Below are 60,948 nucleotides of genomic sequence, written 5' to 3'. Positions count from 1 at the left end.
GGTGTGTGGCAGCCCTTTTAAAATATAATTTCTTCTATCTATAAATATAGTATCAAAAACTTATTTAATTTGTAGTTTTAGTTCAGTTTCAAATTTAGGTTCATTAAACGAGGAGAACAAAATTAGATGAATTCTCTTACAATTCAAATTTGAATTTTAATACACTTCTTTTAATGGGTAACTTATTCATCCATTATTCAACAAACAAATAGCAAATGGTAGGTAAAATTATATAATAGTAACCCTTTTGAGTTTTTTTATGTTTTCTTTTGGAGGAATATATAATTAACTACTGTATGCTAATCCAAATTGATTATTAATAAGGAAAAGTGCCCAAGCTTACTTACCTTAATTGACCAACTCCTTTTTATATTGCAATGACTAACTAAGATTATCCAATAAAATGGGAAAAATTTGCATACGTTCTCAATGACGTGACGTAAGTATAAGAAATTTGAGATAAATTTTTTATATGTTTTGACCATTACTACGCAGTTAATGAAGGCTTGCAAAGTACTCCCTAATTTGCTTGGTATATATGAATTGAAAAGGTCCCAACTAACCGGAAGAGCTGGAATCAATCCTGATGAAATTGTTTCTGAAGCTGTCTTGGATCAAGAGAAGTTTGTTGTGACATCTTGACCTAGAGAGCGATCCGACGAGGGCGGGAAATGGACGCTAGCAAAAATAAGATGTCTAAACAAAGAGCGGCTTCTGGTAGGCTTCTAGAATGACAGCACTCTAAGGTACAAAGGTACATAAATGAATCAAATTGTACATTGAAATGAGATGGAGAATGGTTGATAATATATATGTAAAGAGTTGGAACTAATCACATGAGACGCTTTTTGGTTGTTTAGCTGTGGAGTTGTGGGAACTTCAAAGTTAAACGTGCTTGGTTCAAAAAAATTTCAGAATGGAAGACCTCCTGGGAAGTTCTCGAACCCGCCAAAGGGACAAAACCTTGAGGCCAGTGGGGGCCAAAGTAAATAATATTTCATATAATCTGATTCCAGATCATTACGAAATGGTATCAGAGTAGGACCCCTCTAGTAGATGTGTGGTTCGAGGAGGAAGCTGGTGGGCATGTGACAACTTGACCTAGAGAGCTATCCGACGAGGGCGGAAAGTGGGAAGCCGGGACAAGAATATGATGTTTGGACAAGGAGCGGCTTTTGGCAGGCTTATAGGATGACATCATTCTAAGGTAGGGTACATGAATGAATCGAATTGCATATTGAAATTGGGTGATGAATGGTTGATAACACATATATAGAGAGTTGGAACTAATTATATAAGGTGTTTTTTGGTTGTTTGGTTGTGGAGTAGTAGGAACTCCAAAGTTAAACGTGCTTGATTCAGAAAAATTTCAAGATGGGGGACCTCCTAAGAAGTTCGAACCCGCCAAAAGGATAAAATTGTGAGGTCAGTGGGAGCCAAAGAGCCAAAGCGAACAATATCTCATGTGATATGATTTCGGCTTGTTATGTTTGTCTCAGCTGAGTCCTCTTCTTTGATTCCCTCCCATTGTGCCCGAATGCTAATGTCTCTCCTTCGAACTCTTACGGCCTTACTAATCAACTTTGATGCTGCAGTTGCTAAGAAAGTGTGGGCTTGGCTGCGAGGAATATCTTTGCTCAGTCTGTCATTCACATTACATCGAAATATTTGTCTGCTCTAGCGGAATTAAGTGTCCTTCTCCTTTGTCGGTAGAAACAAAAATTACTTAGCTCACAGATGTCTACTATTTTCTCAGTGTTAAATTAGATTTTTTTTTTTATTTATTCTAATATAATATCTTCCGTTTAAATAAAAAGAACCCAACTAACATTAGATTCCCTAATAAATAAAATATAAGAAAAGACGCAACATAAGTAAAATAAAAATCTTTTTCAATTCCCACTAAGGATCTCATTAATGTAAATTAGTCATAACATATAAAATAAGAAAACGATGAAGAAGGCTTACAAAGAGAGTTTTTGGCCAATCTAAAGAATGCTTCTTGCTTTGTTGATTCTTGATTCTTCAAGGATCATTGGTGCACTTTAAAACTACTTAAGTGACCAGTTTTTTTTGTTGATCCACACAAGCTTCTAAGCAAAGATCTCTTAAATAACTTTTAAGAGATTGAGAAGAGATGTAAAAGATTGAATGCTAGTTTTAAGCAAGGAAGATGAATCAATTAATCTTATTGATTGATTCACCTAGGATATCCTTCTCTAGGAAAACACATTTCTCATCAAAAGACATTAAACCTTGCCGCTCAGGCATCTCTTTCTATATATATGGCATTTTAATTAACATCCTCAGAGGTTAAGGATTACTACAAAATCCTAGCTTATATTAAGTTAAGCTCTTATAATTGGACTTGATAAAATTAAGATCTAACATATGGACAATAAACCCGTCATAGGTCCATTAACTCTTAATTAATTAATCTTTAATCAGGTCCAACATATATGAGCTAGAGCCCAATGCATAATACCACATTTTAATCCTCACTTAAAGCCTATTTATGATTGACTCAAAATATTCCTAACATGTTGGCAATGAATATGGATTATGAATTAAACTCCTTTAATTCAATGTTAATTCTCTAATTTAACTTAATCCATATTCATATATCAAGATTGGCATCTAGTTGTATCATGACCATCCAAATCTGTAGGAAGGATTAAAGTGCTTTAATCAACCTTTGCAGCGAACAATCTTACAATGTAATTCAATCCTTTCATTATACTTTTATTCCCATTAATTCATAGAGTACGGATGCAAGTGTCAACTCTATAAATGAACCAATCATATACATTCTTAATCAATGCATATAACATTTTGAATAATATCTATAAAATACTTTTCATAATCTTCACTCGTACGACTTTAGCCAAGAATTTCCATGTTAAAGCATATCAAGAATTATCAGGATAAAATCCCATGACATATTAACTTGGCAATGATTCTTTATTGATAACTTATTATCCTCATATAAGATAATATACTATTATCTAAAGTCTAACGATTATATCTTACATTATTGTCACCAAAGTATTGTCTACGGACACTTGGAGTAAATTCCTTATGGAGGACTCAATGGGGTCATATTCAATAAGCTTATTCTTGTAATAAGCACCTATATGATTATCTCGAAATTCTTATTCCTCAACCTTATGAGACATATTGCTTACTTTACGAGTAAGTGATAACACATTATGGTAATCTCGAGCATTTGATCAATATCCAATGATCAATATCTAATTCTTGATCAAACATCGACTATGAATAAAGTTTAGGAATGCATATGATGAGAACCTCATCATTATAAACTCACTTTATAATTTCTCTTACATTTGTGTTTATATTACTTGATGTTTATCTCTAATGATTTAGATTATTCTTTGATAATACCATGACTACTTGTACCATTAAAGAGTTGAACAATGCCTTTGGTATAATTAATATGCAATCAATATGATGTATAAATTAACATAAATCTTCTGAAAACTTCTCGTCTTCAGGGCATACTCTAACACTTGTTACTCATAAATTCCCTACCTCGATTTGCTCCCTTATGTTCTTCCGCACCTCGTTCTAACACTTGTCCTCTCTACCCAACCTCACACTATTACCATTCGCACTAAAACCCAGCCTGTCCTCAAAATTGAGCTTTCTAAATAGTTCCTTGATAAGCAGCCCATCCCGTTCGTGATCTTCATTTTGATTTTTACAAATTATTTAAGCGGTGAAGCTCTTAACCAATCCTCATAATGATACTCCTTCAAACTCAAAAGCACCCCCACCCAATCACACTCCAAATCTATGTGTCTTAGTTTTCCACTAATGTAAAAGAATTTACCTAACCTTTTCTACTTAAAACTAACCCATTTTTCTTTGATCTTGTCATCTCTCGTCTTAATCCTTCCCCTTAAAGCCCTACGAGTGTCTAACTCCACCTCAACTCATAAGTAACGGCACCAGCTTCGCAATCTCTCATTATCAACATTAACCACCTTCCTAACCCTCTCGTCCACAGACCTAGTTGTATCTAAATTCATATACTCATAAGAACATCATAAATACGATCCACAATTGAGCTGAGTCAAAACTCACCTCTGTTAGGATCTGGTCACTCTCAATCTCTTTTAACAACAAAAAGATGATTGTCAAAATCTATGGACTTCTATGTATCACTTTCTTTTTATATCTGACATGGAAAAATTGAAAAACAAAAATATTATTAGACCATTCCTTAAAACCAAATCCTTCATTTAATTTTCAAATTGAATTAAAGTAACTATCCACGACTTCATGATTCACCGGTTTGGTCGTCAACAATTTCCCTGTACGGGCCTCATCTTCCTTTATACCTTTCTTAGATAAATCAACTACCTCCTCTTCCTTTTCTATTAATAGTAATGTCCTACCTTTTAGACTCTCTTTAGATCCATCTCTACCAATCTAATAGACAAAAACCCTAAAAAGAAACCACACTTGAAAACTCAAGACTAACCAGATCCTACAAGACCTTGGCCCAGAGAAGAAATCTAGGGTTTAATAAGACTCATTTTTTATTGTTTGAACTTTTAAAAGCTAAATCTTATATTTACACAAAATGATTTAAAAATTTAATTTCTTAAGGATTAAAATTATATATGCTTAAATTTGATTAAGGAATTTGCTTTAAACTTGAACATGGGGCTTAAAAGTGACTAGTATAATGTTTTCTAATAAATTACAAATTGTTTATTTTAAGAATTAGTTGTATGATATTTCAAGAAAAGAAGAATTAGTCAGTTGAATGTTTCTCTCAAATTAAATTAGTGAGCATTTATTTGTTTTATCTTCCACTTGATTTTATTCTACAAATTAGTCATCTAATACTTATGTGTTGGACTTATTTGCTTAAATAAGTAAGTGTTTGTCTCTCTACTTTTTGTGTTGAAAAACAGTTATTTTATTTTTCTCAGTGCTGAAACTGTTTTAATTCATTGTATCTAAAATTTGTTTTCGTATGTTTTTACTTGATTTTTCAATTATGTCCCACACACATTAGACTAGCATAGGATTAAAGGTGCCATTATAGTTAAAAGAATTAGTTTTCTTAATTTATTCTCTCTTCGATTACAATCCGTAATTAATAATTTTTAGTATTTATTGAAGAATATGAATTGTACCAAAAGACAACTAATATGACCCTAGACAATCTATTGAATAGAACCAATATCAATTCGTTTTGAGGATATATGAAGAATAAGATAAGGATACACAATTATACGCAACTAAGAACTCACAACAATCTATTGAAGGAACCCTTAGCTATCAATGAACAATCAATGAAGTTGCAATGTTCAAAACAATAAGCCATTGCAAGAACTTAGAAAGAGAACACTCTCAATAATGTTAAAATCCAAGATAAAGTTTTACAAGACGATAAACCCTAAGTATTTATAGTGAATACACAAGGATTAAACAAACTAACGAGGGTGGTGCAAAATGCAAGAGGCGGCCCAAATTTAGAATAAACCTGATAAACTTAACTAAAGGCTCAAACTAAGCAAGTAATGTAAAAGGCCCAAAGAAATAGAATTTTAAAGTAATAAAACAATCAAGGGCTGAAATGTATAAAAAGTTAAATAAGGAGTAGTTTCGAGCCAAAAGAAAATTAATAAGAAGTCAAGCTTCTTGAAGTCCATTCTTACTAACTTGAATTATCAAGACACAATCTGGCTCATTGGGCTTGTTTGAAGCTTGTTCTTCCACAATGTGATTATCACTAAAGTTTGAGCAAATAAGACCATTGCATCCTTAATCTTTTTGGCTTTTGCTTTTGTGATTGCACCGCTCCCCATATATAGAGGATCTTGCTTGGATTGGTTTGTAGGAGCCCTAGAAATTCCATCAACAACATTGGCTTTTCTTGGTTTAGAACAATTTTGATATTTCCAGCCAATAACTACTTAATTATTAGGCCAAAATAAGTGTGCGCACATCCAGGATATTAATATGAATGGTCACTAAATTTTGTATTTAGTTTCATTTTAGTCTTAAAGTTTTAATATATTTCATTTCAATAATTCAACTTTAGTTTTGATTGTAATTTACTCACATTGTTAATAAAAAATTGATATGTCACATTTTTTTTACTTAATTGTATTTTTATTATTGGTTGTTTTTGACATGTGTCAATTTTTTTATTTATGAATGAGACAAAATTAAAATTAAATGACTAAAATGAAATAATTAAAGTTTTATAACTAAAATAAAACTAAATATCAAATTCAGTGACTGTTTATATCATTATCCTCACACTTTCTACTAAATTTAATTCTAAACTAGTTTGGTTTCACTAATAATTAGATGGCTTAGCTCTTAAAACAATTATATGTGTATTGAGTTTATTAAGAGAATAACAGACTAATAGTTTAATGATTAAGTGGATTCTCTTATAAACAAGATTTCCAATTTATCAAAAGAGAGAAAAAAAAGAGACTAATTCATAATAAAATTTTGGGACTCTTACATATATCTATGGAAAGCGTGCTTAAAACTTTGTTTACTATTTTTTTCATACATTTTTTAAGAAATTTTATCTATACGATTTTCTTGGAACTATAAAATAGTATTTTTTTAATATTCTTTTAATATATTTTTGTTATCATTACATACATTCTTACATTTTATTTTAAGTATATCTTCATGTATTTTAAACTGCATTTGATATATTATGATATATTTTTTAAAACATACATCTTCGTGTATTTTAAACTGCATTTGATATATTATGATATATTTTTTAAAACATACATCTTCGTGTTATCAAAATATACTAGTTACTGTAAAAAAATGTAACCATTCAATTCATTAATACCAAATATAAAGATATAAAATAAAAATGATAAATTTACCTCATTTAACTGATTTTCGATTAATACAAGTTAAATCATATCATATCGGTATCTTATTAGTATACTTTTAGTATCCTTTTTCGAATGAAATTTTAAAAGATAAATTTATAAAAATACAAGGTAAAATAAAATAAACTTTCGATATCTTTTAAGTATATTTAAAGTATTTTTTTCTGACAAGATTTTGAAAAAAATAAAAAGATCTAAAATAAAAATCGAATTTATAATAATATAAATTAAAAAATAATATCATTTCGGTATCTTATAGGTATACTTTTAGTACTTTTCTGGTATCTTTTAGTATCTTCCTTTTAACAAAATTCTAAAAAAATAGAAAAGATATAAATAAAACTGAAGTCACAATAATATAATTTATTTTAAAAATAACTTTTGAAAATCTTATAAATATATTTTTAGTATCTTTTTTTTGATAAAATTCTTAAAAAAATCGTATAAACAATTTTTTTTAAAAAAATCGTAAATTTCTTTTTCGAAAAACGATTCGCCCTGAAAATTCTTCTAACAATTTTACAAAAGTAGAAGGTCCAAAGTTGATGTTGTTTAGAATAGCACCTTTCCTAGCTAATGTCTTCTTGCCCTATAAATGATAAATGAAGAATCCAAACAACCATCATCATAAAAAATAAAAAAGACAATAAATTGAGCTTAGTTGAAGCAAAGGTGTATTTAATATGAGCTATTACTGAATTATAATTTTATAAGAAATGTGGCATCTAACAATACATTAAAGAATTCATAACTATATAGTTTTATTTAAAAAAATTATTTTTTAAATTCGATTAAAGTTAAAAAAGATATATGTTTTAACAGCTTGTTATGACCATAAAATTTCTAATTACATTCTAACTTAACTAAAATGACTTATTTTATCAAATATTTATATATCTATTAATATTTACAATCTAAAAAATGAGAAAAATATTAAATGTATTTAAAAATACTAAAAATATGAACACATATTACTTCTTTGATACAAAAAATATCTACATCCCTTAAGAGTAAAAACATCAAATCATATAGTAATTTGTTTTAGCTTTACTCTAAAATAAAAGTAATAACTTCCACAACTTGGATGTTGTTTCTAAGGTTACATAATCTAACATATTTTTCGTTTACTAGAAGGATTTTTGAGCTTTTAATTTATGTTATGCTTTTTTTTTAAAAGTATTTTCCACGCCCCTCAATAAAAAAATGTGATTGCCTGATTAGATTGGTTAATGATATTATAAACTTAATTCTATCCTATAAAATCAATCACATGATCAATGTTTCTTTTTTACTCCAAAATAGAATATATGGTATTGGAAACTCAATCACCGTTAACATGCTTAATTAATTAGTGTTCACTAACAATACAAAACTTGAATATTTAAATTATACAAATAGGTCCTATGAAACAAACCCAAATATTTAGAGGATTTGAGATGTAGTTTATAAAGAATAAAATAAGAAAGGATATATATTTTATTTTTCTTAATTTAGTATGTTCTTGAGCCTTTTTTCAACAGGTGTCAACAATATCTCTGTTAGGCTCTGACTTCATATCATGGTGTCAACAGTGTCTCCAATAAGCTCCGACTATGGTACCTAATTATCTAAGATACACAATCTTCATTGAAATGACCGTCTGATAAATTAATTGAAAAATATAAAATTTAACAATATAGTTTAATTTTTTAACACAAAAAATTCTATGATTTTTTTTAACACTTTAGTATTATAAAATTAAACCGTTAGAATTTACATCCAAATTTACTAACATCGTCAGTTTAATAATTTTGGCGACAACTGCTTGTAATTTCAATCTGATTTCATTTCCTACCAATTCAATTTGTAATTTAATCTTCATTTCATTTCTTACCAATTTAGTTTTCATTCAAAATTTATCATGTCAGTTTTATAAAATTTAAAGAGAAAAATCAAAAAGAAAAAAATTAATCCAACAATTTAATTTCTTTAATTCTATTCTATTCCGATGAGTTTTGAGTGATCTGACAAAGCTAAAAAAACTCTACACTTTGCCATCTATCCGACAAGACTGATTTTATAGCGATCAGACTTTATTTAAAATTGAATTAGCCATATAATTTAATGAAATTTATAAAAAGTATGATTTTTTATTATTTATAGAATCTCACTTTTTAAATGATTATTACACTAGAAGGTGAAAGTTTATACCATTTTAACTATTCATATTATGTTAATATGAATAGTTAATATGTCACGTCAAAAATCCAAAAGGAAAAGTATTTTATAACATTTCATAAAACATAATAATTTAATAGATATTTAAGTGTTTTTCTTATTAAGATTTTAAATGTTTTAAAATTTTATTAATACAACAAATATAAATATTATTTCAAAATATGAATCAATTGACTTATTGATTATATATAAAATTGATAATATAAATATAATTGATATGATATATTTTAGAATTAGATACTATTATATAATTAAAAAATTAATTTATTAGTTGATATAATATTAAAAGTATAACTAAAATCTTCTAAAATTAGAATCATTATTATATTATAAAAATAGATGATTTGTTAATATATTAACTATACAATAAAAAGAACTATGAATATAATATTTATGTATAAAAAATATGTACACATGTCAAAGAAATTTTCTATATGTAAGAATAAGTACACGTCTTGATTTATTATTTATATATAAAATTAATATTAGAAGTATAATTCTAAAGAAATAATTCAGAATATCTTTAAGTATCTTTCTTAATAAATTTCTAATATTTTAAAAATTTTATTTATGAAATAGATATAAAATAATATTAAAAAAATCATTAATCAATTTTATAGTTATATATATAGTTGAAACTTTAAGTATAATTGATACTATATTTTTAGGATTATAAATATTAATATAGTTAAGAAAGTAATTTATCAGTTAATATAATAATAAAAATATAATTAACATACTATTTTTTAAGATTAGATTCATTGGAAAACTAATTTATAATATAATATTACAAATATAATTAAAATATTATTTTTTAAAGATCATATTCATTATTTTATTAGAAGACTAATATATAATATGATATTAAAAATATAATTAAATACTATTTTTAGGACATGAATCATTGTTCAATTATAAAACCAACTTATTTAATAAATTAATTAGATCTTGAATATAAAAGCTACGTATCAGCATAAAACTTGTGCATTAGAATAAATGTACATCCTAAAATAATTTCATCTATAATAAAATATGTGCACATATCAAATCTAGTATGTATATATATATATATATATATATATATATATATATATATATAATGATCTTAGTTATATTCCTTGTTTTACAGTGCTGACACATATTTATTTGTGTTTGATTTAAATCTAATAAGTATAAAGTTCATTTTTAACTTTTTGGTGTTAATCAATTTAGTTAAAGGATCTAATTGATTTGATTGTAAGCATTTAATTTAGTTTTTATACTTAATATTAAGTATCAAACTTAATATTTTTTATTTATTTGAAAGAAAACTTAGTATTTCTTATTAAATTAGAAAAATGAATATTTAATTTTAGTATCTAACAAAATCATTGAACAATATTTTATTTAACAATACTTTCAAATTCATTCAAGATTAAATTTTTATAGAATTAAAGTAAAGCATTAAGTTTTAGCAATATTTGCTCGTGTCTAACAAAGTATTATTAATATTTTCTACTCATATTTTTTTTTTTAATATTTAGCATATTTTGCTCACAATATGTATTAATAAATAATTAGAATTGATACCAATATCTATTTTATTTCAAATTAATAAAATAATATTCTGAAAATAAAAATAATTTAACCAATCCCAATCTTACTGAAAAATCAATAAGAATTAAGAAATTTTAAACTTATAATAGTTGCTATATATTCATATATTTATCAAACAATTAAAAAAAAATTCTTTGAACTCATCTTAACATAGAAATAGATTAGTGTAGAATAATAAAATATTTTTTGAAATGCTAATGAGATAAAGTCTTAATTGAAAAAAAAATACATATTATCGTTTTCTACTAGATATTATGATTAAATCACTCTAAAATTAAAAGATTTTCCTAATTTTAATAAAATAAATCCATTTTTATTGAGTTTAATATGTAATGTTAAATTTAGACATCAAGTTAATTTTTCTTTTTTATCAATTTAGTAAAATATAAAAATGAAATACAAGCCAACCAATCAAAATGACCAGTGAATTTCATGGAGGATTTTTCTTTCTGTAATTTGAAACGAGAACACAGAGAAAAATGACTTGCGTATAAATATAAGCATATATTTCACATGTGAGATAAATATGAGACCTAACAGTCATGCATACTCTCCTCTACCAACCAGATGTTCTCAGCTGAAAGTGATAAAAGCATAATCTACTTATCAAATTTTGTTCAAAATAAAAGTTGAACTTATAAATAAGAAACAATGACAAACATAATCTAAAACAATGCAATTCTAATAAATTAAATAATATGAAAACGAGCTAGACAACCCATTTAACACAACCTACTTAATAACATGTCTATGTTTGAAGTTCTGATACGAGTAAAGAGAACGGGTTTTGACAGGATCTATTTAAAATCTGCCAAACCAGGCTGACGGTCCCAAACAATGGGGTATTCCAAACATATCCATATGTCACTAGCTTTAATTGTATTAAGAAAACCACAAACTATTCACCCATATATGCCCGAATAAAAAAAGAGACAAGACTCTTACTCACGTGGCAAAGACTTAACCTCACAGTAGATACATATTTCAACTTGAGTAAAAAAAGAAAACTTGACGATTAATATGCATGTAGTCGTATGTACTTCAGCATTCAAAGAAATAAATAAGAAAAAAGATTGGTTGATTCAAGGGCAAGTGACCTAGGAAACACTTGGTAGGAAATTAGGAGTTTCGTGTCCTGTTTACCTAGCCTGAACGAGAAGTATGTCTACATCCCTCGGCTCCATCAAGAGATATATCTAAAGCATTGATGTCACATTCCATTTATATTTGTGTTACGGGATGAAAGAAACTTCCCTACTAAAATGCAAAATAACTTGGCTCCTTCCGCTAAATATTTATAATCCACAAATTGACCTGTCCATTCAGAACAGAGACTTCAGGCTATAAATCAATTTCAGCTTAATAATGCATTAATATTTTCATAACTAAGGGGTCAGTATCACATAAGATTTGACAACTGGGCTGTTTAAGATAATGCAAGAAAAGAAGTGGTGAACATAGCACAACCTTGCTTGGAGGCTATAGTCCAGACACGAACATCTAACCTCCATTCAAAACACATTCACCAACTAGCCAAACTAGCCAACTATCAACTGGTCATCTCCCCTTCCATGCAAAGCTGCAAAGTATGAACCTTTCTAAACCTCACAAATATATTTATGCATTTGAGCGTCTAAAGACTTTTATATCACTCCTTTTTAAAAGAGGCACAGGAACCACAAGTATGGCAGCTGTGAGGAACAAGCACGAGTTGTCCCCTAAACCAAGTCAAATTGCTTTCATCTTTCACAGGAATTCAAGGCACAGCATACATAAAGAACATTTGCGAGGAGTATAAATACCATAATCCACAAGAAGCAGGGATTAAGCAAAGAATAAAGGAGTATTTTGGCAAGAAGAACGGTTGTTATATGAAAATGGGATTTGCAAACAACATAGGGAAGTATCATCTTGGCAGAACAATTGGAGAAGGAACATTTGCCAAGGTTAAACTAGCTGTAGATAGCATCACTGCACATTATGTTGCAATCAAGATCATTGATAAGCACATGGCTGTAGAAAGCAATCTCAAGTCCCAGGTTAATTTCCACATCTTTGATTTGTTCTTACCTTTCTTCTTATTGCAAACGAGTTCCCTTAGGAAGATAGCAATTTGCTTGCTCTGCACATTCAATCTGTTTCATTCTGATAGATGAAAATGTTAATTTCAGGTACAAAGGGAAATCAGAAACATGAAGCTCCTGAATCACCCTAATATTGTTAGGATACACGAGGTTTCCTTCCAGTTGCATGTGGTCTTAACTAAATTTCTTCCCCTAATAGTTAGAAGCCCTCTTGCTCATGCATCTTCTATCCCTTCTTTGTGTTGAATTGCAATCACAGGTTATTGGCACAAAGACGAAAATCTATATTGTAATGGAATATGTGTCAGGAGGACAACTATCGGACAAGTTGGTGAGGAACTACACCTGCCATTCAAAAGTGGTATTTTTGACTTTTGAGGCAGTCTTAATGTTTTCTGTGTCTCTAATCCCCATAACCCCTGATTACTCAGTCATATTCCAAGAAGCTGAATGAATCAGAGGCAAGAAAGATGTTCCAGCAATTGATAGATGCAGTTGACTATTGTCACAACAGAGGAGTTTATCACAGAGACCTAAAGGTCAATAAGATATTACTACTTGGCGGTATTTGCCAATTTTCTAGAAATAACTTAGCTAATTAACTAATCATCTTGCGTGCAGCCAGAAAACTTGCTCTTGGACAATCACGGAAGACTGAAAGTATCAGACTTTGGATTAAGTGCATTGCACAAGGTACCAACAACCTAGCAATATTTTTCCTGTGCATGCCAATTGTCAGTAGAACCTAGTTTGAAAAAAATTTTCACAAGTGTTGGCTAAGAACTCATTGATTGACAGCATGGTGATATTCTAACTACAGCCTGTGGCTCTCCCTGCTATGTAGCACCTGAGGTTAGAAGCTAGATTCAAGTTATCTTTTCTTTTCCTTACAGTTTTTAAGATCTGATTCCTGATAGTAACATGTGAGAAAAGAAGAGAGTTGAAAATACAGACTAGCCTTCCTCAGAAAGAAACACATACCTGAATTCCTCACTCAGCATTGAAGCTGATGATTCATCTTTTTGCTGAACAGCTTCTGACAAATAAGGGTTATGATGGAGCAGCCGCAGATGTTTGGTCATGCGGAGTAATCCTTTTTGAACTACTTGCTGGCTATCTACCTTTTGATGATTGTAACCTTATTCAGCTATATAAGAAGGTAAATTCTTCTATGCAACTCTTGTCTATGTGAAAGAAAAAGAAACATCACTTTACTGACAACCATGTTTATGTGTTAAGATATCTCAAGCAGAATATACATGTCCACCATGGTTTACTAGAAGGCAGAAGAAGCTAATATCAAGGATACTTGATCCAAATCCCAAAACGGTATGGCTAACAAAATTTTAAATTATTTGCGTTCGAAGAACATCATAAACAAGAAAATAAAGTGACAATTCATCATTACAGAGAATAACGATACCAGAGATTATGGAAGATTCATGGTTTCAGATGGATTATATGCCTGCTTGTGGATATGAAAGTGATGACAAGATCTGCCTGAACGATGTAAATGCTGCTTTTGATGTAATTCAGGTAAGCAGCTTTTAGATAATAACAAGATACTGAGTTTCTTTGACTTCATTTAAAACACCTAATATTGTGGCAGGACGAAGCTGCAGAAACAAAAATGCCCAAATCCTCAAGTTTCATAAATGCATTCCAATTAATAGCAATGTCGCATGACCTTGATTTATCAGGTCTATTTGAAGAACAGGCAAGCTTAAAAATCAGAATCTGATTTTACTATTCTCTAACGTTCCTTGGTTCAATTGAAAATGTAGCAATCTTTTCTCTTACTCAGGAAGATAAGAAGCAGAGAACAAGACTAGGATCCAAGCATACAGTGAATGAAACCATAAAGAAAATAGAAGCTGTTGCAATGGATGCAAGTCTGTCAGTTGAGAGGATGAACAACTTCAAGGTAATTCGTGCTAGATGTCTGATTCTTGCAATAGGGTTTTCTTGTTTGAAAATATCTTGCAAACTAATGAGCAGATAACATTATATCAGATGACGATGCATAAACAAAAGATGACTAGATGCAGCAGGTCATGTTATGACCTATCAGCAGAGGTAATGAATAGTTATATTCTTCCTGCAACATGTCCAAGGAGCATAAATAAAAAAGAAATCTTTAACATTGTTTGTAAAATGTCAGGTAATTGAAGTTGCTCCCACCAATTGTGTTGTAGAAATATCAAAATCAGCAGCAGAGCTAAGAATGTATACAGAGGTATAATCTGTTAATTTTGGTTACATTAGAGCTCAGTCAAAAACAAACATATATTAATGTCTGTAGATTAATGCTTATTGCTGAGCTAAAATCACATGCTTTTTGATGATCAGTTCTGCAAGAGCTTATCAAGTTTACTAACAGAGAATTCAAGTGCATCATTGCAAAAGCAAGAGTTGAAAGATATAGGAATTACAAGCAGAAAAACCCAAGAAATAGGAAGGTAATCCATAGCCAAAGTTAAATCATTGTCATATAGATTCCAAAATCCAGCTCACTGAATATTTCAATTATGCAGTTCTGAAAAGAAAAACAGCAGAGTAAATATTCACCTGCGAGGTTATTCATCCTCTTGAAGCTCATCTTCCCTCAACTCCATATTGCATACCAGGTTCCTAAAGGGTGTGCTAAAGGGGAAACAAGCACATTGCGCTTAAAGAGACACTTGAGGTGCAGAACCAACCACAGTGGAATGGTAAGAATTTGCAGAATAATAAGACATAATCTATATCCAAAAAGGTCCAAACTGGTTGTAAAACTGTTTCGCTTGCTTCAAATGCAATTTTGTGTTCTTTCTCATTTTTCTCCTCCTTTCCCTCTGCCACAATAAAATACAATCTCACTCAAATATAAACAGTCAATGAGAGAGCTACTAGTTAATCTTTTTGAATAAGATCAGCACATACAAATTCACCATGTTCCTTCATTAATTCAAATTCAGCCTGATTTTCATTTATCCTCAGCATAACATAATGTCAAAGCAAGATCAAAAAGCAAACATTTCTATCAAGCAATATCAACTGCCATTTAAATCAGTTAGCAATGCTTGTGTCATTTTCATATCCCTATAGTAATGGTTCATGGTTATACCATAGAATTCATGTTCAGCGCAAAGCAATGGTTGAATACGCATCAACGGTGGCTCTTAAAACCAAGAAGAGGTTAACAGAATTCCAAGCGCTACTGTGGAAGTAGATTGTCCACCAGTTATGACCATATTGTGCACTTGCAGCTATGAAATACAACCCATAATCCCTACTATAGACGACCCATACACCAACTATAGTATTACCACGTCTACCACACTACTAGTACTAGCAAGACCACTACCATCAACATCATCATCACCATTACCACGACCATTAGACTCATTGCTGTAACTACCATCTTGTTCATGGTTGGTATCATCGTTGTCATAAGCATCACCACCTCCCCATGATTAACTTAGTAATATAGTTATTAAAGGCGCAAGGCGCACAAAGGTGCAAAGAGGTCCTGGAGCCTAGGCACAAAGCGCAAGCCACATGTAAGTACTTGATAGAAACAAGGCGCAAAAATTAGTAAAACAAATATTAAATTAAAAAAATTAGCACCCAAAACACATATAAAACTTAACAATAAAAGGTCCTAATCCTAATAATACTAAAGCAAAATTCTTAAAAACACTTATCAAAGCGCAATTAATCCTCATCAACATCAATATTGTCTTCATTATTATTATTAAATTCAAGTCGATCACTTCCAATTTCCTTGTCTTCTTCTTATTCTCCAGCATCTTCTTCAAAGTACATTTTGAATCTTTTTTTTCTTTTAACCCTTTTTTATTGAAAGGATTTGGTGTGGCAGGGCATATTGTAAGCTCTTTTTAAACCTAAATAAAAATTCGACTACTTTATTTTAAATAAAAAAATGCAGATAAGATGTATATTGAAATTGTTACAAGGCGCGCACCTTGACAGCATCTGGACTAGAAGTCAAGACAGACCAAGGGGCGCACCTTCGTAACATTGTTTGCCTTTGGCTATTTATGTCTTAAGGGCATGCGCCCAATGGGCCTTGAGCTTCACACTCGCCCTTAATAACTACGCTCACTAAATATGTTGAGTATTTTAGGACAAGCACTGTGTATTAGTAAAATCACTTAAATTTGACTTTATCTCGATAAGGTTATAATTGCTATTTCCTTTTACAATTTAACTAAAATCTTGTATGTTTATTAAGTAAGAAGGTTATGCAAGTTAGCATGCTTAGGGTCATGTTAAAATTTAGCATACCGACCTTATTGAAACAAAAACAAAATTGTGTTCCAGTATACAAGTTGAAACTTGGCAATTGTACTCACTTAACAAACAAGTTCACTGACACTAAGCGAGATCAACTCATTTGACTTGTAACTTCCACAATTGCAAGTTGTGGTAATTGTGATTAGCTTAAATCAAGTAAAACAAAATAGAAAGATAGGTGCTAACATACCTCAAGTGTTTGCTTTATGGTTTTTATTTTAAGCAATTTCTTGCCTACCAAAATGCCTTATTCCATTAGGGGAAGCTAGTGCAAGAGATGTAAGAAGATTATGGGGTTTCTGGTATTATTCTCTCTAATGCAGTTATTGAACTGTTTAATATAAATAATTGATTTTCTAGCTCTTTCAAATTTATATAATTTTTAAGATTATTATAATAATTATTGCACAATAATCTTTCTTGTTGGACTAATGCACCTTATAAGACTTTCTTTGTCTCCCCAATCGATTAATCCAAATTTTGCAATAATCTTTTTTCCTATAATAATAAGCATGAAGAGTATATAAGAAAATGAGATAATAAACTTATTATATTACTAATTAGTACAACAACTGACTACAGGTTTGGACAAGAAAGGACAAAACTAGTTACAAGCTTGAATGAACAAGAGGGCACCAACTAACTACTTAGATATACTCACACTTTTACAAACACTTTATTTTTAGATACTTGCACCCTTACAAACACTCAATTTTTGGATAGATACTTACAAACACAAGAATTTTTGGAGAAATACTCATTCTTCCTTCTTGCACACCTTCTACTCCCCTCCCCCGCGTATTTATATAGTCATTTGAGAATCTTTTTGCGTCAGTACTTATCCAAGCAAACTAAATTATTTCTGATAGAATATTTTAGATGTAATAATTGTAGGGTCCTAGGAATTTATTATTGGCAAAACATTGACTGACATACTATCCTCATCAATTTCCTCTGAGTTGTCCTTATCTTTTAGCATATAGTGTCTTTCACAGGACTATGCTCTTGAAGAAATAGATTTCTCCTAATCTACTAGAACTGTCATAAATTGCTGCCTTATCTCTTTCTGAAAATATTTTCACAAATTCGCTAAACAGATTTTTTAAATATGTTTTGTTTAGCTGTCCAGGAATAGATTAAGACGACGAGAGCTGAGATAAGATCTTTTCAAAAGTAATTACTTCTTTAATTGAATAAACAAAATGCAAAGAAATCAAATTTATCATCATTTAATTAATACTTTTCTTGCTAATCATGGAACATTTTCTATGCTTTCATCAAATTTAGAGGTTCAATTTCCTAATAACCGTCATTCCTATTTAATAATCCAAGAGATTTTGTAAAAAATAACAAAGGAAAGATAATAGTTTTTATGATTTTTATTTTCAGAAACAAACAGCTCATAAACAATTCCAACTTTCAATTGGGAATAATCTCTAGTTTAAAAAGCCATTTAATAAATCAAGTGGGAAGAACATTATGCCCTTCTAATTGAAACTAGGCCTACCAGCTAAATTTGTCTTGCCTATTATCATATAATATGGCTCCTAACCAAGCTCTCATATAATTAAAATATTTAAAGTTTCTAATGTGAGGAAAATTTTAATTCTTCAGTGGAAAAAGAAACCTTTTTTCCATTCTTCCAAGGTAATAATATTTTTTTATGATAAATTTACTACAAGCAAATTCTCCTCTAGATCGCTCTGTGGCAAAAAAATAACACAACCGGTTTCTCGTATAATTTACTATTAATAATCATAAGTTTTATTGTTAGGGAGAAATACTTCATATATTTTTTGCTATTTCAGAAGGTTGTAAATTTGTATCTTTAGTATCAGTGACTAATAAAAATTTATTAATAATGAGAATATATAGATATAAGTAATCTTTTTCGGTTACTGCTTTAATCCTAAGCTTGTAAACATCTTCCTTAAAATGATATATAAGTACGAAATCATTAATAGTAGTCTCATAAAACCTTTTAGATAGGGTTGTTGGCACTTTACCTTTTGAGCTCATTCCCTCTAAAAAATTCTCTTGTTAGATAGCACTTCCTTTAGATATGGTCTGTCGTCTAGCAAAATTTCTTATGAGGCTATTTTTTTTAACATACTTGCAATCTATCCTAATAAAAAAAATTTAGGTTAATAAATCAAACTCAAATTTCTAGACAAATAAAACAATTGATAGAATTTTCTTTTTGACAATAAAGTAATTAATTCAATGTCATATCAAAATACCAAAAGTATCTTATGTGTCCAGAAATTTTAGTCTGATCTATTAAAATTAAGTCATTAAAAATTGAGTATTTGCAAGAGTGTGAGTATCTCTTTAAAAATAGAATATCTGTAAAAATGTGTCTCTAAATAATTAGTTGATGTGCTCTTGTTCATTTAATTTTGTGTATTCTTCATGCTTACTTTTATAGAAAAATTTGTCAAGAAATTCCAATTAATTGACTGGGGAGACAATGAAATTCTTGTTCAATTAAAAGGTGAATCAGTCTGACAAGCAAGATTTTTGTGCAATAATTATAATAATAACTTAGAAAATTATTTAAATCTAAAGGTGCTAGAAAATCAGTTCTTTTTTTAAACAGTTTAATAACTGCTTTGGAGAGAATAATACCAAGAACCCCATGATCTTCTTACACCCCTTGCGCTAACTTGCCTAATGGTATCAGAGCCTAGAGTTCACATCAAGGATCAAACACTGGTTCAATCTCAAATGGAGGTGAAGAAGAGTTGGTTGATCCGTTATCGATTCTGTTATGCAAATGATCGATATTTGAGCAGAGAACTTTTAGAAAAAAGAGGGAATGATGAAAATCGAGGTACGATCAGATATTCGATTTCAGGATTTACACTACTAGGAAACCTAATTCTATTAAAATTTATATCCTACCTTATTCCCCTAGGTGCCAGGATTTCAAATGACACAAAGATTGGGCCTAATGAATCACGGGTATGCAATCGACGAGCTTAATCGGCAGAATCGGGTGTAACTTGATGATCAAGCAAGACAAGACATCCATGCGCATAAAGGAGAAATTAGCTTTTTCTTTTGAAATGAAAAAAATTAAATCACCATATATTAGAAATTTCTCAAAATTATGCAACGTTATCAAAGATAAACAATTTGCAAATTTAACAATGTAATATTCACAAATCAGAAATGAAGAATAATATTATATATAGTTGTAATAAAAACCTAAATCACTCAAAGTACACATTTGATGATTGAAACAATATTCTGAAGCACGGATCTTTAACATAATTAAAATAATTCAACTAAATTTTTTGTCCAAATAATAACTGGTACACATTAACCTTCAGGTCATCCAATAAAATTTGAAGTAGCAAACAAAACTTACATATTCATCAAACTTCTTTATAAAAAAATACTATTACTAGCAACGAAGACAACTAAATAAATGAAAAGAATATCTTCTCACAAAAGTCTTATGTGGAAGCCTCAAATCCCACAGTCAGAGAAAATTCAGGTGAAATTTGAAGAATTTTGATGTTGAGTTGATCAAGGAAAAATGTAATAAAAGAAAAGATCTTATTCCCCATGTTTTAGCTTTTCATCCCCATAAATTAATGTCATGGCCATTACTTCATATCAACATTATCCTTTATTATCTAAATTATCCAATTCAGGGCAATTTAAGAGATAGATCTCATTTTCTATCATATCAACCGAATCCAAACTAATTGTTACAAACTAGATAAGGCTCATAATCAGTCCGACTAATTTAATAAAGAAGCAGGTATGATTTCAGAAAAAGTCTTAATTAATTAAAATTTTGAAAGCATCCGCAGATCAATTAACTGAATCCTGACACCACTAGGAGGAAGTCTCACCTATTTGATGATACTCAACATTTAAAGCCATTTGAAATGGTTCCTTCACCTGAAACGCGACAAGAAAGAAAAATAAAAGGAGAAGGACATATGAACAACGTATAAATTTTCCAAACAAATGAGGACATAAGGGGTGAAAGCATCCAATAAGATTGCTTCTTCATACAAGTAGACATAACATGCTACAAGCACAAAATTACCTCTGTATCACTATTTGGCAAACCAGAAATATAACATTTTCAAAGAAATGCAAATATAAATTATGTAAAGAAAAAAAGTCAAACCACCTAAAAGGATATAGATCGCCAGAAATGTCAGAGTACTCATATTGTCTCCCCATTGAAATCAAAATATATGCTGCAATTTATTCATTTATAACATGTCTATGATACAAAGAAACAGAAGAAAACCAACCCAGTATTAGATCACCAGTTGGAAGAAACCAACTCATGGATAGCTAGAGAAGGAAGTTATCTATCATATGAAAAACGACATCTGCTCCATCAGAATTTAACCAGTATGTCTTCACCTGAATGCATGAGCAATATGACAAAAATATGAGAATAAACACAAAGCATTAGGCATTATTGAGCGATTGGTAATTTCTAGCACGCAATATTACATGCAGACTGTTGGAGATGATGTCTTGCAAAGAGAAAATATTAGAACATAATTTCATGTGACGTACAATCACCAAACCAACCAAGATAGCATATTTGAACCTTACTTATAAAACATATACTAGTAATTATTTTATTGACAATTGAAGCACTAATTATCAAGGTTCTTGTAGTTAAATATGCAATTCAATTTTAAGAAATTAATGTAATTTTGAAGAGCGAGGTCATGACTAGTGTAATATAGAAAAACACAGGGGGCTAATGGTAATTAACCTTTACTATGATCACTAGAAAATATTTATATTGTATTCTAGAACTAACACAAATATTCACATGTTAAAGATCATTAATTATCATGTGCAATACAGATGACAGAATGGTGAGTCTCAAAAGTTTGTAACAGTATACCTTGCTCTAGTTGGCAAGGTTGTCCTTGAAAGGACTGATGCAAGATAAATATCTACCAGCATGGGAGCCTGGTCTTAAAGTGATACTTGCAGAATGTACATTTTTCCTTTCTGCCACATTTATATGTTTTAAGGCACCCAGGCTATTTGAACAACTACTCCAAATTGTAGCATAGAAAGTTAGACAAAATTTTGTAAATTAACAAGTGGAAAAACAAGGCTCTTTTACTGAAAACTAACTTTCAGGCAAGTTGCATAATTCAACTTAATTATCTCTACTTCTCACTATGCTAAGATGTCAAAAACATCCCATCTTAATTAACAATTAGTAATATGGGTCCTTTCATTGTTTTCACTGACCACCAAGCTATGACAAAAAGATTTGAAGAAAAAAAGTTGAGAGGCGTCCAGCCACTAAAAACATGTATGACTAAAACTAGAGGCAAAGCAAATAAATTAACCAGCTAAGTTCTGAAGAGAACACAATAAAAAATGCAGATTAAAAAAAAACCATTTAGCTACAGAACTTGCCTGAATTGTACTATGAGCAATATACCGCTGTCTGCTTTTATGAAAGCTTACATCTATGCGTTCCCAAGGTACTTGAGTGAGACCTTTTATCATCTCCTCTACAAGTGGAATGAGTATAAATACAAAAGCCATAAGAAAAGTGGAGAAGGCAAAATGTAGAAAAAGAAACGAATATAGGAAAATTTTTCTTAAAAAAAAAGGTGGACAACCATATAAAGATCAAACAGTGTTCAAGAAAATGATCAAACACCAAGAAAGCATGTGATGAGCAAACAAGAAGCTCTAGGAAAAGCAAGATGAAAGATCTAAGTAACTCATATTTTTAGTATAAACTAACTTAAGGCTTGCATTAAGTTCTTTCAATTGTAATTTAGTTTCAAATTTTATGTTATTATTCAAATCAGTTAGCTATGAATTTTTATGTAGCTTTGGTTGTAAAATCTCATAATAACTTGGTGGCCTTATGGAGGATTCATTGCCCCCAAATTCTTTAGAAATATAAAATGCAAACTAAATAAATAAAAAAAAAAAAAGTCCTCGCTAACTGGATTATGCTAGGTTCTAGTCTTTTGGTTTTTAATTGATAAAGTCTATTAATATTTTGAGCCTAATATTATTAATTCTTAAATAGTCTTACAAGTCCAATAAAGATGCCCCTAACAATCTGATGTTGTTTCCCTTTCTTCTTTTGCAGACAACATCTCTCTCCCTCTCACAAAAGTCTCATGAATGTAACATCCTTTAAAAACTCTCCTCTCTCCAGCAAACCTCAAGCCTCAAAATTTTTCATATGCCTGGAAAGGTCAAACCACTTTTAAAGCTTAAATGATAGAATGGTGTATAAATTTAAAACCTTTGTAGATGTAGTTGGCGGCTTGATGGCTTCAAAATGACACATTTCATCACGTATTCACATTGACAATGTTACATTTGTCTTTTAGCTGGGAACTATTGTGGTTTTTATGCAGTATTTTATTTCTTCAACGAGCTTATCATATTAAAGACATATAGGAAAGACGGAAAATGGAACTATTTTGTATATATGTTATGTGGAGTACATTGAAATATATAGTTTGGGTTTCATCATTCTCTTAACATGAAAATTTATTTGTAAATCATATGAATTTTCTTTTTCCCATCGCTGTTCTAATATTCCAAGTATTTTGTAGCAATATCATGCGGATCATATAAGCTTTTCTTTCAATACCAAATCCCAAGTGAAGTCACAAGAACAACAATGTCAACTTCTAAGCATGTAAACATTAGAACAATTACCCAAATGTTAGCAATGTTTGAAAAGCAGAATGCAAACCTTCCAAATCAGTTGTTTGTTCCCTAGTGACAGTCGGTGCTGTATTATAGCCTTCTTCCATAGTTTCTAGCTCAACATATGCAATATGTGGGTATTTCTGATCCGTTACAAGAAGGTTGGGCTGGAGAAAATCCTTGGTTAGTCTTTTCATCAGAGATAGGGGAAATGAGAAACGTTACTCTACAAATGCTACATAAAGAAAACAGTTGGCAAAATATCTTTTCTTAAAAATAACCTTTGGTAGTTCATGCTGACGTCTGATTGATGAAGTCCTCCACCCAACCATATCTTCATAATAGTTAAGATAAACAAACATATGAAAGATAAAGCAGAGACCAGAGACAATATATCATGTCCAGAAAAATATTCATACTTCAAAAGCTAACTTTAGCAAAGAAAAGGGTACGATCATAATTTGCATTTGCATACGCCACACGGCGCTTAAATGCACGTAAAGCTGATCTACACAGGCCATAAATGACATTACCAAACATTTTTCCATCAAAAGTTCAATCTTTGAGCAATTGGAGGCAGGATCGCAGAAAATAAATACTGACATGAATTTCAGGTCATCAGAATCATTAACCATTTGCAGGAGAAGGGGAGGTTTCCCACCGTCATTGTCAGTGAGAAAGAGATGCTTTCCAGTCCTCCCAACAATTAAATGAGCAGTTTGAGATGCTCTTCTCTCGAGAAAAGGCAGACCACAGAGAAATGGGAGCTGTAGTATCAAACACCAACAATATTTAATATACAGTGTAAAATATAAAAGAAAATCGAACAAAATAGAAAGGGAATAAAAGAAAAACTGTCCATTAAGCAGCATAGAAAATAATGGATTGGAACTTCCACCAGTTAGTTTTCATTGTGAACGAAATATATCACTTCTTATCATGATACTTATCAAGAATGTAAATCTTACTTCAATAACTTCATTAGGATTATACAAAATTCTAGCCAAGCAAAGTTTATTAACCAATGATTTATCTCATTCTGCAACTTTTTCCTCCATAGAACTAAGAACTAGAAAATCAATTGTGTTTCCTTAATGTTTTATATACTGATACCAGAAAGAATATAACAGAGAAAGTAAACACAGAGAATCTAACAGAGAAAGTAAACACAGACAGCAACAAAAAAACTGAATATATAATTCTCATAATTGGCGTAAAGCAAGTGGATAATTGATCGTTTAACCTGTTTATTTCCTCTTGAGCCAAGATGTGGTGTTGCAAATGTTATGAAGTTCATGGGTTGTAATCCAGCTATTCTTGCTTCACAAGGCTGCTCAGTACATTCCACTCGTTTCATATGTTTTTCACTTAAGAAATCACCAGAAACACTAGAGAGACCCAATTTTGGTAAAGTTTCATACAGCCGCGCAATAGCATACCTCGCAACAAGACCACCTAGCGAGTGAGCCACAAAAGAGATCTTCTGCATCTCAGGCTTATGTTTGACAACAGCCAACACCTGCATCAGATCAGACATTAATTAAGAAATCAAAATTCATATGAAATGACTCCTAGGAGATTCTAATAGTGCTGATTATTAGAAAGGATGCAGTAATACCAGGCCAAAAGATCTTAATAAATGACTCAGTTGTATCGTTGAACATACCTCTTGAGCTAGCCTTTCACCCATCAAATCAACACCATCAAATGTAAGTTTTGAATAGTTGCATTCACTGCCTGTATGCAAAGTATTAAGTCAGAAACCACATAAAGGACACATATAACTTCCTGCTCCTCAGAAGATCCTATATAAAAGATTGCAAGGCATATTTACATCAGATGCAAATTAAATAGAACTTCAAAAATCACTATGACAAACAGCTTAACTATGGGTGGCAGCAATTTTGACTTCCTCAATACTAGTTTAAAACCTACTAATTTGGACATTGCAATTTCTATTCCCTACAAATCAGAATTAAGAATTCTCTTCAACTGGGAATTTCTACCAGTTGTGTGGAGATTGTCAACTTAAGGAAGAATTCATGACACCAAGATCACAAGTAACATCTAAGATACTGAAGATCTAGAGAGTCATGTGTTATGATGTTATCATATTACGTGATAATGATTCTTCAAGACGTACAAAGGAAGCAGTTAGCTCAGGAAAGTAAGGAGCACTTACGGTGCACTATTACTTTATCAGGAAATTTCTTCACGAATTGCTCTGCAGCATACTTCCAGTCTGCAGAACTGCATCCAAAAGATCTATTTCAGGGCTCATCATTACGTAAGATATAATGTCAAGCTTCTTCTATGTAGAAACACTATAAAATTGATTTTAAAGTTGATGTAGCAAGAGCCACAGCAGCAAATAAGGTACATAGATATACGCATTTGCATCAAGAGTGAACTACGAGAGCACATATAAAATAGCTAAAAACAAAACAATTTAGCTGCTCCTCTTAGCGAGACCTGCATTTTAGATTTGAAAGCTAGGACCCAACTCACCATCCTAATCCCAAAGGTCTACAAAACCTTGCAATGTTTGTGTTGATTGGAATCACCCTTTGAATAGGCTTTGAGCTTAAACAATAAGTTGTTTGTTACTTATGCGTAAAGTCCCAGTTGTTAGCACAATTTGTGCAATAACATATAGAAAAGGGAAAAGAAATTTGCAAACAAAACAGCATATGATGGTATTCTAAGATTTGTTTGGAGATATACAAATTAATTAAAATTATTTTTATGTTGATGGCTTTAATACTGATTGAAACTGAATAACATATGGTTCATATACAAAATTAGTTTCACTCTATGTCACTGACATAGGACAGCTTGCAAATTTTGCCTTCCAAGTCCAGTTTGGATTTAAGATCTACAAACTGTAGACACTCAAATGGACAACTCTATCTAACTTGGTGTGGCTTAAATCTGCAATTATTTGCAGTTTTTTAGATCTGCTGCAGTGAAAAATAATGGAAAAGTATAAAAGATTCTAAGCATCATATAATTAGAAGTTCTTAAGATATCAATAAAGGTTCCTTTAGGCATAGAGATCAGTGTCGTTAAACATCTTTTTTGTGCTTTGCGCTTCAAGGAAATAAGAGGGCATATTGCCTTGAGTGTGCCCTTCACTTTTAACTACACTGATAGAGATAGCAAACAAGTAGGTCAGATTGCTTTCAAGTTGGGCTATATTTGGTTCAGGTAATTGTGGCCTCAGGTCATTCCGGGTAATGTCCAATTCAGTTCATGTAATTTTGGTTTCGGTTATTCAGGGTTATGATCGATTTGGGTTTCAAGTTTATTCGAGTTCAAGTCTTTTCAGTCTCAGATAATTCTGGTTTCAGGTTCAGTCTCACGTTATTTCGGTTCCAGATTCAGTCTCAAGTCATTTTGTCACCAGGTTGTCTTGGGTTTGGGTTGTTCAGGTTGGATTTCTTTGCATTTCACTTTAAGTTTTTGGTTAACCGGTTGAGTATTGTTAGGTTTAAAAAAAAAATTAAAAATTGTGTTTAATCCAATTATTTAGTCCTGAATTCCTTCATACACATAATATATTGTTATCATTATGAGAATTGGGTCTTCTATGTAATCATATTCTTATTTTCTTATTCAATTTTCTACCTATTGTCTCTCAATTGATCTCTGTCCTTTATGCTCTATTCTTATTAATTGTAACAACTAGTAATTTGCCTCTATGCTTTGTTCCTATAAAATGTAACAAAAGTTAATAGAGTCTTCAGAAGTTGCTTTTACAACAAATTTTGCGTACCTAATGTTTTATAAATTAAATATGATAACCCCTAACTTTTTAAGCGATTTGTCATGAAATAACTATTATATATAGCTATTTAGGTTATTTAAAATTTTGAATTGGATATATACTGCTTTAAAATTCAGCTCATTCTCGTTCCCGAGATATCTCAGTTTCAAATTCAAGTCATTTTATGTCTCAGGTTGTTTCAGGCTCGGGTCAATTACAGATCCAGGTTGTTCAGTGTCAGGTCTTTTCGAGTTCGCTTCTAATCAGGCTGTTCAGGTAGTTGACTTTTAAAATCAAATATGGTTTGCACATTAAGAGTTTTCAGGCAGATAGGATCGAACTATTGGGTTTGGATAGGCAAAACCCCTAAGGTTGAATTGCATTACACAATCCAAAGAGCAATAACGGCTAGAACTTTTATTGATTGGAAACTAAATAACAGCATAAAAAGCTTGAGATCTTATAACTTAAAACTACATAAAGCCTAAAACATTGAACTCTAACACCTAATTTGTTAATTCTCTGGTTAGGTGTACATGATAATTCCTTCAATTCTTAAATATTTTCCTTCTTATTATTTTGTATAACAAGCAACAAATAACTAACCAGAACATACAAAGCAAATATGTATTTTTTGACAAGCAACAAATAACTAACCAGAATATACAAAGCAAATAAGTTTTTTTAACAAGCAACAAATAACTAACAAGAACATACAAGGGAATTATGTATTTTTAACAAGCAATAACTACATGATACAATTACCATTATCCATCACGCCAAATTAAACAGTAAACCACATACCAGATTTGATTCTACATACTATAAGTATCACATTCTTGCTAAAAACCAATCATTTCTTTTCTTTTTAGAATAGAGAATTGCTGTTGAAGGATGCTATCTTACTCCAATGCACAAAAAAACTCAAACATGAAAATAAAGCAAGGAAAATTAGTAAATTCCGAAGTGTTTATAGAAGCCTGATTTCTATTATTAACAGAGCAACAAGATTCCACTTTATTTCTTAATTTGTAACCCAGATTTCTAATGGCTTACGTCCTCCATAAAGGCATAAACTACCTCAAAAAAAATATATATATAAGAAAGGGGACAGCTGCATGAATAGCACTCCAACTTTCGATATTTCTGTAATCAAATCCTCAAAACCTTTTTTCAATTTCTTCTTCTTTTTACCAATTATGCTTTTGAACTTCAAATAACACTTTGATCAGCCCATTTTAGCTATACTTTCCCATCTAGCAACCAAAATTGCATAAGTGGATACTATTGAAGTATTTGACAAAACAACAATATGTCAAATACAGTAAAATTCCACATTAACAGAGGGCATCCAATAAGAAAGAACGAAAATAATATACTCTTTGAAACAGAGAAGATCAACACAATCAATATTTTTTCTTTCTCTATAAGCCATTCCATAATCTATAATCTACACACAGAAAAAAATTCATTTTGTTTGGAAGGCCTCGACAAAAGCTTCAGCCTTAATTTTTCAGCCAAAATGAATTTATGAGGGGTCTTTTGAGAACGATTGAGGACTTCGAATAATAAATACCAAATTAATCTATTGCATAATTGACTGTGTGCTAGAATTCAATTCACCTGGATTCTAGTAAAATCATGTTTATATATGTGGCATGAATTTATTTCTTTTAAGTTTAAAGAAATGAATTCTAGCAACTAGGACCTTTCCAAACACGAGAATAATAGAATACAAATGAACTAATATTCGTGCATATTAGACTTTCCAAACAAGGTGCTATTGCTATAGATTCTATAATCACCTAAGCACAGTCATAGTAATTACTAACCACTTTAAAATACAAAAATGAATTACGATATAAACAATAATTTGTTTAATTATTTTACCTCCCAACGATTCCATTAACCATAATGACAAGATGATTAGGGGGAACAGCAGAATCAACAGCGGCAGCATCAAAAACATCTTCTCCGCCGCTATCAACTTCAACCTTAAGCGTTTTTCCATTTCCTCCTTTAAAACATCCGCCGCTCATTCTCTTCATCACCTCCATCCTCACCGCCGCCGCGCGGAAACTCAATTTTAATCCACGACCTAAAGGAACAGAACAGAACAATCCACCGCCACCGCCGGCGGAATAGAGACAAGTGGGATTGAAAACAGAGATGCCTTTCGGAGGTGGAAATATAGAAGTAGAGGCGATCATTCGGGACAGTGAATCATTTAAGTAACTACGAGAAAAATAAGCGAAACTGATAGAAAATGAAATTGAAGGTACCGAAGGGTTTTAGGTTTGAAGGCGCCAACGAGTCGGCAGTTACAGTAAAAAGGATGGAACTATTACGTGTGCTGCACTGCTGAACGTGAAAATTACATTTTAGTCACTACACAAATAAAATGTTTCATTACCGTACATATACGTCCAATATAACTTTAGGCGGTCAGTAAAATTATATTCTCTAGGCTCCGTTTGTTTTTGCGGAAAAAATTATATCATAAATATAAAACAAAACACATCCACTTCAGTATTGAGAAATAATAAACAAACCAATGCAATACTTCACTTAAAAGCCTTGTCATAAAATTCTTACAAATTTGCTTCGCTAAGGTCGTCCATATTGTGTTCTAATATTAATTGATTCCCCATTCGATTACTACCATCATCAGTAGTTGTTATCCTACTACTAGACTCTGTAGCGAGTCATTTGTTGTGTTTGTTATATGGAATCAGTCAACAAGAGGTCCATCACACAGCTAAAGTGCAAGACAATGATGCTACGGTCCATGCCTTGCTAGTGCACAAAAATGTTAAGCAAAGATCATAATATTTCATGAGATTCTCATCAAAACAAACATTTATCACTTGCCTTAATTGGACAGTCGAATAAAGGCTTGAAAAGAGGAATATTTGCTGCTCATTATTTTCAGTTTTTACTGTTCATAAAGGTGGACGTTTTTGGAGTAATTCCTTGTTTAATTTGCTGTTTGAATTTCAGCTTTAAGTGTGTAATAAACCTTTGTAATCAGCCTTTAATAGTTGTTACAAAGATTGCTTAAGTTATGTCATGTAACTCTTCTAATGGTTGAGTATAAATAGAACTCATGGCCAAGTGTTATAGGCATTGAGAGTTGAAAAGAAAAATCTGATTTCTTTGTGAAATTATTCTAAGTGTTTTACTTGTTCATTCTATCCTTGTTCTTTTATTTGTTCCCTACAATTTAAAGTACTCAAACTCATTCCAAAATGATCCTATTCCTTTTCTATATCAATTGGTATCAGAGCTTAGGCTTTGGAGAGTGTGAGTTTCGTACAGACAAAAAAAAAAACAGATCATCTTACGTTGCTGAAAACAGGTATGAAAGTTTTGATTCGTATCTCCCTTATTCCTAAAGATTTTTGAGTATTTCTTGAGTCTAAATTGCTTTTCTCTTTCAGAGTTTCGTTACTGTAAAGTTATGGGATTTTGAAGTCCGTTTGATATTTTTCTTGGTTGATTAAAATTACACGCTGTTGTAATTGAAACAAATCAGTCCAATTCTGAAATGTTGGCTGTTATCATGAAGCAACTTCGTGAGCTACAAGGAGACTTGAGGAAACATGAAGCTAGAATGGATGCCACTGCGGAACTATCCTTAAAGATGGGAGAATGTGTTGGAGACTTGGAGAACACAACAAACTCCAGTGGGAATCCTATCTATCAAAATTTTCTAGAAGAAGATAAGAGTTTCAAATTGGAACTTCCTGAATTTGATGCACAAGTGATCCGGAAAACTTCTTAGATTGGGTTTGAAGAATGGAAAGTGCCTTTGATTATAAAGACTTTGATGATAGGAGGAGGTGTAAGATGGTTGTCCTTAAATTAACAAAGTTTGCTGGGCTTTGGTATGGCAATTTAAAAGCCAAGAGACGAAGAGAAGGGAAAGAGAAGATCGAGTCATGGGAAAAACTCAAGAAGAAAATGGAGAGGCATTGGATACCACGTGAGTATGAGCAAGATCAATATGTCAAGCTAACTCACCTAACTCAAGGTGATCTCAGTATTGATGAGTATGTTCATGAATTTGAGAGGCTAGGCTTGATGTGTGACTTGCAAGAGAAGGAGCCCCTCAAGATTGCTCGTTTCACTAAAGGGTTGTCCAAACCCATCTCTCACAGGGTAGATCTTATGAGTTTTTCTACTTTTGATGAAGTTATGACAGTAGCTAGGAAAGTGGAAGCACAAGTGAAAAAGGAGAAGCCCAAGGCGAACATAAGTGGTGTAAAGACTCCATACAAATCATACATACCTTTTGGGAAGAGTGAGTCTTCTTCTAGCTCTTCTAAACAATTTTCTTATACTAATCCTTCAAAATTTCAAAGTGAAAAATCTAGTTTTAAGCAAGAAGGATTCAAGAGGACTTGTTACAAGTACTAAAAATGTGGGCATATTGCTAGTGAATGCCCAAAAAGGAATACTCTCACAATTCACCCGAGTGAGGAGGATTCTTATGGCTATGAATCTGAAAGTAACGATGAAGATGTTGAGGAGTATGATATGGAGGAAAATGACAACCCTCTTTGTGGAGTTATTAGGAGAGTCTTACATTCTGAACCTCTGAAAGACATGCAGCAATGAGAGAACCTTTTTCATACAAGGTGCAAGGTTCTTGATAAGACATATGATGTGATTATTGATTGAGGATCATGCACGGATGTGGCTTCCACAGAACTTGTAAGTAAGCTTAAGCTTCCTCTTCGATATCATGCTAAGCCTTATAAATTGAATTAGTTGAATAATGAAACTAGTTTGAAAGTCAAGAATGTAACACCTTCATTACATGCTAACCAATAGACATTAGCCAGAAAGCATACAAGCGTCGTAGACTATATACTACATGTAGATAGGTCAATATGCAGATTGTTAAGAATCAAGACACAAGGTTATTAACATATAAACATATAATTATACTTAAATATCATTTAACAAGTATTCAAAACATCTTCTTATGCCTTACAAGGCACACTTCTATAGACATCACATAACTACATACAAAATGCATCAGGAGGAGACTCCACAAAACTGGCCCAACCTGATAGAACTGCTAAAAGCTAGACTTCGGATACAACCAACGGATGCACTACTATTTACAAACCTGAAAAGAAATTTTTTTGAGAGGGGTGAGCCTCCAGCTCAGTAAATAAATAATCAACATAATCTATATCACATACACTTAATACAATTTCCACCCAATCACATAACTTACCATGATTCATAGTTTAGGTATAAATTCATACCATTCTACTCAATTCAGTACAACCATCATAGAAGAAATACAATTCAACAATTATGGTTAGTTCTCACAGCTTATGGATCCCCTTTAATGTGCTGCTCCGCCTCATCCTCACCTATCGCACACGTAAGTTGCTCCGCCTCATCCTCACATAATACACTTTTATAGCCTCTCTAGGCTTTAGCCTCCCAAGGCTTTATATATAGATATTTTTTTTTTTTCATAGGGGAATCCACCATTCACATGCACATATGCACTTAACATCACAATTCAATCATTTCACTTATATCATATTCAAGCAATAACAATTGTTCCACTCAACACCAATCATTTCCATCTCATTCATTCAAACACAACACAATATTAAGCAAACACAACCATTCGTAGAACATTTGATTAAATATATGGATATAGCAAATATTAACTATTTACTTACTCAAAATACACTTATTCCTTCAGCATATAAGAACCTCCTTTCTCCACAACTTCCTTTCCAGGCCTTTGAGTACCTGTTAACACATTCATCAATTCACATTTCATGCATATTCCAAATATTCATGTAAATGCTAGTTCTAATGCATTACAAGATCATTCCCTTTGTAATTCATAGGTCTAACTCTTCCTCTAAGACTCTCAATTACTATTTTAATATCATATAAACATTTTCCATCGAGTTATATACCAATTTAACTCAAATTAACATCAAATAAATTGCATAAAACTAATCTCCAACATCTCTGTTTTCTAGATAGAATTTAGTACCAAAGTATATTTATTGTTGGGCAAAATTGGCTTAATACAAAAATCTCGTATTAAATAGACATATACACTTATGCGTCTAGTTTCATCTCCAAGAAGAATTACTCAATTCCGACTTCTATAGATTTAATTATTCTCAAATTACTGAGCAATGGTCATACAGCTAGTTGTACCCGAGCAGCAATCTGTTTGCTCAATTTAAGCAACCAAAACAGAAAAAATAGCAAAATCACAAAACTACAAAGTTATAGAGGACTCTTCAAAATTTCCATAGACACCAATTAAGCTTAATTTGCACTTATATAACCCATGTTATGCCCAAAATACAGAACATCAAGGTTGCTGGAATTTTGACAGTTTTCTATCTTGACATACTTAAACTTAAATTAAGCTTAATCTCTATGCAATTATTCAATATTCTACTAATTCATGATAGTCAGACCTTTAATTAATCAATGAAAGCATCAATTAAAGTTTTTCCAATTTGTAATCAAGAACCCTAATGACAAATTAATAATACTCAAGTAACAACTCACCAATTTCAGCTTTTGGGTTGCTAATATGCTTAAATCCTTTAGCTTTAGCTTGGCTCCTTCAATAGTTGGTAAAATTCTATCTTAATTTTAAGTTTTTCTAGGTATTCCACTCCTCTCTCTTGTTCCAAATTTTGAGTTTTTAGCCATGTACGAATTTTAGAGAAATAAAGAGGTAAAATGAGCTTGCTCATGGTTCCAATTTCCAAGATTCATCTCTCAATGCCACCACCTACTTAACTAGTTTTATCATCCTAAATTAATTCTTACTAACCATATATAGGTACTAACTTTTAATTGTATCTTTTAAGTCCAATCTATTTACCCAACCTTCAGCTATTGGTTCAATTAAGTCTTAAGGCTTAATATACATAACCCAAATACTTAATCAACTTATCTAAATTAATAATCTAATATCATGCTTCTTATTCTCTACTTATAATTAATATATATCTGTTCCCATAAAATAAAAATATTATTAATATACCATCATATGCCCAATGATTAAATGTAAATACACATAACATGTATGATGAGAAAATGCAGGCGTTACAAAGAAACAAGCTTTAGTTTCATTTGCAATTAGCAATTATCATGATGAACGTTGGTGTGATGTATTGCCTATGAGTGCATGTCATATTTTGCTTATAGACCATGGCAATTTGATAGAAATGTTGTACATGATGGTGTTTCTAATGTATATGCGGTTACTACCACAGGTGGAAAGAAGATTAGATTGTTACCTTTGCCTCCTAAGGTTGAACCTATGGTGGAAAGGAGGCCTAATTTTTTTATTTTGAGGAAAGAGTTTGATAAAGAGTGTGCAATAGAGGGAGGAGGGTTTGTACTTCTTGTTAAACCCATTTCTAATATTGTTCCCTATGCCACTAACTCTTTGTCTTTGAGTCATTTGCTTGAAGAATTTTCTGATGTATTTCCTAGTGATTTACCGAAAGGGCTGCCACCTTTTCATGGGATTGAGCATGCAATTGACTTAATTCCGGGAGCCTCATTGCCTAACAAAGTAGCCTATAGGTGCAATCCCGAGCAAGCTAAAGAGTTTCAAAGGCAAGTAGAAGAACTAATAGAGAAAGGTTATGTGCATGAGAGCCTTAGTCCATGTGTTGTTCCTGCTCTTTTGATGCCTAAGAAAGAAGGAACATGGAGAATGTGTATTAATAGTTGTGCAATCAACAACATAACTATCAAATATCGATTTCCTATGCCTAGGCTCCAAGATATGTTTGATAAATTGAGTGGTGCCAAAATTTTTAGCAAGATTGATTTGAGGAGTGGCTACCATCAAATGAGAATTCGAGAAGGTGATGAATGGAAGATAGCTTTCAAAATGAAACGAGGGATATATGAGTGGCTTGTCATGCCATTTGGACTTTGCAATGCCCCTAGTTCGTTCATGAGACTTATGAATGAGGTACTTCGACCTTTTCTCAATAAGTTCATTGTTGTATACTTAGATGATATTTTAGTATATAGCAAATATGAAAGTGAGCATATGTTGCATCTGAGAGATTTATTTGAAAATTTGAGAACTCACAAGTTGTATGGAAAAATGGAGAAATGTACTTTCATGTGTAATAGTACTTCTTTCCTAGGATACATTGTTTCTAGTGAAGGGATACAGGTTGATCCAGAGAAAGTGAAGGCCATTTCCATATGGTTAGTTCCAAGGGATGTTCATGAAGTTTGGAGCTTTCATGGCCTTGCTTCTTTCTATAGAATCTTCATCAAGAACTTCTCAACAATTACAGCCCCAATGACAGAGTTAATGAAGAAAGGAGAGTTCAAATGGAGTGAAGCGACCCAAAAATCCTTTAAAGAAGTCAAAACCAAATTATGCAATGCACCCATCCTTACTCTTCTAGATTTTGACAAACTTTTTGAAGTGGAATGTGATGCAAGGGGCGTGGTTATTGGAGCCGTCCTTATTCAAGAGAAGTGTCCAGTTTGCTACTTTAGTGAGAAACTAAGTGGAGCCAAGCTGAATTATTCTAACTATGATCGTGAGTTCTATGCTATTATTAGAGCTTTAGAATATTGGTCTCACTATCTAAGGCCAAAACCTTTTGTTCTTCATTCGGATCATATGAGGTCTTGAAGTACATACATGGCCAACAAAAGTTGAATCATTGACATGCCAAGGGGGTAGAGTTCCTACAATCTTTCTCTTTCTATTCAAAGTATAAGGAGGGAAGGAACAATGTTGTTACGGATGCTCTTTTAAGGAGTCGTTACCTACTTGCTACTGTTTATACTCAAGTTCTAGGCTTTGAACATTTAAAAGGTTTTATATGAGAATGATGAACACTTTGCTACTGTATTTCAAAAGCCTACTCAGGAGTTCATAGTTCAAGATGGTTTCTTATTTAAAGGGAACAAACTTTGTGTCCCTAAGTGTGGTGTTTGTGAGCTTTTGATTAGGGAAGTCCGGAATTGTTGGTCACTTTGGTGTTCACAAGACCATGGACATACTCAATGAACACTTTTATTGGCCACACATGACAAGAGATGTGACTCATATGGTGGAGAGATGTTCTACTTATCAAAAGTCCAAGAGTACCTTCCATAAAGGTCTCTACCATCCTCTACCCGTCCTTGATGCCCCTTGGGAAAGTGTAAGTATGGACTTTATTGTGGGGCTTCCAAAGACTCAAAGAGGAAAGGATAGCATCATGGTGGTGGTTGATCGATTTTCAAAGATGGCTCACTTTGTTGCGTGCCATAAAACGGATGATGCATCCAAAGTTGCTGACTTGTATTTTCGTGAGATCATTCGTTTGCATGGTGTTCCAAGATCAATTATTTCATATAGGGACTCTAAATTCCTAAATCACTTTTGGAGAATTTTATGGAAGTTGGTAAGTACTAAGCTTCTTTTTAGTACTTCTCATCATCCTCAAACTGATGGCCAAACGGAAGTGATTAATAGAACACTTGGATCTTTGTCGCATGGACTTGTGAGTAAAACATAAAAAGATTAGGATATCAAGTTGGCACATGCTGAATTTGCCTACAATAGATCACTTTCTTCAACTACAAGTCATGCTCCTTTTGAGGTGGTCTATGGGGTTAATCATCTTTTTCCTGTTGAACTTGTTCCATTGCCAAGAAAGAACTTAGTCCATGTTGATTCAAAGAAAAGATGGGAAGCATTTCGGAAAATATGTACTCAAGTTAAGAAGAAAATTGAAGCAATGAATGCAGTTTACAAGGCAAGAGCTAACAAGAGAAGAAAACAGCCTACCTTTGCTAAGGGTGATCTAATGTGGTTAAATTTGAGGAAGGAACATTTTCCTAATCTTAGGAAAAATAAACTCATGCCTAAGTCAGATAGTCCATTTCTTATGTTAGAAAAGATTGGAGAAAGTGCTTACAAACTTGAACTTCCAAGTGAGTATGGTAGTGTAAGTGCAACTTTCAATGTGGGAGATTTAACTCCATACCTTGATAATGAAAGTTTGAGTTCAAAATTTTTTGAAGAGAGGGAGAATGATTTGGAATCAGTCCAACAAGAAGTCCATCACACGGCCCAAGTGCAAGATAATGATGTTGCGGTCCATCCCTTGCTAGTGCACAAAAATACTAAGCAAAGATCATAATATTTCATGGGATTCTCATCAAAACAAACCTTTATCACTTGCCTTAATTGGACGGTCGAATAAAGGCTTGAAAAGGGGAATATTTACTACTCATTATGTTCAGTTTTTGTTGTTCATAAAGGTGGAAATTTTTGGAGTTATTCCTTGTTTAATTTGCTATTTGAATTTCAGTTTTAAGTGTGTAATAGACCTTTGTAATCAGCCTTTAATAGCTGTTACAAAGATTGCTTAAGTTAGCTTGTTTTATGCCTTTATTTAGCACTTTTATATGTTGTTTAATTAGGGATGTTACAAGGGAATGTTAATCCTTGTGGCTGGTCAATTTTTAGGAGGAAGTTGAAGAGTTTATTTATGTCATGTAACTTTTCTAATGGTTGATTTTAAATAGAATTCATGGCCAAGTATTATAGGCATTGAGAGTTGAAAACAAATATAATTCCTTTGTGAAATTATTCTAAGTGTTTTACTTTGTATTTACATGCCCTTTTGCTTTTACTACTTAGTGTTTGAGAATAGAAGTTTGAGAGTGCTTTACTTAGTGTCTTGTGCTGCTCAAGAAAAACCCTTCACATCCTTGAATCAATTTCAAACTTGTACGTTCTATCCTTGTTCTTTTATTTGTTCCCTACAATTCAAAGTACTCAAACTCATTCCAAAACGATCCTATTCCTTTTCCACATCAGTTTGTAAAAATACGATCATCAGATCCTTTACAGTTCTCATACAACCAACTAACTTTACTAATATTTGAAACATCGTCACTTGAATTAACATCTTTTTCTAAATCAACAACACAGTTACTTACTATCAAATGCGTCACTTGTAAATTTTACAGCATTTTGAACAACTATATCACTATATAGTTTATTTGCAAGAGATTCAATATCCTCAACTTCACATAGTTATTGGCTTGTGGGGGCACTAGAAATCTCTAGCACACTTGCACTTGCAGAAAGCAATTAATACTTTCATATGTGCTGAGTCATAATATGTTTCTTGAGCTGCAATTGAGTTGATCCTTAAGTTAGAGGAGAGGTCTCAAGTAGGCTTTAGTCTTCATCCTTAGATTGAAAAAAGGATAGGCTAGTTGTTAATGGAAATAGGGCAACAAGCCTTGCCTCATCCCATGCATAATAATTTTTTAGTGTTATTTATAGGAAAAGGAGATATTCAAAGTGATAATGCAATCATTGTTGTATACATTTAAAGTATTCAAAAAAATATTTATTCCACATTCCTAAAGTAAAAGACTTTGCTTTGAATTATAAATAAACCTCATTTATTAGACTTAAAAAGGGATTAGAGAAAAATTAGGTTCGCGTGCACAAAAATTGACTAAAAATCCAGTTTTAGTATAAATTTGTGGATCCTTCCTCCCTCCCCCACCGCACAAAGTGGGTTTGGGTCCAATCCAAAATCATTTTTAATATTTATTTATTTTTATCTTAAAATGTTCATTTTTTACTTAGTTTTTTTACTATAACTAAAATTACTTATTCTTTCTCTAACATTCGATTATTGGAGATAATATATCTTATTATATTTGTTGAACATTGTATATTATAACGTTATAATTTTAGCGCTATAAATACACACTTTAAGTAAGTTTGAGATACATATTTTTCTTCTCCTTCGTCCTTGTTGGGTTAATAAAAATTCTTTTGTACTACTGCTTATTAAGTTCTAGAGGGTTATTGAAGTTAATCCTTAAGGATAGAGCCATTTTTTAGCAAGCCTCAAGGTTTATTAGAAATCCTTTTTACCTAACAATTAGATTAATTGTTTAACATGAGTTCTGATAGGGATACTAGTTTTACAAATGTTGTTGTCTCCAATGCTAATGCTACCAACAACAATATTGTCTTTGTTGCCCCTTTTTTTTTTCTAACTTGTTTCGTCCATGTCATATGCTAAGGCTTTCCCAAAAATCTCCAAAATTGAAGTCTTTAGTGGCTAGAACTACAAAACAAGGCGAGAATATGTTTTTCCTATTCTGGATATGCATGGAGTTGCCTCTACTATAACAAATTCTAAACCTGAGGCGAATATTAATCCAAAATATATAGAATTATGGACTCATACTAACAAGTTATATAAGCATACAATTGTTAGTACTCTTTCTAATGAACTCATTAATATCTTTTATTCCTATAAGAAGCAAAATAAAATTTGGGACTCAATGAACCTTAAGTACATTACTGAAGGTAAATAAAAATTTATGATTGGAAACTATTATAAATTAGGGATGACAAATGATAAAGACATTAAAATGAAAATTAATGAATGTCACAAGCTTTTGGAGGATTTAGGACCTGAAAACATTACACTTAAATAGGAGTTTGTTACTGGCCTTTTAATTGAGATACTGTCTGATTCATCGAAGGACTATAAAAAAAACAATTGAAACAAAAGCATAAGCAAATCATTTTTAGATTTGATCACTCATATCATAATTGAAGATACTAATCGGAGAGAGCTCAAAGCTGCTAAAGTAAAGAAAAGGCTCCGAAAGCAAATTTAGGTGCAAGGAAAGGTTCACATTAAAAGGTACAAAAATAAACGTCCTTAATTTGATTACAAACTCAAAATTGCTAACTCCACTACCTTCAAGAAGAAAGAAAATTGCTTTGTTTTTAGAAAGCCAAGTCATTATGTACCTCAATGTAGGAGAAGAGTGAGAAATGACAATCCTTCTAAGCCAAAAGCAAATTTGGTCGAAGAAGATGATATTATTGATGCGATCATTTCTCAATTATGTTCAATATGAAAGAATAGGTAGGAGACTCTAGCGCTACCAGACATATTTATGCTAAACAAAGATTCTTTTACCTCTTACACTCAAGTGGGGGATTGAGAAGAATATATGTATCTTAGTGATTCTCAAATTGCAAATGTTCTTGATAAAGAAAAAATTCTTTTCAAGCTCACATGTGGCAAGACTTTGGCTCTCAATGAAGTACTACATGTACCTAACATTAAAGCAAATTTAATATTTGTGGCTCTATTAGAAAAGGTCGGAGTTAAAGTTACAAGATTGTAATGATAAAGAATAATGTGTTTGTGGGTAATGGTTACTGTAATCAAGGACTTTTTGAACTTAACATTTCTAATGCTATTAATAAAAATGTATCTTCTTCTACTTACTTGGTTGATTCAATTGATTTATAGCATGCTATATTAGGACATGTTAGTGCTAGTTATATTCATAAAATGCAATATATGAATTTTATTTCTGGTATTAATAATACATGCTTGAATAAATTTAACATATGATATGAGGCTAAGATAACTAAGAAAACATATTTTTTTGTCCATAAAGAATCTGAATTGCTTAGTTTAATTCATGCTGATTTAAGAGATCTAAGCAAACTATGACTAAAGATTGTAAGAAATATTATGTGACTTTAATTTTTCTAGATATACTAAAGTATACTTGCTTAAAAATAAAGGTGAAGCTTTTAAAATTTTTTTATATAAAGCTGAAGTTAAAAATCAATTATATAAAAAGATTAAAATAGTTATATCAGATAAAGGTAGTGAATATATTTTATTGAATGAATTTTGTGAAAAAGAAGGAATAATTTATGAAATTACTCCTCCTTATTCACCTGAATCAAATGGAATAGCTGAAAGGAAAATAGAACGTTAAAAGAAATGACGAATGTTATGTCTTTTAGTTCTTTTGCACCTAATATTCTATAGGGTGAAGGAAGTGTTATTTTGGATGTTAAAATCATAAGGAATGAATATAGCATACTACTATCTCAAGGACATTATATTGAGAAACTTTTTAAGAAGTTTGAACATTTTAATGTTGCACCAATGAATACCCCTTACAATGCCAATACACAATTAAAGAAAAATAAAGGTGACCCTATTGCTCAATTTGAGTATGCACGGATTATTAGGAGTTTGTTGCATGTATAAATTTTTCTCGACTTGACAATAGCTTATGATGTGTGTAGATTGAGCAAATATATACAAAATCCTAATCATGATCATTGGACTGTATTAGTCAAACTAATGAAGTATTTGAGAGATACTATAAACTATAGCATTCTTTATAGTACTTTCTCACTTTATTAAAAGGGTATAATGATGCTAACTGAATCTTAGATTCATATGAGATAAAATCCAATAGTGGTTATGTATTTACTCTTTGTAGGGGTGCAGTTACCTAAAAGTCAGTTAAACAAAATATTATTATTAAATCTACTATGGAGTCAGAGTTTGTTGCTTTAGAATTAGCTAGCAATTAGGCAAAGTGGTTGAGAAACCTCTTAGCAAGTACTCCATTGGGTTTAAAACCATATTCTTTGTCTATGTATTGTGATTGTTAAGTGATAATTACTGATACAAAGAATAAACCTTTGATGGTAAGAACAGACACATTCATCTAAGACATGATGTTGAAAAATAGAACTATATCCATTGATTACCTAAAGTAAGAAGGAAATTTGGAAAAACCTCTAACTGAGCATTTGGGAAGAAAGTTAATTAATGAAATATTAAGGGGAATTGGACTTGAACCAATATGAGATATTAACAGTGACATTAATCCAACTTTTATGATTAGAGATTCTATAAATAAGGTTCATATGAGTAAGAAAAGTCACTTGTTTAATCCTGCTAGTATAATAATTTTCTTTTCTATGGTATGAGTAGTACTAGACTAAAATATATGAGAGAATGGACTAAAAGTTCTTAATGAATTTTATATCCCTTAAGAGTGGCATATTTAATTGTAGAATATACTTGATGAAATCACCTATATAATGTGGAGTCACACTGCTCCTATAAGATTATAGCAAAATTTCTAAAGTACTCATGAATTACCAGATGCACATTTGGCCTATTCAACACAAAACCGTGTAAAACAACATAAATTATAGGGGTGTAATATGAATGATAAGGTATTAACCTACAACAAAAAGTCTTTGGTTCATAGGTTAACCATTTCACCAATAACTATGCATGTTATGTCTTATCTTTCAAGATTTGGTTCATAGTCCAAAAGGCTTTATATTCGAAATATTCTACATTCATGTTTAGTCCAAAAAAAATATTTATTTTCATAAAATCTTTTTGAAATATGTGGAAGATTGTTGTATATATAAAGTATTTCAAAAAATTCTTTATCCCATATAATTAAGTGAAAGACTTTGCTTTGTTTTATAAATAAACATTCTTTATTGGACTTATAAAAATCCTAGAGAGGTATTAGGCTTGCGTGCACAAAAATTGAGCAAAAGGTCCAACTCAAATATAAATTTATAGATTTCTTCCCTCCTATTGTGCGAAGTGGGCTTGGAGTCAATTCAAGTTCATTTTTATTTACTTATTTATTTATTAATTATTTTCTTACCTTAAAACGTTCATTTTTTACTTAGTTTTTACTACAACTTAAAATTACATTTTTTTTTCTAATGTTCGATTGATAAAGATAATATCTCCTATCATATTTGTTAACATTGTATATCATAACATTAAAATTTTGGCTCTATAAATATACATTTTTAATAAATTTGAGATAAAGTTTTTTTTTCTACTTCTATTTTGGTGAGTCAACAAAAATTCATTTCTGCTGTTGCTAGTTGAATTCTAGAAATTACTGAGATTAATTCTTAATAACAGTACCATTCTCTTAGCGCACTTCAAGCTTTAGAACTCCTTTTTACCAAACAATCATTGTGTAGAATTTTATAGGACTGTGATAAATTGTCATGTTACAAGAATTCTGAGTTCTTTACAACTTGGGATGGAATTATATACATGCTGAGATCCTGAGTTTCTTTCTAACGGACACTTCTGAATTTTGGGGAAAAGGTGGAAGTGACCTTTCCTGCTTTACAGGAAAGGATGCTCCCTTTTTCCTTGGTTAGTGATGAAACGTCTGCACAAGCAACCTAGCTTGTGCAGCCTCTGAGACCAGAAAGGTTGCAGCTACTTTCTGTTTTCTTCAATACTCCCCTTCAAGGTGGGTTCGAATAAGTTTATCGAGCCCATCTTGCTAAGAATCGAGTGATGATTCTGATTGTCAAGAGATTTTATAAATATGTCTACCAACTGTTCTTGACTCTTAATATAAGGTGTTTCAATTTCTCCTTTCTGGACTTTTTCTCTGATAAAGTGGCAGTCCACTTCGACGTGCTTCATTTGCTCATGAAATACTGGGTTAGACGCTATGTGACGGGCAGCTTGGTTATCGCAATGCATTTTTATAGGTTCTTTGCTTTCAATCTTTATATCCTTGAGGACTTGTTTGATCCAAATGAGTTCACTAGTTGTGGATGTCATTGCACGATATTCGGCTTCAACACTTGATCTAGCAACCACTCTTTGTTTTTTGCTTTTCCATCTCACCAAGTTTCCTCCGACAAAGACACAGAAACTAGTGGTTGACTTCCTGTCACAGCTTCCAGCCCAATCTGCATCAGAGAAACCAACTATGTTAGTGGAATTGTTTTTTTTCATCCAGATTCCTTGTCCGGGTGTTCCTTTGAGGTATCTAAGGATCTAGTCTATGGCTTCGAGGTGGCTGGAGCGAGGAGCATGCATGAACTGACTTACCATACTAACTGCAAATGAAATGTCAGGTCTAGTGACAGTCAAATAAATCAGTTTTTCTACCAGGCGCTGATAATGCCCTACGTTGGTTAAGGGTTCTCCATCTTCAAGATTGAGTTTGACTTTGGTTTCTATTGGAGTGATGGCCGGTTTAGCTCCTATTTTTCCTGTTTTCTTTAACAGGTCAAGGGTATATTTCCTTTGAGATAGGAATAATCCCTTGTCAGATTTCGCCATTTCTATACCAAGGAAATAAGAAAGTTGGCCTAGATCTTTGATATCAAATTCCTTTTTTAGGCTCTGTTTGACCTATTCTATCCCCTGATCATCGTTCCCTGTTATTATGATATCATCAACATATACTAAAATAACAATAGTGTGTTTGTTAGTGTGTTTAACGAACATAGATGAATCAGATTCACATTTATTAAAATGAATGCTTAATAAAAAACGGTTGAGTTTGGCGTACCATGCTCTTGGGGATTGTTTCAGGCCATAAATTGCCTTCTTTAGTTTACATACCAGGGAAGTATCAGAGGTTGACTTATGTCCAAGAGGTAGCTTCATGTAAACTTCCTCTTCTAAATTTCCTTATAAGAAGGCATTCTTGACATCCATTTGGAATAGATTCCAGCCTTGATTGATTGCTATTGAGAGAAGCATTCTGACAGTATTCATTTTGGCTACAGGAGCAAACGTCTCTTGATAGTCAACTCTATAGGTTTGTGTAAAACCTCAGGCTACAAGTCTCGCCTTGTATCTTTCAATGGTTCCATCACTGTTGAACTTGATTTTGTATATCCACTTGCATCCCACGGGTTTTTTATTTGGTGGTAGAGCAACAATACTCTATGTCTCATTCCTTTCTAGAGTAAGAAGTTCTTCTTCTATAGCTTTACACCAAGTGGGGTCAGTGTTGGCTTCATAAAAGTTTGTGGGTTCAACGTGGTTGAAAATCTGACATACATAGTTGCAGTATTGATTAGATAAGACGTTATAGGAAATAAAATTCTTAATTGGGTATGTTACCGTATGAGATACATAGTCTCTAAATTTCACAGGAGGTCTAGTTTGTCGAGTAGATCTTCTCAAGGCAATTGTTTCTTCTGTTACTTCTTGAGATTGAGCTTCTGGAGTAGGATTGTCTCCCCCTGAAGAAATTGGCCAGGAGACGGGAGAGGACTCCCCCTAAAGTTGACAATCCCGTTCCGAGCTGCTAAGAGGGAAACCAGAGTTAAGCAAAAATACAGAGAGAGGAGGACCATTGGTAAAGTCAGCCCTGGTGGGAGTGGTGTAATAGGGATCATTCTCGACAAAACTGACATCGCGAGAGACATAGGTTTTATGGGTCACGGGATCATAACATTTGTACCCTTTTTGGGTGGAGGAATATCCTAGAAATAGGGTTTTGATAGAGCTTCTGTCTAGTTTATGCTGGCGCTTTATATGGACATAGCAGATACAGCCAAAGACCCGAAGATATCCTAATTCTATTTTACGGCCTTTGAGAACTCTCATGTGCCTTAAGGTGACAGTAGGTAACCGATTGATAATATAGGTGGCAGTTAAGAGAGCATCTGACCAAAATATGGAAGGGACATTATTTTGAAAAAGAAGGGTGCGAGTGACATTGAGAAGATATCGATTTTTGTATTCAGAAACACCATTTTGCTCTGGGATGTTAACACATGTGGTTTGATGCAAAATCCCATGTTATTTAAAGAAAATATAAAAATTTTGGTTTACGTACTCCGTACCATTATCGAAGCGAAATTTTTTTAAATTTGCATTATACTGATTTTTGATAAAAATAAAAAACTCTTGGAATCGTGAAAAAACTTTATTTTTTTCTTTTAATAAAATAGATCCAGGTAGTGCGAGAGTAATCATCAATGAAAGTGCCAAAATATCTAAAGTGATTATAGGTAGTAATGGGGGCAGGTCCCCAAACATCAGAATGAATTAAATCAAAAGATTTTTTTGACATGCTTGAAGACAAGGAATAAGGCAATTGTGTGTGTTTGGAAAATTTACACACATCACAATTACTAGAGTTTAAATTGTAACAAAATAATTTATTTAGGACGGAGTCGGAGGGATACCCAAATCTCCGATGCATGAGCATGCCAGGGGTGGGAGTGGTTGACACAAGACATTTCTTGGGAGGACTGTGAAGATAGTAGAGGCCATTTTCTAGGTATCCCTTACCAATCGTCTTCCCGAAATTTCGATCATAAAAGGAGACTGAAGATGGTGAGAAAATGACATTGCAATTTAAATTTCGAGTAATCTTACTAACAGATAAAATGTTAGAATTAAATTCTGGCAGAAATAAAATATCATTAATGTTGCAATTACATAAATTTGTGGTGCCATGGCCATGAATTTTGACCTTGTTCCCATTTGCAACGGTCACATGATGGGAATTCTTGGTGGAATGAATTTTTTTCAATTGTGCAGGATCCCAAGTCATATGATCAGTGGCACCGGAGTCAATAATCCATGCATTTTGATAAGATTTAGCATTATTAAAGAAATTATTTTGAATCGAACCTGACCCGTCGAGTTGAACAGACCGAATCCATGGGGTTGCCGAATCAAAACTTGGAGTTGAGCCAAAAATTCGGTCATTTGGGCCTGACTGGAGGACTGGGCCTAGGAGGCCTGCTGGGCTTGATGGGCCTACTGGGCTGCCAAAGTCCACTGGGTTGGATGGGCCTGAGTTGAGACTGGGCCTGACCCAGTGGAGAGGTCCAGCCCATGTAAACTGTGGGTCAAGAGGTCGGGCCGGGTTGCCATATTGGGTCGGGTCGCTAGGTTGCAGTCGAATTCAGTCCGGGTCGAGTCGAAATGGGTCGGGTCGGGTTGGGAAAACCCTAGAAACTCGGGTTGCATTTCGAGTCAGGGCGTCATATATTTTTCGGCATATGACGCCCCCATTCCCAAATGCACACCCTGCACACCCTTTCTAGGGCTTTCCTCTCTTCTCATCCTGCTCACCCCGCTTCTCCTCTCGCTTCCCTTCGAGCTTTTACCCCCCTCCTACCCTCTCGATGGCCTAAGTTGCGAATGAAGGTGCCAGCAGCCATCGCGGTGATGGCCCTGCTTTTTGCAATGGTCACATTGTATGATGGCGTTCGGCCCTCCTCTCTGTCGGGCTTGGTCTCGACGGGTGAGGTAGGAATGGTTGTCCGTGCTTTTTGATGACCTATTCATGGTGTTCCTTCTGGTTTCTTCGTGTTGAATAGTCGCTATCACAGCGTCTATGGAAGGCAGACGAGAGGCAAGGAGGATCTGAGAATGCAAGCCTTCGTAGCTTGAATCTAGGCCTCCGAGGTAGATATAAATCAAGTCTTGTTCTGCTCTTCTTTGGAGTTCTTCTGGATCATTAGACGGAGGAAGGTACTTTTGTAACTCTTCCCATCTAGTTAATATCTCTGTTGCATATTCTGAGGGATTCTTGGTTCCCTGAGTGATTTGAGAAAGTTCCTGCTCCAATATGAAAATGTGTGCAAAATTATTTTGATGCCCGTAGAGGCCCTTTAGTTTTTCCCAGATTGCCTTTGATGACTCCATTAGAATACAGAGTCGAGAAATCTGGCTTTCCATGGTATTAGTGATCATAGACATGACCAAATGGTCAGTTGTCTGCCACTCTTCCATTCTGTCCAGTTCTTCTTCTGTTGGAGCCTCTGGATTTACAGGTTTGGGTTTTTGTTTACTTCGAGTAATGAAGCCTAATTTTTTTCTGCTGTTAAGGATAATGGAAACAGATTTTGACCACTCAAAATAGTTTTGACTGCCTCGCAGAACAATGGTTGTGATTTTTGTGGTTTCTGTGTGAGCCATTTTTTAGGCTTGATTTTGAGTTGATGGGGTAGATGATGACTGGTTTTAAACCAGCTCTGATACCATCTAGAATTTTATAGAACTGTGATGAATTGTAATGTTACAAGAATTCTGAGTTCTTTACAACTTGGGATGGGATTATATACATGCTGAGATCGTGAGTTTCTTTCTAACGGACACTTCTGAATTTTGGGGAAAAGGTGGAAGTGACCTTTCTTGCTTTGCAGGAAAGGATGCTCCCTTTTTTCTTGGTTAGTGATGAAAGCAGGAAAGGATGCTCCCTTTTTTCTTGGTTAGTGATGAAAGCAGGAAAGGATGCTCCCTTTTTTCTTGGTTAGTGATGAAAGGTCTGCACAAGCAACCTAGCTTATGCAGCCTCTGAGACTAGAAAGGTTGCAGCTACTTTCTGTTTTCTTCAACACATTGCATCCAAATCCAACCGTTGAAGTGTACCTCCTAAGCCACCAATTGCTTTGTTAAAAGAAAAAAAGCCAATTTGGTATTTGACCCATTTAGTGTGGATGACATTATGACATCAGTTCATTGTCGGGAAGGCTATCTAGGAAGTGCGTGGGAAGGAGGGAAGGTTGAACCAAGGAATTGGCAGAGCTTAGCAAGAGTATATATGTGGGAAGACCTGAGACCTCTTTGAGGTCGACTTTACGTTATGTCATCCAAGTTAGACCTAAGTCTCCTCGGCTTGCTAATCTTACCAAGTGTAATCTTTTCTTTTTTCACCAATAGAAATGATAATTCATTTCAAATCAAGCTCATTGGTGTTAAAAAGACACATATTTATATCTCCAACACTCATTCTCACACACTTGCTCCAAAATAAGCCAAGACGTAGAATTACTTACCAATAGGTATACAAATATAAATTTATATACACCTGACATCTTAAATGACTGCTTTTTATTAACTCAAGCTGATTTATTAATAAAAAAATTATATAAACTTTAATAAATTATATAATTCTTTTAAATATGAAAATTGAATAAACAAACCCAGATTGCAACAAAAAGATGAAAACAACACATGAGTTTCCTAATTCCTTATATAAAGTTGCGGTGCCACGTTTGTGTTCTAGATTCCTCTTTGGGTCGCAATGTCATATAATACCAACAATAATAGTTCACGGGTGTAACATAAACCCAGCTCACGAGACCCATTTAATCAATGCACTCTATTATGTACCCTTTAAACAAAAGGGACAGAAAACTTGCAATACCCACTACCAATCACCTTTCTTTTTTGTACAACAACACCTTCTAATTCTTTCTCTGCGAAATTTTATTCCCATTTTAAACAATGATTGGAACTTTTCATCCACACACACTATCACTGCGTTTGCTTTCCTTGACATTTAAACTTTTTTCTTTATATAAATTTTATTGGCCATATGCCACCACAAATCATATCTAAATTTGTTACATGATAAATATGGACCAGTAGATGACTTAGTATATTTTCAAATACAAATTCGGGTATAAGTTCATATGATCTTGAGTTAATTCATAATTAAATGTTTTGGATATTAAGAATTTGAATTATAGATTTTAAGTTATGACAAAGAAATTTTGTTTGAAAACCATGTATATTTATTTGTAGAAACAAGAATCTGGAACAAGGTTTAATTCAAGTGGTAAGAATATTGATTTTCAGAAGTGTGTTTTTATTTTTATATTAATTAATAAAAATTTATACTAGTACTCAACAATATATTTAAAAAAAATTAATATCTCAAATATACATATTACTAAGAAAGTAACAGCAACAACCTGATAAAACTGCCATGACAGAGTGCGCGGGTAAACGAGAAATAATATTATTGAAGACCAACAAATTGAAAAATAATGTACAATCATGACCTTAGATACCGATAAAATAAACCCATACCACAAACCGGCCAGATTAAAAAAACCAATTTAAAATGTCATGGCACGATCTTTTAAGCATGAACACACATTGTGCTCTTCGTATATAAAGGCACAGCCCCTCTAAAATTAGCGCCACAAACTAATACGCTTCCCTAAAAGAAGAAGAAAAGAAAAAAGAAAGATGAAGCCTCATTCCTTCCTCTTGCTCTTCATCTTCCTCATCACCATATTCATAACCAACAATCTTCTGGTGACATCTCAATCACCTTCTCCGCCAGCCGAAACACCGCTAAACAAGCGGAACAATGACACCATTTACAAGGTCTCCAAGCAGCTATGCTGGGGTTGCATTGGGGAGGCACTCCAGTTCCTGTACGCGCACAACCTAGTGAGGGCATCTAAGTGGGAGCTGCCACTGACATGGGACTCCCAGCTAGAGAGGTACGCCAGGTGGTGGGCTGGAACAAGAAAACAGGACTGCCAGTTGGAACACTCGTTTCCAGAAGGTGATTTCAAGCTGGGGGAGAACATATACTGGGGAAGTGGCACAGCCTGGACGCCAAGGGATGCTGTCAGTGCATGGGCGAGTGAGGAGAAGTACTATACCTACGCAACAAACTCATGTGAAGAGGGACAAATGTGTGGCCACTATACACAGATTGTGTGGAAGACGACAAGGAGAATTGGGTGTGCTCGTGTTGTTTGTGATGATGGAGATGTGTTTATGACATGTAATTATGATCCTCCTGGTAATTATATTGGGGAAAAGCCTTACTAACACTATAATTAAGCATGGTTTTTGATCAGATGACATGGGTGTCACTTAAGTTACTTGTGTAGGATGGTATAATTTTTAAAAGATAGCTAGACATAATTATATGTTGGGAATGGATTGTCACAAATGTTTGGTGTGAATTACTTGAATAAAGTCAGATAATGTCATATATGATGGGTAGCCAAAAAGACAAGAATTTATAGCATATGTTGTGTTTGTTTATGGTATTTGGTGTAGCATGAAGCCTTTTAAATTCTTCTTTCGACATTAGCTTTTCCGGATTAAACAAGCTACCTATTATCTTTTTGTGGGAATGAGGAGCAAAGTCCCAAAGACCTTGCTATCAAATATGTTCCCTTTAAGCAATAATAGGCTAATCCTTATCTAGATTTAGTGTATATCCCTACTTATACACCAAATAAATAAATAATTAAAATATATTTATTAGTTTTAAGTGATAAAGTATGTGTTAATCATCTAATATCAAGTGTAAAGTACTAATACATACGTGCCACTCTCCTATTAGTTATGGTGTATACACCAAACCTAGATAAAAATCTCTTTGTAAATTAAAAATTAATAATTATGCTTGATGGTAAAAAAAAGTCAAATATATGCAATTTTTAATAACTTTGACTAATTTTTTTAATGTTAATAAAAAGAGTGTAAATTACGAAATCATTTGAAATTTTAGCAAACTAGTACTCTAGTTTTGCGCAAAACTTAATAAAAATTATATATATTTTATTTATAAGTTAGTATTATATTCATATCTTATGACTAAATTTATTATATCTTATATAATAATTATATTATTTAATTTCATCCAAATTATTATAATTTCTAACATATACTATATAATTAATTTAAGCATATATGTTACATATTCCCTATTGATATTAATTTGTATGTTAAATATAAATACACTAACTACTATAGCATATATAAAAAGTAGATATTATGACAATAGACCGATTGATTCCGGTTCCAGCTTGATCCAATCAATATTTAGAAAATAAAAATTAATTGAATAAATTTTTGTTACGAGTAAGAATTAGAACTAATAGTTCTGAATCTAGTTGAGGGAAAATCGATCTTAACCGAATTCTAATTTTGAGCCAGTTCTAATATGTTTTGACCATTTTGATTCCATTTACCCGACTTATAAATTCTTGATTTGAATATTGAAAACTAATATAGATAATGTGAGAATCTATAAAATATGAAAAAAAATAAAATATTCATACTTAAACTCTGATTTTATAACAATATAAAAATGCATGAACAAATACAATTGATTATTTATTATAAATGAAATTTTAGAATATTAAAAATAAAAATAAAATAACTAAAATTGAAATATTGAAGCATAAAGAAAAAAGAAAAAAGTTAATGTGATTTAATAAAAACTTAAATAGCTTCAATATCTTTTTATTAAAATAAAATTTCTCATTTTTCTCTTTAAAGTTGTTTCTAGGTAGAATTCATGAAATATTATAGAATTATAATATTTAGACTTTTTTCTATAATTAATAAAAAAAGGATAAATCACTGAAAAAGAAGTATAAATAAATGTAAATTTTAAATTCAAATGAGTAAACGTAAAAAAAGTAATTGAACTATAGAAGAAAAAAGAAAACAAAAAATTCATTAATATATTTAAATAAAGAAAGAAAAAAATACATCAAATAAATAACCTAAATTTAAATCAAGATTTTGTAATACAGTAAGAAATATCATATGAAAATAAAATAATAAATTAAATGGGTGATTACAAATACCCTGAGGTTCAACATGATCTACACTTACATTTTCTAGTTTTTAAAAATATACATATTTATCATTTCTTTTTATATGTCGTTCATCGTAATAGTCCTTTTATTAGTAATATGTTAGTTTAATGAATTTTGAATCGGTCAAAGTAATGAGGTATTATATTTTACTAACTTAGAAGATATTCTTACCCTTTTGTGAGTATATATTAAATTGAAATTTATTTTAGAATGAAATAAATATATTTTTAACTTAAATTAGAGAAAAGTGTGCACTTTTTTTTCTTTCATCTAAAAAAAATAAAATTCATATTTAAAAAAATAATAAAAATGCAGCATTGAGCAAACTTTATATCCATTTTCAATAACTTCGTTGAATACTAACACCTAAATAGACGACAGTTAACATGTGGAATAAAAGTGCATATTATTAAAAATAAGAGATATAAGTGCAGGTTATGTCAAACCTCACGGGCGCGTTTATAAATTCCCCAAAATTAAAATAATAACAAAAAATACATACAAAAATTATAGTTTATAAAGTTGTTATTATTACAATTATAGATTAAAAAAGAAAAGAGTTACTTGTTATTAATTATTATTTATAATCATTTTCTTAGTAGTTCTATGTGGTAAGCTGTGATTAAACCATTCTTTTTATTTCACCTTTAATATAAGGTAAAGTTCAAAAAATTACTATGTAATTTTGCATGTTAATTTGTCAATTTTTATCAATAATTTCTCAAAATTACCAGATGTCATAAAAAACTGAATTTCTTTTACTATTAGACCTAATATTTATAAGTAGCAAAGAAAAAAGAAACCGTTCAAACAAGAATCAAGGCTGCTTTAGGGCATTATATAAGTTGTAACATGATGGTCCTCAAATCAAATTAGTAGAATCCAATACACATTAGAATACATATGGAAACTATAATTTTAACTTTTGAAGGGTTAAGTCACTGTTCTGCGTATTTATCAAATTACAACTATAGAGCCGGGACATAATCTCTATATATATATATATATTAATTTCTGAGATTTAAAATATTTTTGACATTTGTATTTAATTTTTATCACATATGATTATTGTTTTAACATGTACTTTTGATATATAAAATTTAAGTTTATGCGTAATCTTATAGGTTTTTCCTAAGAAATATCATATTAATAATAAATTGGTTTCTAATTAGATAATTATTAGTTTTCTAATTAGATAATAATTATTCTAAGAAATAAAATATTAATCATATTTTAATATTATATTAATTAATAAATTAGTTTCTAATTGGATAATAATTTTAATTATAAAAATAATATTTTAAATATTATATTCACTAATAAATTAATTTTTTATTATATAATAATTTCTAATTCTAGAAAATGATAATATCAATTATATTAATAGTATTAGTTTATATCAATATTAGAATTAATAAATAAATATTTAAAATTATTTTTATATTATTACTCTAAAAAGATTTAGAAAAGGATAAGGACATTTAAAAATAGTTAGTTTGTTGTTATTTTTAAAAATATTATAAATCAATATTAAAAATAAAAAATTTATTAAATTGTATTTATAAATTTAATTTTATAATCAAAATAATGATAATGACCATGCAATACACAGATAAACAACTAATAATAATAATATTTAATTTCTTACAATGGGGCTCTAGCATGGATATATACATTTAACTGGATTATGATAATGAAGTTATAAAAAATTAGCTTCTAAGAGCATCAGAACTAGCTCTTTATTTCCTGTTCCTTTTTAAAATACGGAATGAAACCTCTGCAAGACTTATTGACTTACTATTCTTTTCTAACATGTTTAACAATTTGGTTTATGGAATTGTTTAATTAAGTCATAATATTAATAAATAAAATTATAATTAGTAGCTATGATAAAAATTGGTTTAATAATTTCAAGAGCTTAGCTAACCTACGAGATCTGTTTTATTTAATACCAAGTTTTCCATATTCTTTTTGTTTATCTTTTTTCTTTTCCTTCTAGATGAATCTTAAATGAATTATAGTTTTATTGGTAAGAAATTAAATTGCAATAGAGAGTTTTGTTGAAATATATAATATTCTTTAGATAAGTTAAAAATAAGTAATTAAATATTTTATAATATAATATTCAGTAAGATAAAGAATATTATTTGAGATGTTCTAAAATGAGTAACTATGAGTATAATTGAGGAGTTGAAACACTATCAAACTCGATGTTTGGCTCAAATTTAATTGAGTTTCATTCTTTAAATTCGAGTTTGAGTTAGTGGTATACCTAATATATTTGAGCTCGACTCATCTCAGATTGAAAGCTCTATAAAAAAAGTTAGAATTAGAAAATAATAAAAGCTCAAATTCAATTGAAGCTTATTTTTGAGCTAGCTTTACCCGATTTGACTTGACTCAATTAGAATATAAAAGGTAAAATAGTAAAATGATAAAAGCTCGATTAGGCTCGCCAGCCTGTCGAGTCATACTTTATGGAGCTCGAGCCAGACTTGTTAAGCTACTCACACTATAAAAGAATCAATTTATAATTAGAAGAATTCTTGTCATTAAATGACTAAAAAGCATCATTAAAACCTTTTAATGATAGTAAAATGCCCGTTATGGCCCCTTGTAAATGCCTTTTAGATTAAAAATAACTAGTGATGGAATTGCTTCACGTCATTAAACAAAATAGTGGCAATATGTTTATCATCAATAAATATCCTTTTTAACTATGTCATAGTCGGTCATTATAGAATGATAGGTCTGTCATTATATATTATCATTAACTATTTAGAAGCCAGTCACTGTAATATCAGGGCTCCATCATAAATAATACTTTTAATTATGAAATGATCATTACTATAATATCATAGTTCTGTCATTAAATCTTCGTCATTGATAGAACCTCTCCTCATTATTTAAAATTTTCTCTCTCGATAAAAATTATTTGCTTATGAAATTTGCCCCTCACTAAAAATTAGTTTCTCATCATTATAAACTAAAGGAAGTATTTAATAAATATAACGTAAATGTACAACACCTCAAACTAGATAATTGCAATATATTTCATTAATCAAAAGAGGTAAAGGAGTTATCTTTACATGGATAATTAAAATAAGAGATTGTAAGAGTTTCATCTCTTTAGTATCTGAAAAATTCGACAAGAGTGTAATTTCCTACTCTTTAGTATCCAAAAAAATTCCATAAGAGTTCCACATACATTAATGATTTGATATTTAACAAAAAATTGTTAATTGTGTCAATATTCTTATTGTCATATGCAACTTATAAAACATAAAATAAAATTTATGTTAACTCTATGCTCAAAATTTAAGAAACAATGAACACAAGAGCTTGAAAATCATGATATATGGCAAGTAATTTGAATTTATTTTTAAATGGCAAACTATTAATAAGAGTATACCTATTTTAGAAGTAAAAACATAATAAACAAAAATCTGTAAACTCGCTTTAAGCATCATCCCGAAACAAGACAAGCATAAGAAATTAGAAAAAGTAATCAAATTTCAATAATGGGACATTTTTAGCATATCAAGACATTAGTTTAGGCTTCATAATATATTAATAATAATACTCAATAAGAAACTGCTAATGCTTGGAGTGACCTCATAATAAAAGCCATTTTCTATATAGTTTCATGACCAATTTCATTACCACAAATTGCAGCCTCAAAATTGTCAATTAGCAACTAAAATAGATTTCACCAGCACCATATTCATGTTATAACAAAACCACTAACAAGACTCTATTGCTCACCAACAAATCATTTCTAACTTTCAAACTAAGGGGCATTAAAATTTTTTGGCACTGCAACAACACTGCGAAAGGGAAAGAAACTCATTTCATGTATCTAGTATACATATTCTCATACCAAGGCCATTCAGAATTCAAATATATTTTTCATGCAATTTTTTAAGGTATGAGTTCTGCATTGTTCTAGAGCAGTTTCATTATGAGTGATAGATGACATTATATTTTATGCTATGAAACACTTTTTGTATCTAAGAATCTTTTTATCCTATGATTAAAAAGAAGAAACCTGTTGAAAATCATTTGACAAGATAAGAACCTATTATCTTATTGTAGGTTCTTGACAAAATTAATAAGTATAAAGTGCAAAAGAAAAAAAAATAAAATTCATAAGGAGCATTAAAAAAATCTTGTAGACAACTCACCACATAATAGATAATATATGCAATAAAGCAACATATGAGAAAAACAAGTAACCTGATGAAGATCATTGCTAGTACTTGGAGCTGCAGTAGGGGATTGTTATTTGAAGCCATTCTCAATATTTTCTAATCTACCTTCAATTCCTTCTATCCACTTCTTAAGCATGTGATTCTTTTCTTCCTTATCATGAAGCCTAGCCTCAAGCCCTTCAACATAAGCAGACTTAGAATGCCTAAAATTTGTTCGCTTCATTCAACTCCCATAACCAAACACACGATTATGGTGTTATGGTCCAAATTATTTTCAATAACTTTTAAGTTGGTAAGCAATGACTCAGATTTAATACCCTTTACAAGAAGTAAGGTGGACCATCCAAGAAAGCTATTAGATAAAGTTTGTTAATGCAAAATCAGATATGCAGTTAATGATGCTCATCATACTTCTTTTGACTATAAATGAATCAACCATGATGTAATTAAGCATATTAGAAATACTATTCCTTTGAAGTTTTGTAATTGTATATCAAAAATAGCAGCGATGTGATTTCACATGTGATGCCTTGCAGTAGGCATTGATTATATGAGTTGTAGCATAAATGAAAAAATGCTATAAAGTCAAACAACTAGGCCCTCTAAAGCACATACTTTAGAATGTAATGCCCTTACATATCAATTTTAGTTTTTTCTTAGCATCTCCCTACTTTTGAAAAGAGAAAAAAATACAGAGGAAACAAGAAACATTTTATATATAATTTCACAACACATATACAAATCTCACATCTAAATATGGTTTGAGCTATTCAGTGTCCCATCCCTGGGCAAGTATAGGACACATCAACAAATTCATGCTTCAATGGAGTTTTGACTGTATTATGTTCTTTGATTAATAAAAATCTTTTGGTTTATTGACAATAGGAAAAGGCTCATTAAACATAACCACTTAACTCAAAATGCCATAGGGCATAAAAATAAATAATATTATGAATCCAAGAATCAAGAAACAATTATTCTATAAAATCTAAAAAAGTAAAATATTAAGTCAAAACCAAAATCAAGAAACCTATAGCTATTCTCCATTCTTAAAATCAACAACAAACAAATCAAGATAATTGCTAATGCAGAAAAAAATAGAAGTCATGATTGCTAGTAGCGTACACAATGAAGAAAAAGAGAAGAAAATTGGATCTTGTTGTTTCACTGCAGCTAAAGGGCAGGTAGTATTAAGAGAAGAAAAGAAGAGTAGGTTGTGCAAAAATCAAAAGAGAGAAATAATAGCTAAAAAGCTTACACTTTTTCTCTTCAGTACAGTTTAGTTCAGTTCTTTCTTCAACTTTCTTTATTTTGGTGATCTTACTTTAAGGTTTTAGATAAAAATATCATAATTATTTCTAATAAAAATAAATCTTACATTCTCGTTGTTGTTCGTACAAAAGCACGACAAAATATGACACGGTGATTTGCCATTGGACCTATTAAACAACAACAACATCAACATGCTTGGAGTGTTTTTTGTTAGATAAAATAGTAATATGCAGGATTGGGCTAATCTAATATGAAATGCTGATGTTTTACCCAAACACTTGTTCATTCTCTAGTTTGCTGTGGATAACAGACTTTTAGTTAAGGATAGTTTGTTTCATTATGGTATTTCTACTAATGATCTTTGTTATTTTTATAATTAGCAAAGTGAATCTTTGAATCATTTTTCCTTTGATTGTTTATTTTCTAAATTTATTTTGAATGCTATGAGATCACTTATGCTATCAATAGAAGGTTGCTTAATTGGAAACGAGAAGTAAGGTGGATATCCAAGAAAGCTATTAGAAAATGTTTGTTATTGCAGTATCAGATATACAACTATTTGATGCTTATGAAAATATGACCATCATACCTACCTGGAATAGCTTAGAAATGTTCATTTAGAAGGTCCCACATCAAAGACGAAAAGATCAGATATTAAGACAAGTCAGGAATTGATGAAATGGCAAACAAGAAACAAATTGTAGGGCGCAACCGCATGGCCAATATGCGGCTCGCCTACACAATCGTATAGATTGCACGGCTACACAAGACAACCATAGACTAGAGTTGCAGAACTTTATAGCAGCCTTGCGGTTTTGCAAGCCATTATGTGGCCCGATTATCAGTTTTCCACAAAAAAGTTCATTATCCCACATTGAAAAGTTGTAAGGTTTTGCACGAATTTCTAGGCTATAAAAGGTAGCCTTAGAAGGGTGAAACGACAATAAACAATCTTTGAAGGCAACAATGTCATTTAAGCATAAACGATTCAACGAGTCTCAAGAGCAAACCAAGCTTAGTGGTATTTTTAGTTATAATTTTCCTTTCTTGTGTAAGCCTAATAAACTTATATTTTAGAAATTTAGGGAGAGTATGTTATGCACTTGCCAATAATTTCTGGATCTTGTGTAATAGAAAACCTAGCTTCTCTAAAGTATAACTCTGTAAGACATCATCACATTCTTTCTTCTTTTCTTTAAATTTTGCAATAGTGGAGACTAGGTTAGGGTGTATTATTCCTTTTATTCCGCTCAAAAAGGTACATAATATAATCCTAAGCTTGTAATTTGCTTTTCTTCTAATAAAGCATGAATTTCTTTATGTTTATTTGTATTTTTTTTAATGTGTAAGTTTGCATATTATGTAATTTAGCTTAACATATCTTTAGGTTAATGTCTTTAACATGAAAATATGTCATTTGGATCTATTCTAACTTTATTCATGTTATTTTAATGTATGCCCTTTAGGTTGCATTTAGTCTAATTTTATAATTAATTAATTAAGCATGCTTATTTAGATATAATCTTATGTTATATTAGGATATATGTTTAATATTTAGGTTCATCCCATCATATAGGTATGTTTTATGTTATCTTAGTATATGTTTATATATGTGTTGATTTCATATTGACATGGTGCCTCTTTTCATCTTATGATTATCATGTTTACTTTATTCTTTCTTTTAAATTATGTCGAGCCCCTTTTGAGGATGTGTGGTTATTCTATAATCCTAAACAATTAGGCTAGAAGTAACCCCTCAAAAGGATTATTTTGTATTTTTATATCATTCATGCAAAATGTACATTACATTGCAAACATCTATAAAATTACAATCTTGGCAATTCAATTTTTGATTATTTGTGTTTTTTCTTTTAAAAATGTAAACCTAACTCTCGAATCCTCTTCGATTTTGATGTTAATGCTTTTATACAAGCGATAATGATTAAATGGAGTTAAAATTGGTCTTTCCTTATTTTCTCTTAAAAATATAAGGTAGCGACTCTAAACTAAAATAAACTTACCGCAAATGTCTAGACATGAGATGGTAGGTCATCTTCTTGATGAGGCCGCAACCTAAAATGAGCGTCCTCAATTTTGCATCTAGGCAGCGCTCGAGAGACGACCCATAGATGGTTTCATATGCAAATATTATAGAAACTTATTATCTTTGTATTCTAAATTATAATATATATAATTAAAAGCAAATATTCTTATATAATGATTTCAAAAGAAAATACTATTTATATATTATAAAGATACCATATAATAGTATATTATAAAAATAATTGAAACTTATTGCTTCTGATTTTTCTATAACAAAATACTTAAAGGACATTGTTGATATGCTATAAAGATATTTTCTAACAATATATATATTGTATTTTTCATAGATAAGATGCAGTTCTCATTTAACATTTTTCCAACTCTTTTTGGCAGCTTTATGAATGTAGCTCTTTCAACATTTTTGCTTTTTCAAGTCCAATCTCAAATTAAAACTCGTAAATACTCAAGTAGAATTGTAATTGGTAGTTCTCTAACAGCCCTATTTGTTGCATTCAAAGTTCCTTTTGTGTTTACTTCAAATTTGATATATTCTGCTAAAAGTTCTTTCGATCTACTTCTGAGCTTTGAGAACTCCTATATTATTACTGAATTATGAATTTTAGCTTGATTTAAATATTCAAAACTAAATTTTAGCTTCGATATTATTTGAAATTGAATTAAATAAAAACTGGAGATTAATTATTTTAAACGGACCTATTTTCTTCTTTGATTTTTTATTTTTCTTTCAATTTCGCAATCGTAACGAAGTTTTTATTGGATTTGAATACATCATTTTTTTTATGGTAGATTT

General features: G+C 31.5%; 3 protein-coding genes across 16 annotated transcripts; 2 read left to right on the top strand and 1 right to left on the bottom strand.

Annotated features, from left to right (window-relative positions):
* Nucleotides 1-11,567: 11,567 nt before the first annotated feature.
* LOC8277519 lies at nt 11,568-29,931 on the bottom strand. Of its 14 annotated transcripts, XR_007214987.1 has the most exons (15): nt 29,454-29,931; nt 25,980-26,047; nt 25,464-25,534; nt 25,041-25,316; nt 24,401-24,564; nt 24,250-24,305; nt 24,079-24,131; nt 23,844-23,964; nt 22,532-22,629; nt 21,388-21,502; nt 20,974-21,022; nt 15,377-15,642; nt 13,790-13,992; nt 12,795-12,869; nt 11,568-12,038 (listed from the first exon to the last, which is right to left on the bottom strand). XR_007214987.1 is itself a non-coding variant. In XM_025159671.2 (10 exons), the coding sequence occupies exons 1-10, from the start codon at nt 29,771-29,773 to the stop codon at nt 21,431-21,433; spliced, it is 1,299 nt and encodes a 432-aa protein (XP_025015439.2). In that variant the 5' UTR covers nt 29,774-29,931; the 3' UTR covers nt 21,101-21,430. The 14 variants fall into 14 exon arrangements, 1 of the variants encoding a protein (XP_025015439.2); XR_007214984.1 differs by having other exon boundaries at nt 12,192-13,992; XR_007214985.1 differs by having other exon boundaries at nt 12,795-13,992.
* On the top strand, nt 12,596-15,623 carry LOC8277518 (CBL-interacting serine/threonine-protein kinase 21). Its single transcript, XM_015727374.3, has 15 exons — nt 12,596-12,763; nt 12,896-12,958; nt 13,068-13,139; nt 13,240-13,347; nt 13,430-13,501; nt 13,607-13,660; nt 13,842-13,967; nt 14,048-14,137; nt 14,219-14,344; nt 14,418-14,525; nt 14,613-14,732; nt 14,822-14,884; nt 14,970-15,044; nt 15,158-15,267; nt 15,343-15,623. Exons 1-15 carry the CDS (start codon nt 12,596-12,598, stop codon nt 15,398-15,400), a joined length of 1,413 nt encoding a protein of 470 aa, XP_015582860.1. The 3' UTR covers nt 15,401-15,623.
* A 20,181-nt stretch (nt 29,932-50,112) lies between the features above and the next one.
* Nucleotides 50,113-51,045, top strand: LOC8277520 (pathogenesis-related protein PR-1). The gene has a single exon (XM_002532366.4). It carries the CDS (start codon nt 50,225-50,227, stop codon nt 50,819-50,821), a length of 597 nt encoding a protein of 198 aa, XP_002532412.1. The 5' UTR covers nt 50,113-50,224; the 3' UTR covers nt 50,822-51,045.
* Nucleotides 51,046-60,948: the final 9,903 nt, after the last annotated feature.

This window comes from Ricinus communis, chromosome 3, assembly GCF_019578655.1.
Source record: "Ricinus communis isolate WT05 ecotype wild-type chromosome 3, ASM1957865v1, whole genome shotgun sequence".
Lineage (NCBI taxonomy): Eukaryota > Viridiplantae > Streptophyta > Magnoliopsida > Malpighiales > Euphorbiaceae > Ricinus > Ricinus communis.
The sequence above is the reverse complement of the archived record's forward strand: the minus strand, read 5'-3'. Positions and strand labels throughout refer to the sequence as shown.

Coding starts and splice junctions, on each gene's coding strand:
- LOC8277518 (XM_015727374.3), top strand. CDS start 12,596: ATGAAAATGGGATTTGCAAACAACATAGGGAAGTATCATCTTGGCAGA. Junction 12,959..13,067: donor ATATTGTTAGGATACACGAG/GTTTCCTTCCAG, acceptor TTGCAATCACAG/GTTATTGGCACAAAGACGAA. Junction 13,140..13,239: donor GACAACTATCGGACAAGTTG/GTGAGGAACTAC, acceptor CTGATTACTCAG/TCATATTCCAAGAAGCTGAA.
- LOC8277519 (XM_025159671.2), bottom strand. CDS start 29,773: ATGATCGCCTCTACTTCTATATTTCCACCTCCGAAAGGCATCTCTGTT. Junction 24,565..25,040: donor GCTCAAGAGGAAATAAACAG/GTTAAACGATCA, acceptor TTGATACTACAG/CTCCCATTTCTCTGTGGTCT. Junction 24,306..24,400: donor TCTGATGACCTGAAATTCAT/GTCAGTATTTAT, acceptor TGGCCTGTGTAG/ATCAGCTTTACGTGCATTTA.
- LOC8277520 (XM_002532366.4), top strand. CDS start 50,225: ATGAAGCCTCATTCCTTCCTCTTGCTCTTCATCTTCCTCATCACCATA.